Genomic DNA, 60,251 nt, shown 5'->3' on the forward strand with positions numbered 1-60,251 from the left:
GTGAAGTCATAAAGAACAGATGCTGGACACAATGGATGCAAACAATCACGATAAACAGACAACAGATCTTTGACTGATGGATCTGGAGGGTGTGGAAATAAGTAGGGCACCCCAGGGACACACATATTCAACTTAGGGCTCAGACACCATGTGGTGTTTGGACTATTAGAACAAACTAAACACCGTCTGGTTCGTTCATTATGATGAATGACTGTATCGAATGATCTCCCGCAAAATCATACGGCTGGAACTTGCTAAAACAAACAGTGATCCAGATGTTATTGTGGGATATTCCTTGCAGGGTACTATAGAGTACTTGAGTAGGGTTAATTTTTACGCCGTACTCAGCAATATTCCTGCTATATGGCGGCGGTCTGTAAATAATCCAGTCTGGACCAGACAACCCAGTGATCAACAGCATGAGCATCGATCTACGCAATTGTTATAAGACGACATGTGTCATCCAAGTCAGCGAGCCAACCCACCCGATCCCGTTAGTCACCTCTTACGACAAGCATGGGTTACTGAAGATCAATTCTAACCCGGATTTTCACGGGTTGGGTATTTTAGATGAAAAAGGAGCTCACGTGTGTGTAAGCAGTGGCATGGGGAGTGAAAACAGAAGTCACCGTTTTACAGAAATCAGCGCTGCCGCTACGAGTGTCGAGTCGTAAGTTGAGTTGATGTATGATGAATACAATCACCTTAGCGCTACGATCGCTTTTTGAAACGGAGCCTTGTTGAGTGATTGGGCTTATTCTTTGGTCAACAACAGAGTGTTGGTGGTGCGTTCAAGGACAGAACCATCAGTCCTGGGTGAATTTGTTTGAAGCAATAAAGCCAGACGATCATTTGATAAATGTTTGATCCGGTTCTGCTTCCTTCTGAAACACTGCAGAGGTACAGGTAAGTTGCGTATCTGCGTAAATTAAGCAAATATTTATGTGAAAACTCAATTCCTGTTATGTCTGTTGCGTACAAGTACGCCTGAATTTTTTGAATACTCAACAAATTTGATTTTACATAAGTACACAATTTCACTCTTCGGGAGGTTACGGAGCTCGGGGATAGTTAAAAGGATTGAGGTAAATTGAGAGGTTCTATTTCATCACATGCACTTGGCAACTTGCAGTCTTTCTTATCATTTCTCATATTACACGTCAACCAACATTTAAACTTTATTATGTTTTTACAATTAATGGAAAACAGCAAAATATCGTATTGAGTTTGAGGTGGGTGGGTACAATTCATTTCGTTACTCAAAGGAAAATTAGGATACCCAATTGAGATGAACACAAGCGCGTACATAACTCAATGACCCAAAACGTTATCTGTAGCTCTGAACAAGTTGCGTACCAATGCCATTTTAGCCTTCATTTATCAATTCTAAAACAATATCTGCAAATCATTAAAGAGACACTTAGAGCATTGGATTTTCATTTGGGCATGGCACTAATACAAATTAAACTAACGCTAACGCTTAATTTTGATACTTACAAATACACTCATTTAAATTGAGATGGGAGCTTCAGAACCTGCACCTGAGTTGCTTCATTTAGAAATGCAGGTAAGAAAATGTACCGTTGGTCTTCAGATTTTATTTCAGATGAAACCATGTTTCAGATTATAGCGCATCCTGTGCACACTATTCTATATCGACCAAACACTATTTTATTTCTTGTGAACAACATAAAATCATTTTTTCTCCCATTTATGTTCCTTCAGCACACACATAGTGCACACACTTTATCATTTCATGTGCACGATAAAAAACATGTTTCTCCTATCCATTCAGCGCTTCCGTAAACAATAACCACACCATCCACATTCACTTCCTGTTCGTTCCTCGTATGAATACATTCAGCTCAATGTTTGGTATTAGTTGTTTTCTTAAATGTGTACTGTGAATGACACCCTTTATTGAATCATGTTTTTGCTTGTTCATATTCCTCGTGAAGGTCCGAGTTAGAATGAACCTTCAGTAACCCATGCTTGTGGTAAGAAGCGACTAACGGGATCAGGTGGTCAGGCTCGCTGGCATAGTTGACACATGCCAACCATGCCTGTTCTCAATTGCGCAGACCGATGCTCATGCTTTTGATCACTGGATTGTCTGGTCCAGACTCGATTTTAACAGACCGCCACCATATACATGTAGCTGGAATATTGCTGAGTGCAGCGTAAAACTAAACTCACTCACTCATAATATCACTTGGAATGTGTCATGATTGTTGATACTGGTTTGACGATCATCAGATTATAGGGGACGAGGCTGGTCTTGTACACCAATACGTCATTTCCACGAAATTCTTCACTGTCTCAAACGCATCGACAAAATTGAATGATAACTTGTCATAAAAGTCGTTGCTGAACAAACAAAAACGATCGTAAATGAAGCGGATAAACTCACCCCTCTGCTTGTCGTTCCATCGGCTTGCGTGAATTTTCCCAGTGCTTGCTCGTGAAATCTTATTCCTCGTGAGATCGTCATGTGTGTGTTGCACCCACGGGAAGGGCTGAAATAATAAATCCAAGTTGATTAATGCCTATCGCGTGACGTTTTAAACACCACACAAAATGGCGTAGATGAAGAAGGCATCTGACAAAAACAAGCAAATACCACAGCGCAAGGTGTAAACATGGGATTACTTGGGATTACTTTAATTACAAGACAGAAGCCTCATGGAGTTACCTCCCTTGGCTCAATAACTATAGTAGATACACATTATAGAATTATCTCCCTTGGTCTAATGAACACGATAATAATTCCAATCGCTTACTCTAGTGCCTGTCCCAATATCTACATATGCATCATACTGCTATAGCTATTGTCTACTAAATACATGTGTTAACCAAAACTGTCACACTGGTGTAACAGTCACTGTAACAGTAATGTAACAATAATATAAAATCAAGAGCTATATGATAACTAGTTAGGAACACATTCATACAGAATTGACTAATATCAATGTACCAAGTTAAAATAGTTTCACTGACAATAATCTATCACTTCAACAATTCTTGGTACTAATTCATAATTTACGGTACTTGATTATTCTGTATAAGAACTTTTCTTCAGAAGACGTTAAGTAATAACAAGGTCGTACGATTTTTACCGTACACATAACGTAGCATTCACCCATGTCTGAAATTGTAAACAAAGTATATAACGTTGAGAATAATAGTTACGGTCATATGCATGTAACCTTTGAACCACTCTCCTAGTTAGAGTTCCATGCGACCAGCATAGTACCTCTGCCACAGGGCAGAGAGATGTGAGGATTCGTCACATCTTGCACAGTCCATTCAATATATTGTACATATTTCTAAGCTCTTTTGTTTAAATAAACATCTTCGACAGTTGATTTAGTTTAACAGAGAAAATATCCTCAAACATGTAACACTATTTCGATTTGCGTAGCAATTCTTTGTTTACATAGGATGTGCAGTTCCACGTGCTGTCATCGAAGCCCAACGGACAGCAAACGATGAAGCCACTTTTATATTATAAATATGTATTGTCTTAAGTATTACTGTCGCGGTTGTAGAAGAATATCTATGTAACAATGTAAAACATTATGAAGAGCTTGCGTTAGGCCAGTCTCTTCTTGTTTATGAACAAGCGCGTTTGTTTACAAAACAAACAAGTCAAAACATTGATTACACAAAAGTCTCGTTTCCTGTTAACTGAGTTCCATCCTATTGCGCAACTTAGTACAATAACCAGTCCAGAATTTTGAGACCAATTCATTTAACTGGATACATAAATATTAATCAGTATTATTTGATAAAAATCTAAGCACGTGTATATTGCAACAGTACCCTCCTTATAATCCTTGCACATCCCATTCTTTAACATTGCACTCAGGTTACCTTAGTGACTTAAGATCATCACCGTATTGTTTTCACTGTTTTGTGAAAAGAGGCCCAGGTCATAGGCGATGATTGGAGTTAAGAGTAGCCATGTTTGTTTACCATTAGAATACAGCACCACAAACTTCAAAAACATGTCATAATACCCTTTTACGTAATTTTATGTGATTTGTTCCAAAGCACGTTCTCGAAACAATGCCCTGTGACACTGGCATAGAAACAAGTTGTCTTGCTCAGCGATTGCGTATAAGCTCCGCTCACATCTTACATCTGTACCCGCGGTGTCCTCCCATTACGCAGACAGCCAGTTCGCAGACACATTAAAACAACAACATTTACGGTTCAGTGAACAGATTATCTACTACCTGTTACCTACACATTATAATGGAATAGTCCAAATAAAAATACAGGAACAAACTGAACCAATATTATTTATTTTGAAAGATGGACGAAAAGACAGTAATTGGAATTTTTATTGCTGCAATATAAAAACAGTTTATTTTCATAAACATTTCGGTTTAACCTTCTAGTCAAACGGAAGTCGGCATCATCATATTGAAAACATTAGCTTAGCTATCAGAATTTGCGACACTGTTGTATCATATAAATCAAATGAAGACAAATGTGAACCTAAATATTATTTATATGAAATAAAGAAGTTATATGTTTTGCACACAATATTAAGATATATGGCGAGTGCACTTAATTACGATTTATTTAGAATAAATATTTAAAATATGACGCATCATGTCAATGTGGCCATGGATGTGAGAATGTTTTATATTACTTCCTCGATTGAACTCTTTTTCACACTTACTGTGTATGCAGCGCCGTTGAGCATCTGTGATGGAAACTAGGCGCTATACAAGCCAATTTTTATTATTATGTCCATTGTATACTACTCAAGGACATAAACTGTTACAATCTTTAGAAAGTATTGTTAAAATTAGAACACTGATTCGTATTAATCGTATCTTACATGGCAATGCAGGTGTCTCATTTACTGCAAATCAGAATGTTTTCAAATATGTACATATCTATATCTCTCCAACAAACGTTTTCTCGGTTAACTTCTGTTGTACATATGCTATTATTGGGAGGGGTCTTTTCTATCAATAAACAACAAAGTTCTATTTACCTTAGGCTACAATCAAACTTTCAGTAACGAACCTGTTTCAGGCTCACCCTGCTCTACTCACTAGACAGTGGACAGTTCTATTATACCCGTAGGTGTTGCCCTAATTAACCTTCTAGTTCAGTGTCTGTCAACTGGGTGTCTGTCAAATGGGAGATAACCGTACCCGCAGTAACCAGCTATGTCATTGCATAAGCCCAACGATGTTGAGTGTTTCCAGTCGTTGTTTACCGGGGGATGTGCAATTTTTCGCAAGCATCACTTTAAAATATTTTTTTTTTTTCACTAATATGTACGCTCATATTTATTGGTATTAGGAGGTGCTGAGGTGTGATATTTTGTGTATTTTTGTATTTTTCAAGGGGTTAGGTTTAGGGTTAGGGTAAGGGACCTTATCCAGTATAGTAGGTAGATGTCCGGTGTAAAGCATGAATACCATTCATTGTGTTTCTTTTTTTTGACACAAAAACGGGAGACCAAAAATGTCGAAAGTACACTATGAAATGATTTAATGTAGAAATTTTGGGCTTTTGGAAATTGGCCTGGAACTTGCAGTCAAGCCACTTCCACTTGCTACATTTGTTCAGTAATGATTCGAAGACTAACTCACCCTCGCGCCATCACAAAATCACCCGACGATTTTTATAAAAGCATGTCATTCATGCATGCACCATGAAATCGACGTCAGACGCCTGCCGTCAACATCAGTTTTCAATTCGAGCCATATCGGCTCCTTCCACACCACACGGTATCTTGTACATTATGGAATAGGACGAGTGTGCCAAATGGCATTAAAATCACAAGACACCAAGTCTACCAATAACCTTCGTAATCGCCCGTGACTTATACGATTCTTTCCCCATTTTCCGGTGTCCCCTGCCGTGATATTGCTGGAATATTGCTAAAAGCAGCTTAAAACAAAACTCACTCACTCACTCGACTCTTTCCATCATAGGAATGACTCGAAAAATTTAAACATTGTGTAACAGTGGACGTAGCTCAGTCAGGCCAACAATCCAAAGGTCGCGTGTTCACGTCTGACGGATACTCACAAACTGGTTGCTTGTCTTTGTGACATGTGACCTACGGCAGAGAACGTCTTGGTGAGAAGTTGTGGTGATAAATTCTAAAGGTGCTCCCAAAATACGATTTTATCAATTATAGACAATTTTCATTACAAAACAACGACGCCATATAATGAAGTATGAAATGACGCATTAAATAAGAATAAAAAATGAAATCCTATATGGTTCTATGTTTTTAAAAAATTTATTTTGAAATCTCAAATCAGCGGATTACTGCACGGTCAATTCATCAATGAATTGATGAAATAATATGAATGAATGTAGTGGTGTCAAAGTAGTTCCAGCATCCATTGGAAATGTACAAATATACGATAAACCAATCAAACGTCAAGAATCACTATATTGCACATTGCATATCATTTTGTTTATTCAACAAAGAACATCAACAAGAGTCATCAGAAGATGACAAGTCCCACGGCCCCAACAAATTTGAAAGAACCAACCATCATGTTTGATATGTCTACCAATTTTGTTGAAAAATATAGAACAGTTTTTGAGTTATGCTCAAGAAACAAAATGATTACGGACAGACAGAGAGACAGATGAGGTGTCGACTATATCCCCCCACATTACATGCCGGGGGGATAAAAAGTGGGGTGGGGTGTTGTGCAGTTCGTTTCCAACCTGTTTCATCAGACTTTCAATGGTAATTTAATATACTTTCTGGACAAAAGGTGTGGGGTGGGGGGGCTTGCACCCCTGCGCACACACACACACATGGATCTGGGGAAATGGGATTCATAATTGTAAACATGTGGGGAATCAAACCAAGCCTTTCAGGAGTGTTTTACCCACTAGGCCACCCAACCGCACCCACACAGGAGGGCACTGAGATTACAGGCTGTCTCTAGATGTTTTTCTTCCAGACGTTGTTCAGAAAAAAAAGCTCCCAAGATAAACTCAGGAATGGAAGTTGCATATCTTTTTGTTTATTCAACAAGAACATCAACAAAAGTCATCAGAAGATGACAAATCTCCCCGGCCCCCACAAATTTCAAAGAACAAATCATCTTAAGCCCACCCCTCCCTTTTGAGACTAAGTCCAAAACGTTTCCATGGAAACCAAGAAAATAAAGATCACAAAAGTCTGTAAATAGTAAAAGGCACCACTTTAGCATCTGTTTCATATACCTGCCATATTTTGTTTAAAGATATTGAACGGTTTTGAGTTATGCTCTGGAAACAAAATGATTACGGACGGACGGAAGGACAGACGAGGCGTCTACTATATCTCCCGCATTACATGCAGGGGGGATAAAAAGTATGAATAAATAAATTAACATTAACATCTCAATTCTTCAACTGATGTCATAATGGGAAGACCCGAAACAAGGGATGTGGTGTTAAATACACGGAAATGATGACTAGGAAGTGCTTTATTACGCATGACAAGATTGACACTCGATTTTACAGACACTTGATTATCGAGTTAGTTGAATACGTAACGGAGAAGGAAAACAAAGTGAAACTCATGATACACAACTTGATAGTTCACAAAATATTATTACGGTTTGCCAAATGTCTGAATGCTGATATTTCTCAAAGGATAGTGAATTCTTTGACAAATCAAATTTAGTGAGGTGAGGTGAGGTGAAATGGGTTTAACGTCACACTTAAGAATATTTCGCTCATATGACGACGTGCATGCATACGTGTGTATACATGTGTAGGTGTGGCCGCTTGTACAAGATTTAAGCTGGTTTTAAAGTGCTAGCTCTCTGAGATACCATGCCGAAGTTAAGCATGAACACCCCACTCAGACATTTTATACTGACTCCGGCCGAGTAGTCTTTGTTGTACCCATTAATGCCAGGCAGGAACCAACAAGTACAATATTTTAACATCTTTTGGTATGACACGGCCAATCAAATTTAGTGGGAGAAGTGGGATACTATGAGGAATGATAGCCACACTTATACCCTCTGACGTCATTGTGAAACATGACATCAAAATAATGTCTGTATGACTTCAACAATGTTATTCGAATTAAACAACTACTTGTTTCGCGCCTTGACTCAAGACTTTACATATGCTTCAAGTAAAAAAAATCATTTCTTGGCTTCGTCAACAAGTGTAGAAGTGAGCACAGCCCACATACCCCCGCTTCCCACTTTGGGACATGGAAATGACTGATATTGATATATATAATGTGACAAGGATCAGCAGCTCACAAGACTTTCTCCTTGACTCTACTAAACTTTATATACATGTTAGATAATAGTTTTGCCATGTATTGATTACAGTAGTAATTTTTACTTTTTTTATTTTTTTCCCGAGGAAACCTGACATACAATTGAACTTGTTGCACACAATGAAGTGGACGTAGATGAAGATTGTTATTTTTTAGCACATGGCATATCTGTGGGTCATGATTAACTTGCGTATTAAGTTTGGTGAACCAAGCATGTATAGTTTCGATGATATGCTGTGGCCAGGTAACCATCAAACACATTTTGCACTGAGTCATGAATCCATGAAAACAACAACAAAACAAATTCTGAAAAAATTTTACAATAGCAAAAGGCACATCAATGGGTAATGATTAAGATGTGTGTGAAGTTTGGTGAACCAAGCATGTAAACTTTAAGAGATATGCTCCGGACAAAACCATCAAACACATTTGGCACTAAGTCATGTTTCCATGGAAATAGCAAAAAAAAACAAAATTCTGAAAAAATATTAAAATAGCAAAAGGCACATCAATGGGTAATGATTAACATGTGTGTGAAGTTTGGTGAACCTAGCATGTCAACTTTAAGAGATATGCTCCAGACAAAACCATCAAACACATTTGGCAGTAAGTCGTGTTTCCATGGAAATAGCCCAAAAAACTAAATTCTGAAAAAAATAGCAAAATAGCAAAAGGCACATCAATGGGTAATGATTAAGATGTGTGTGAAGTTTGGTGAACCTAGCATGTAAACTTTAAGAGATATGCTCCGGACAAAACCATCAAACACATTTGGCACTAAGTCGTGTTTCCATGGAAATAGCAAAAAAAACCTAAATTCTGAACAAAATATTAAAATAGCAAAAGGCACATCAATGGGTAATGATTAACATGTGTGTGAAGTTTGGTGAACCTAGCATGTCAACTTTAAGAGATATGCTCCGGACAAAACCATCAAACACATTTGGCACCACATCGTGTTTCCATGGAAACAGCAAAAAAAAAACAAATTCTGAAAATACTTTAAAATAGCAAGAGGCACATCAATGGGTAATGATTAACATGTGTGTGAAGTTTGGTGAACCAAGCATGTAAACTTTAAGAGATATGCTCCGGACAAAACCATCAAACACATTTGGCACTAAGTCGTGTTTCCATGGAAACAGCAAAAAAACAACATTCTGAAGAAATATTAAAATAGCAAAAGGCACATCAATGGGTAATGATTAACATGTGTGTGAAGTTTGGTGAACCTAGCTTGTAAACTTTAAGAGATATGCTCCGGACAAAACCATCAAACACATTTGGCACTAAGTCGTGTTTCCATGGAAACAGCAAAAAAACAACATTCTGAAGAAATATTAAAATAGCAAAAGGCACATCAATGGGTAATGATTAACATGTGTGTGAAGTTTGGTGAACCTAGCTTGTAAACTTTAAGAGATATGCTCCGGACAAAACCATCAAACACATTTGGCACTACATCGTGTTTCCATGGAAACAGCAATAAAACAACATTACAGTAGTAATTTTTACTTTTTTTATTTTTTTCCCGAGGAAACCTGACATACAATTGAACTTGTTGCACACAATGAAGTGGACGTAGATGAAGATTGTTATTTTTTAGCACATGGCATATCTGTGGGTCATGATTAACTTGCGTATTAAGTTTGGTGAACCAAGCATGTATAGTTTCGATGATATGCTGTGGCCAGGTAACCATCAAACACAAATTAAAATAGCAAAAGGCACTTCGTAGCAGGGGTATAATAATAAACATACATTGCATAAACATATCAAGTGAATGAGGGAGTCACATCGGTAATATTTCAACATATCAAGGCCACTTTATTTAAGTACTATTTATACATGAAAACATACCAATATTCGTAGGAACAAGATGTTTGAGATGTTTGGTGCTAGGTTAGAAGTGATAAGCATGGTGTGAGGTTACAGGTGATAATGACGACTGATTTGCACATAAAACCTAGCACTTCTTTATCAACATGAACGTTATAAATTAGACCTCAGAAGTATAGTTAGTGTGCAGTAAACAACAAACATTAGTATAGGTCCAACAATCAGGGTGTGAAGAGCATCTGACATGACTCATCAGAGTAAATCTATTGCTCAGTTCTGATAGTGTTACTTGCCAATCAGATTATGTCAGTAATACCAGGGTTTCCTTTTCGAAACTGTCCTTGTCTTGTGTTCACAAGTGACATAAAAATGACCATTTTCTTCTTCACCACTACTTGTCTTGTAGGCTTGACTGACGAATTGTTTTTGTCGCTTTCACTTTTCCAATTTGTCCACAGTCAAATATACCCTCACTGAGTGCTTGTATGATGTCCATGTTCAGCCTTATGGCCAACTCCAGGTCCCGTCTACAACGTCTTGATGCAGTCTTAGGCAATTCTGAAACAAGAGTTATTAGAAGATGACATATCCCCCTAGCCCCCACATATTTGAAAGAACAAATCATCTGACAGTTACTTAAAGTCCAGCTTGATTTTCTTTAGTCCAGCTTGATTTTTTAGTCCAAATTGTATGATGCCAAAAATCTGTAAATAGCAAAAGGCACCACTTCAAGATCCGCCTCATATATCTGACATGTTTTGTTGAAAGATATTGAACGGTTTTCGAATGGTGCTCCAGAAACGAAGCCCACCCCTCCCTTTTGCGACTAAGTCAGAATCGTTTCCATGGAAACAAGGGGGGGAAAAGAAATGCCAAGAATCTACAAATAGCAATAGCCACCACTTTGGGATCTGCCTCACATATCTGCCAAGTTTTTCTTAAATATATTTAACGGTTTTCAAGTTGTGCTCTGGAAACGAAACCCACGCCTCTCTTTTGAGAGTAAGTCCAGTTCATTTCCATGGAAACCAAGAAAAGTAAAAATGACAAAAATCTGTAAATAGCAAAAGGCACCACTTCAAGATCTGTCTCATATATCTGCCAAGATTTGTTAAACTGTATTTAACGGTTTTTAAGTTATGCTCCGGAATCAAAGCCCTCCCCTCCCTTTTGAGACTAATACCAAAACGTGTCCATGGAAACCAAGAAAATAAAATGACAAAACTCTGTAAATAGCAAAAGGCACCAGTTTAGGTTCTGTTTGATATATCTGCCAAGTTTTGTTGAAAGATATTGAACGGTTTTTTTTAGTTATGCTCCGGAAACGAAGCCAACACCTCCATTTAGAGACTAATTCCAAAATGTTTCCATGGAAACCAAGAAAAATAAATATGCCAAAACCCCGTAAATAGCAAAAGGCACCACTTTAGGTTCTGTTTTATATATCTACAAAGTTTTGTTGAAATGTATTGAACGGTTTTCGAGTTGTGGTCCGAACCAAACCCCTTTCCTTTTGAGACTAAGTCCAAATCGTTTTCCATGGAAACCAAGAAAAATAAACATGACATAAATCTGCAAATAGCAAAAGGCACCACTTAAGCTTATGTTTGATATATGTACCAAGTCTTGAAGAAAGATATTGAACCGTTTTCAAGTTGTGTTCCAGAAATGAATCTCATCCCTCCCTTTTTTTAGTTATGCTCCAGAAACAAAAGAATTACGGACAGACAGACGGACGGACGAGGCATTGACTATATCCCCCCGCATACAGACAAACTGACAGGAACATATACCCTGGAGATTATCGAGCATGCACCAGACCTATCTATGTGCCAAGTTTGGTCAGAGAGTGAGTTAAATTTTACACAGCTTTTAGCAATATTCCAGCAGTATCACAGAGGAGGACACCAGAAATGGGCTTAACACATTATGCCACACATCGAACCTGGGTTTTCAGCGTGACGTGCGAACACCTTAACCACTATTCTACCCCACTGCCCCTCACTCTTTTGAGAAAACCTGGAATCATCTCTGATTGTCAGATAGGCGGTGTTAGCCTAGTGGTTTAAGTGTACTCTCATCACTCGGAAGACCCGGGTTCAATTCCGCATATAGGTACAATGTGTGAAGCCTTTTTCTGGTGTCCCCTGCAATGATATTGCTGGAATATTGCTAAAGACGGGGTAAAACCATACTCATTCACTCACTCAAACAATTGTCAGTGCTCTATCTGTGTTCCATCCACACACTTTTCATTGCTATTTAGCCTTTTATGACCAACCGTAACTGTTTTGACATAAATGTGCAGTACTTACCTTTGCCTGTGGAGCAAATATAGTATGCGGTCCACACAGCTCCAGAAAACAAGTCAGCTGGTGTTGGGAACTCCCTGGTCAGATATAAAGCTCCTGCAAGAAGTTTCCAGGCTTGCTGGTATAAAGTCTGGAATAAAGGAGAAAGTGAGTAAGTTTTATGCCACTTTAACAATATTCCAGCAATATCACAACATGGGGTACCAGAAATGGGCTTCACACATTTTACACAGGGGAATCGAAACCAGGTCTTCGGCATGACGAGCAACGCTTTAACCACTAGGCTACCACAACGCCGCTAGTAGGGCTGGGAAGGGTAGGAAAATATGGAATCGAATACCTGCATGTACTTACCCGAATCGTAATCGTGTACCCGGAAATGTACAGGATACAGCGCTTCTGTCAACTTTCTGCATATTCAATCACGATTTGACATACATTATTATAGAGAGGTTGAAAGGATGGCAATAAGACATTGAAACTGATCCTAGGCTAATTCACGTCTGTTTAACCAATATAAACATTAATACCGTTACTTACATTCCTGGTTAAAACACAGAACTTTTTGTTCCCACTGCTACTGTGACTTGAGTACTCACTGCTCATGCGCATATAAATTACAGTCGTTAATAATAACCTCCATTAACCGGACAATACCAATGATGTAAATGTGTGTTAAGTCAATAATGAAAAAGACAAGTTATATATTCAGTTAACAGACAACTACCTTTAGATGTGATATTCTAACTGAACCTATAACGTTTTACATGTAGACTTTTATGTAAACTTAGGGACCCGTTCATAATTTATGGCTAGGGGGGAGATGATCATTTTTATGGAGGAGCATGTACAATGTGACTGACCCCCCCTAAAAAGCAATGAACACGTTTATCTCACTAGTGATGAACTCGAGAGTGGATCATATCTCACTGATTCGATCCGAATCTTCAGCAGACTGGAAGTTGGGGAGGGCAGAAGGGTCATCTTTGGCTGAACTTTAACAAGAGGCAGGGCAGAAGACGTCGGCTGTGTCATGGATGCTGCAGCAGCAGAGCTGGGAACAGTGGCAGATGATTTAGGCATATTCTTATTCATTGCATCGGATGTCTTCGGATCAAGTGCTGCCCTCTGGTGTGTAATGGTCGGGCCGGCAGTAGAGAAGGCCCGTTCTGAGGGAACGTTAGTCCTGGGAATACTCAAATATCGTTGAGCAAGAACAGCTAGCCTCAGGAAGACGGCTGTAGGTTCCTGCCACCAGTGCAAGGAGAATGAACTGCCTCTGAGGAGAGAGGCTGACAACTTGTTGAAGGATGCTTGAAAGTCACTTTATTCCAGCTTGGCGGTCTTGGCTGAGACATCATCATGGCATTCTGACTTTCAGAGAACTTCGCCTCTTTTCTGAGATGGCAAGATCTCCTCCTCCTGTTTGACCTGAACTTCACTGACTCCGGGAACACTGTAATCATCCTAGAGTTCTCCACCTTCAGCTTGAGCATCACCATTGATGAGGGATACAATGTGATCCTGCAGTTGTCTTCCAAGAAGCAAAGGTTCTTAAAGCAGGGGTCTAGGGCTGTAGCAACCATTGGTGGGGACACCAACAGTATAGATGTTGGCAGCAAAGTTGAAACGTTTCAGGAACAGCTTGGATGAAACCTGGGTTTACTATTTTCAAACAAGATTCAAACCCATGGAAGCATTTTGATCCTCAGATGGGAAGGAATTCTGGGATTCCTTATTCTGGGATGCAAAGGATGTCATCATAGCGGATTATTTTCCACAAGACTTGACAACAACGGAGCTGTGTATGCTGTATATCTGTGCAAATCTCATGTATGAAACCTGGGTTTACTACTTCCAATCAACAATGAAACCATGAAAGCATTGTGAAGGCAAGATCTGTATTCTGGGATGCCAAAGATGTTGTCATACAGGACTATTTCTAAAAAAGCCTGACATTAATCAGAGCTTAGTATGTTGTATATCTGAATGTGTGGCTGAGTGAGTGAGTTTAACGCCACATTCAGCAATATTCCAGCTATATGGCAGTGGTCTGTAAATAATCCAGTCTGGAGCAGATAATCCAGTGATCAACAGCTTAAACATTGATCTATGCAATATGGATATGATGACATGTGTCAATCAAGTCAGAGAGCCTGACCACACGATTCTGTTAGTCGCCTTTTACGACAAGCATGGGTTACTGAAGATCAATTCTAACCCGGATCTTCACGAGTCGTTGATGAAATTAAGACTATGAGACATGGGAAGATGAGTAAGGGAGTGCTCTTCAATGTGACCAATGTGACCCATGCACAGATCAGTTATTGTCCTTACACTTTGGTATAGCTGACAGTTTTGGTCAGATTTTTTAGTCGAGGCTCCTGCGTTTGCAATCGTGAAAACTAAACACTATTGCCATAATAATGTTAGTCATAATAATGCACTACAGCGAGCATGTGTGGCCCACATATTGGCTGTGCAGAGTTATGCCCATTGGTCTCTCCAGGATCTGCTCAACAAAGATTTTTATTATGAACCTTGGTTTCTTATTCTATATACCTTAGCTTCCCTCAACATTAAGCTCTCATGCTATGACAGTTCTGTACCACTGTTCACAGTAGCGTAAGACAACCACTTAACTATTTTAAAAATAAATATACAATTATACATGGTACTGTTTCATCAAAACTCTTGTGAACATTCCAGCTGAGCCAAACATTTGCAAAACTTTGAAATGGTATTTGAAAGGAGTATGCATGCTGAAGGCAAGTTTTGCTACATTTTTTATTTAAATTCCCCATAAAAGACTTGATAAATCACATTTGCATAACTTTGAAATGGCATTTGAAAGGATACACACACACTGCATGCAAGCATTATCAGCCCAGTCTCAAAGCTGAGTGAGTGAGTGAGTTTAGTTTTACGCCGCTTTTAACAATATTCCAGCAATATCACGGCGGGGAACACCAGAAATGAGCTTCACACATTGTGCCCATCTGGGGAATCAAACCCGGGTCTTCAGCATGACGAGCGAAAGCCTTTACCACTAGGTTACCCCACCGCCCCTAAGGCAGGATGAAGAATGACAAGCTATAGCTTCACTAATCCAATGACATATGATTATGCCAAAAGAATACCATGGAACATTTTACAAGTTGAAGCATTAAATCCTTTTATCTGTTCCGCCAAACTTAAATTTTTGCTGACTTTGTTGACTTTGTTGTATTTTCAGCAACATGCCAACACACTGGTAGTAAAGGTCAGAAGAATCCACCTTTGACCATGAACATCTCAGCCTACTGGAACTGCAAAAGGCTTAATATTGCAAGCTGTTTTCACACTTATTAAGAAATTAAAGATACCTTCAATTGTTTTTTAAATATCTGTATTCTATCTCAAGGTATCAATAATGTTTTTAAAATATCTGTAAATAATTAAAGATATCTTTAATTAATTTTCTGATAGCCAAATTAGATTTACAGATATGTTATTGACATGTCAAGAAAATATTTTGTGATATCTCTAAATTTGCTTTAGATATCACTAAAACAATTACAATCATAGTCTACATAAGTGTATTAGAATTGAATTAATTCAAACACATCCACAAATACATCTTTAACTCATTTACGTAACTGACATCTAAAATCAAATTAAAGATATCAGTAATAATTCTGACGATATCAAAATTACTGATTTCTACAATACAAGTTACAGGAAAGAATGGCAAAAAATATCTCTATGCAAGATATCTTTAATTTTTCAGACATTATCTCTTTTGAAAATATCTTTAATTCATTTCAAGATACTGTATCTCCAATTCAGTTGAAGATATCTTCAATTCAATTAAAGATATCTTTACAACAATTAAAGATATCAGTAATTTCTTAATCTATTATCTCTATTTGATGTGTATTTTCAATTCAATTGTCGTGCACTTTTTCATCACAAAACATGTTTGTCAAGTTGTTTTATAGCCAAAACAGTACAGATAACAGAAGTAACTTATTTATTTTTTGCAATATATATCGATTCAAATTTTCCACATTAACCGAGAGTTCTATGTCCACAATAAACACACCATGGCTTATGTCCCTTGGAAATGACGTCATTGGTGCCAGACCGATAAACGAATGACGTTGCTAGATCCGTTTCACTTGGTGCAGGTATAGGCGTGGTTCTAGTGTTTCGATGCGCAGGCTACTGTTTTAATCCAGCTATTGCCTAGCCGTCAGCTGGCGATGTGGTCAGTCACCACACCGTGATGACGTTGCAGTTTGAAGCAAGAAAAAATTGTGTCCAGGGATACGGATGCCCCTGCTGACATTCATAAGACATATGAGGCCATCCACATATTTTGTTATGTTTCTCACCTCTCACCTGGCGCCTATATGGAACAATTATTCTACAAACTTTTAATAGAGCCTCTTTGAAGGTCACATTGGATCAGAATACAAACGAAGTTAGTTCTTCAAAACTGGCACTTTCTTTATTTTTGGAGAGATTTATCACTTTTTGTAGGTTTTTTGGCCACCAGTCAAAGGCTGTCGTCCACTGGTAGCTCACTGGTTGCAGGTCCACGAATACTAATTGACACGATAGAAGATAACAGGAAAACGCCATGAAAAATCGGTATATTGTCACGGCATTTCCTACACGACAGAACATGAGACAGTGTAAGTCTCGGGTGTCATAGCATCTATGAAATAATGTAAACTCACTTTATATATCAGCCCTTATGTTATTTCCAACGGCAATTCTTCAACTATTGCCACATTCAAATTTAACAAATAGTTCTCATACTACCACCGACCTCAATGTAAAAAGAATCGGAGATACACCTCCAACCAACGGACCTGTATTCCCTGGAAGACCTTTATCGCAGATTTGTGATTTTTACACATCCCTGACATTTGAAGAAATTCTGTGTAGAATGTAACCTTTAATTATAAATATGAATAGTACGTTTTCAACAGCAGGTCTTCACATATTTCATTTTGTTTATAAATTCTGACACTGTTTCTGACGCATACTTAATGTACCATACACCTATTATCCAAGTAGTCGGTTGCAGCATAAGTACCAGTCATCATAGTTTGAAATAAAAGATTTAGCCCTTATGAAATGTGCCGATCAGTCAGTGCTGTGAGTCATTATATATGTTAATTCATTGATCCATTTCTTACAAAAGTTTAACACCATTCAACCTCTAAACATAAGTACTCATTTACAGAGATTTGTCTCAACAAACAACGGATCATTCTGACCACCCAAGAGGATGTGTATGATAGAATTATATGTGTATAGAAAGACATATGTATCTTCATGTTTCAGTAACATTATGTTGATAAAATATTTCACGTGACAGATCATATACTATCTCGATATAGCTTTATATTCTGATTTTCATTTTTATAACTTTAGTGTTATGTCTGTTTGTTAGGAATTAACATTAAAAAGGTGTTTAAAATCAAATATGTTTTCGATGACATAAATTCCATGTAGATATGTGTATGCATTATTTATTTATTTAACAAATTTAACAGATAATACTTTTGTACAATGACTGAATAAAGTCATGCATGTGTAATGTAATATTAAGGTACACACGCACCATCATACAAAAATATCAGATAAAATTCACAATGGAATTCACACATTGCATAACAATGTTTTCACATTTCGTGCACAATATCAGCTCCCGGCCGTACTGAATGACATGAATGTAGCCTAATCGGAGTAATACAATATAGATCTGAGTACATATGCAAAAATACACAGCAGGCTTAAAAGTGTGATATTCAGACATCTAGTGACAGATTTTAATTACCGATTGCAAAACATCAACAAAATATGACCTGAAAACGATCAGCTGATTCCACCGCCTAGCTTCGAATGGCCATTTTGCGATTCATTACTGCAATATAAGCAGTCATGGCTATCCCCGGTGTATCATGGAATCACATAACAAATATTTCAGGATATCACACTTGATATATCATCGGTCAAGGGAAAAGATATACTGTCCATATGCACCAGCGTGAACGTTAACGGTGATGGTGAAGGCTGTACTGGTTAACTGTCTCTAAAGGACCATTCATAATTTATGGCTACAGGGGGTGTGATGATGATTTTTATGGAGAAGCATGTACAAGGTGAATTATCCCCCCATGCTTCTTTCGCATTTTCACAAACTTTTCTCACATGATTTAATGTTTCAGTATTATCATCTTTTGATTTGGGACTAGACAGGAGACCAGTCTAAATCAAGTGGCAACAATTACATCATAATCAAAGTGTGGTAACTCTGGCCTTTTTCGCTCGGCAAACAAGGGCCACACGATTGCATAACATTTCAGAACTTATTTTGAGGGTTATACTTTCATTGTAAGAAAAATGAGTGTATAATTTCAAACATTGATATTAAATAATTAAAATATTTCATTTTGTTTCACATAAGAATAAATGTGATTTTATCATGTACACTTCCCCTTAAAAAAAAAACATGCCCTAAAGATCCGGTAATGATCTTCATTAGCCGGTGCTTGTTGTAAGAGGCGACTAACGTGATTGGGTAGTCAGGCTCGCTGACTTGGTTGACACGTCATCGTATGCCAAATACGTAAATAGGTGCTCATGCTGTTGATCACTGGTTTGTCTGGCCCAGACTCGATTATTTACAGACCACCACTATATAGCTGGAATATTGCTAGGTGCGGCATTAAACAACAAACCAAACAACCAACCAACCAAGGTATCACTGTAGCATTTAAAGCTTCATTTCTGTTACCAAACACTGAAGTCGCTATGGCAACCACAACTCACCTGGAGCCAAGAACTTATCGTCACACAGCGTGGAGAAGGCTTCAAGGCAAGTCCTTGGTACCATCGTTCGTCTCTGTAACCAAACACCAGAGCGACGAGCGCACAGAACTCCGTTTCTGTGATGCAGAGATTGTGTTTCCAGTTGAGGAGGAGGAAGTAGCGGAGGATGTAGCAAAGGAAGGCCTCATTCCTTTCAAACTTGTCAAACCAGGATTTCACTGCTGTATGAACAGAATAATAGAGGTGTGACAATACAAACATTTCACAATACGATATGCATCGCGATATTTTGGAACAATATGATTCGATGCATATCACGCTATCTTTAGTTATTTTCCTTTAAAGAGTATATTTTGATTGCAAGTAACAGTGTAAATTTTGACATAACTGTCCACTTCTAGTGAAAATTTTAAATTTTAAGTTCAACGATACATATCACAGTACAAAAATAAGTATCAATATATTTATCGTCAGATAAAGTATCACGATTATCAATACTATGATATATTGTGACAGCTCTACAGAATTGAAAATTTTAATATAAATTGTATATTTATATACTTATCCTATCTCACGGTATGTACCTCTCTTCTTCTTCTATGACCATGTGTGGAAACATGCTGTAGGCTAAGTTGAATCAAAAGTTATCTGGCCTCTGACCCCCCGACCTCTGACCCCACTCCGATAGCAGTACCTGTCAATCATCTCAATAAGCGTGCAGATCGCTCAGATGATCACGTCACGGTCTGTGCCTGTCATTCTCGTCTTGGAGCTTCCAGTAATCTGGGAAGTGGGGCAGGTCGGGTTGGTATCCATCGCGTGAGATAGGATAAGTATATAAATATACAATTTATATTAAAATTTTCAAATTTTTAAACTTATCCTATCTCACGGTATGCACAATACCACGGTTGGTAGGAGGGCCGCAGATTACCCTGTCAATACTTACAACCGTGAAGACGCATAACTAAGGAGGCCAGGAGAAAGCACCAACTCCCGATATGCAAGCTCCAAACTTGAGATGGGTTTCTTCAGGTAACCCCTTGGCTTACACAGCACAACAACTCTAGGGAGTGGGCGCTCCCGAATTAATGTGGTTTTCAGCCGCAACTTTTGACAAGCAAAAGGACGCAGTTTGGCAAGTAGGCCCCGCCGCCCCGTGATTTATCAGGTGACCCCAGTGAATTAAAGTCGAGGACCTTAATCTGGCCAGTCCCTGCTTCGGAACTACCCCCCACAGACACACGCTGGAAGGCGGTGAAAGAGGGAATATCCCATTTGCTCAACTATTTAAACATTCAGAACCAATCCCCCTAACTAACCAAAGGTGAGAATGGAACTTAGGAGCGGAACGCATGAAAACCATGTAGGTAATCGGAAATCAACACTCCACTGACGTAATTGCTCAAAGAGTAGAGGTCAGTAAGCAGAATGTCGACCATCGCTGCATGTAGCACAAGACTTGCCTCACAGTCCATCCAGTCATAGTGATGACAGTGCAAACACGCCCTAGTTCCCTAGGTGAGAATGAGCTAATCCCAAATGAAAAGAGTACCAAGACATGGATTACATCGATATCTTTTATTATGTAGAGAGCAAAACCGACCAAAGAAGGATTGCTTTATCTACGAACGCGGGCCGATGACAATTGCTGCGCCAGGACCAGGGGGCCGAATTGATGTAGACCTTCCACATCTGTAACCGAGAGATCCCGCAGATAGTGTGATGCGAACACAGTATCTGACTTCCAAAAACATCCCTCCATGATGGACTGGAGGGAACAATTCCTGTGAAGTGCCATGGTGGAAGCAAGAGCCCGAGTCTCATGAGGCTTCGCCGTTGATGGTGGAGGTAGGTCAGCAAAGGCATAAGCACGCAGGATCGTAGCTCTCATCCAAAATGCCAAGGTAGTTCGCGAGACTTCCGAGGCGGAGGCAGTAGACAATGGAATGAACAATCTCTTATGCAGTCTGCGGCGATCCTGCAAGGCTGCTAGGTAAATCCGTAATGCTAGAACCGGGCATAAGGAAAGATCTTCTATGTCATGAGGGCCCAAGATAGTAGACAGCGGGATCATGAACATGCGATCCGGCTGTCCAGGTAACTGATTCTTGGCAAGAAAATCCCACCGCAAACCAAGGAAAACTTTAGCATGTCTAGACCTCTTAAACCGTATCCGAGAAACATCGAGAGCATGCAACTCAGAAATACGGGCAGCTGTGGCCAAGGCCAAGAGAAAAAAGATCTTAAAGGTGACATGTTCAAAACCTTTCTCCTCCAGAGGTTCATAATCAGCTGACGTAAGATGAGCCAGTCCAACAAAAGATCCCAAGCTGGAGGCCGGAACTTCCGAGATTGGTCAGCAAGTTTGTAAGACCTAAGGAGAGACTGGAGTTTAGGGACAGTGGACACCTTCACACCAGAGGCCGACACAATAACCATGTTAAGGGCAGCCAGGTAAGTAGATAGCGTAGAACCTTTGAGACTTCTGGAGGTTCGGAGATGCTGAAGGTACTCTGCCACCATCTGCGGGAACGCCGTAGTGGGAGATGTGATGCCATTCTTCCTGCAATACGCTTCAAAATTCTTCCACTTGTCATCGGAGAGTGACCTAGTAGAAGTGCAAAGTGCTGTAGTGATGGCAGTAGCAACACGCTTTGAATAGCCCTTGGTCGTTAACGACCGATGTAAATACGCCAAGCGTGAAGATAGAGCGTGAGCGGGGACCAATGTAGCTGATCGGAGTGCGGATCGACCTGATCGGGAAGTGGTACGGGATGTGGTTCGGCTAGGTTTTGAAGAGTTACGAACCAACTTCAATAGGGCGCGACCAAAAGCAGTGTCATCCGCTGAGTTGCGCGCAGTTTCACTAGTATGCGAGGAAGAAGGATCACTGGCGGAAACGCGTAAGCGTTCAGGTTGTCCCACGGGATGGCTAGAGCATCGTGGTCCCAAGCCAGAGGGTCCAGAATCGGTGACACAAACAGAGGCAGCTGATGGTTGAACCAAGTGGCGAATAGATCCACTGTCGGAGTCGTCAACAGAAGGCAGAAGGTCCGGAACACCTGAGGATGTAATTTCCATTCCGTTGGAGAAGGATGACTCGGCCGGGACAGAGAATCTGCGATGACGTTCTTCACCCCGGAATGTGGTTGACTCGTACAGAGATGTTGAGAGAGTCCACCAGGTCGAAGAACTGTTGAGTCCACTGCAGGAGTTGAGCAGACCCCTTTGACCCCATCCTGTTGATATGCCATACCACTGCTGCATTGTCCGATCGGACCATGAGGGAAGTTGCTTGTAGGACATCTTGCCAGTGACTGATTGAAAGAATCACTGCCCTGAACTCCAAAACGTTGATGTGACAGGCGCGATCTGCGAAAGACCACTGCCCTGCCACTTGTAGATTGAGAAGATGAGCTCCCCACCCATGTTGAGATGCGTCCACATACAGGTGGTGAGACGGAAAAAAAGGCCCTAAGCAAACTCCGACGCAAACATTCAACTCTTCCATCCACCACAGATGGGGATGCAGCTCCAGAGGTAGAGTGATCAAGGCAACCGGATCGCCCACTCTGATGTAAGGCGCTAGAAAGAGCTGCAAGGGTCGAAGTTGCAGTTGACCCCTGAGGGTCAATGCCTGAGCCGACGTCAAGAGGCCCAGGAGCTCCTGCCATTGACGAAGCGTCCTGGGTTGCGCTAGTGCAAGGGAAACCAATCCCTCGGGACAAACAGTTTGTTGACCTCTGTGTCAAACACTGCTCCAATGAATTGCAGACGACGTGTAGGGACTAGTTCCGATTTCTGCAGATTGCTTAACCAGCCTAATTGGGAAGAAGCTGTATCGCAAACTGCATGTGACGAAGCAGAAGGGCATGATTGGTCTGCGCCTGAATGCAGTCGTCGATGTAAGCATCGAAAACTATCCCCTTGTGGTGGAGGAAGCTGGTGTAAACAGCCACAGGGCCGAAGAAATTCCAAACGGGAGAACACGCCACTGATAGTGGGTGCCCTCGAAGACAGACCAAAGGAACTTGCGATGAGCCGGGAAGATCGGGATGTGAAGGTACGCATCCTGGATATCTAGACTGACCATGTAGTCTCCCGGTTTGATAATGGTCTTGAGTAGGGCCACCGACACTATGCGAAAATGGTGCGGAGGCTGCAGAAACATCTCGCTGAAGACCTTTATGTTGAAGGTTAGCATCAACTTGTCCGAATCCTCCTTGGGAACCAGAAAGATTGGAGAACAGAACCCCGGGTCGATCGGGGTCGGACCCAGGGATTTGATCGCAAGCTTCTGGAGTAAGGTGTCTATTGTGGATCGAAGAACAGCCGTTTGCTGAGAGGGATACATTCTGTGATCCGGAAGTAAAGTGAGAGGAGGATCCCTGATGATCGGCAGCTGGAACCCCTTGGCCAACGTGGAGAGGATGTAAGGGTCGCCCAAGATGGTCTAGTTGGGAGCATAAGACCCAAGTCTGACGCCTACTGGGGAGGTCTGGATGGGCACGACTGGAGGTGGAAGAACCCAGTCATGCTCTAATGTCAGAAAGTCACTGTTTGTCATGTCGTTGAGAGGAGGACTGGTCGGAAGGGGAAACTGGTCATGAAGCAGTGAATGCCCGACGCTGACGGCTGGAACGGCCTCTGCCTGAACCCTTTCCATGAAAGGAAGCAACAAAAACTGAACGAAGGTCCGGATTAGAAGGAACACAACGGGCAAGCCGTCGCTGGCGCAACGAGTCCTCCACCTGCAAACGTTGGAATTTCAACAATTCCACTGACACTTGTAAATGAGCATCTTGACCAACTCTGGTGGCGACATCCCTAATCGCCCGTTGAAAAGAGACCTGCCAGACCACGGCTGACGAAAAAGGTCTGTGCGGAACCTATCCTCCCATGAGGATAAGTGCAGAGGCCCCCTGCGACGCATAGCTGTACGTACGAAATGAAGTGAGCCAACTGATCCAAAATGGTCTGAAATTGTTCTTGCAATAGTACCATCGCTGCCCGAATATACGCCTGTTGATGGGACGAAGCATGTGCAACCAACATAGCCACCGCCTCAGTAGTCATCAACACCATGTTGAGTGGAGCCATAATCTTCCTGATGACACCATCCAGATGCAAGAGCTCACGATCCTCGACCAGGAACGGCAAGTAGGCTTAAGTTTGGTTCCCAACAACGTAATATCATCATCCACCGGAGGGGAGACGATCAGGGTAGAGAAGCCATGAACATGAGCAGATGCTAAATTGAAGCGGGGAGCCGCGAACCCATCCTTAACCTTCCTCAGGTTACAAAAAGCCTCATCCAGAGACGCTGCCAATTGAGTGACGCAAGGGCGAGGCGGGAAAGTGACAGAACCTAAATCACCTGGCTTCATGTCAAAACTGGATAACAAATCCGAAGGCGAACTACTACGCTGTAGTCGGAGGCTATTGGCAATCCAGACTAGTACTTGAGGAGTGTCCACAGCATCAACGCTAACATCCGAAGGCGACGTACCATCTGAAGAGGGAGATGGCGTAGCCGAACGATGAACATCCACCAAAGGTTGAGCTGGAGTGGCCGTAGGACCAGATGACTGAATAGCAGAGGAAGACGCTGGCGCCTGATGCTGTAAAGCCGAGGCTACTGCTTGCACAATGGCGTCAAAGTTAACAGGTGGAGAAATCGAATCCTCAGACACCGGATTCCAGGAGACTGGTAAAAGAGGTCTCGCCACAGGCTCCGTTGCAGGAGGCAAAGACAAAACAGGAGCAGACAAGGAAGGATGACGAGGCACCCCACCAAGAAGAGACGAGCAACCAGCTGACTTAGAGAAGTTCCCATGACCCAGTTCCCAAACCCTACCCCCGTTGTGACAGTCCCACAGGAGGAAAAAGTAGTACTCCCGCAAAGTGGCGCTCCCACCGCTGAAGACGCATAGGAAACATACGGCGCACTGGGAATAAGCGGAGCACCGGGAACCAAAGTATCAGAAGAAACAAGAGCTGAGCAGGTAAGAAGCGACGCATTGAAAGCCAGAGCTGAGCTGAGTGTACCAAGCGCCGAACCAGACACCGAACCAGACACAGATGATAAAGGAGAAGGCCCTTCATTCTAAAACAACAAGCATTCATACGATAAGAATTGTTTGTGTTATTTTTTCAGCCGATATCCGTAAGTACCACGAGAATAGGAAACGCCTTCCTAAGTCTATCGGAGTGGGGGCAGAGGTCGGGTGGTCAGAGGCCAGATAACCTTTGATTCAACTTAGCCTACAGCACGTTTCCACACATGGTTGTAGAAGAAGAAGAGAGGTGCATACCGTGAGATAGGATAAGTTTAAAGATAAGCAGAAGCTTACACAATTTATTCCAAAAATCCATTTACCAACAAAAAAAGGCATGTTGATGGTGTTGCTGAAGATGATAATGTGCATGTTCTTCAATTGTCATTTAGGTGCTGGTATGACAGTGTTGGGGTGGAATGGTGGTGTACATGTTGGTATGACAGTGTTGGGGTGGGATGGTGGTGTACATGTTGGTATGACAGTGTTGGGGTGGGATGGTGGTGTACATGTTGGTATGACAGTGTTGGGGTGGGATGGTGGTGTACATGTTGGGGTGGTATGTACATGTGTTGTGGGTGGGATGGTGGTGTACATGTTGGTATCACAGTGTTGGGGTGGGATGGTGGTGTACATGTTGGTATCACAGTGTTGGGGTGGGATGGTGGTGTACATGTTGGTATCACAGTGTTGGGGTGGGATGGTGGTGTACATGTTGGTATCACAGTGTTGGGGTGGGATGGTGGTGTACATGTTGGTATCACAGTGTTGGGGTGGGATGGTGGTGTACATGTTGGTAACACAGTGTTGGGGTGGGATGGTGGTGTACATGTTGGTATCACAGTGTTGGGGTGGGATGGTGGTGTACATACTGGTAACACAGTGTTGGGGTGGGATGGTATACACAGTGTTGTGGGTGGGATGGTGGTGGTGTACACTGGTAACACAGTGTTGGGGTGGGATGGTGGTGTACATACTGGTACCACACAGCATGTTGGGGATGTGGATGGTGGTGTACATACTGGTAACACAGTGTTGGGGGTGGGATGGTGGTGTACATACTGGTAACACAGTGTTGGGGTGGGATGGTGGTGTACACTAACAGTGTTGGGGTGGGATGGTGTTGTACATACTCGCCCATGGTTGACCATGGTCAACCATGGATTACCATGGTTTACCATGCTAAACCGTGGTCACTAACATTTCTCCCCATGGTAGACCATGGTCACCATGGTATACCACAGCAGACCATGGTCACCAGAAACCAGGGTAGACCATGGTCATCTTAAACAAAACTATGGTAGACCATGGTGTTGTTCTCATACAAAGTAATGGTTGACCATGGTCATCACAGACAAATCTATGGTAGACCATGGTCATGACAGACCAATTTTACATTTCAAACTGTGATAAATAAAAAAATTAAAATTGAAATCCTGACTGTTTCATGACATTGTGTTTCATTTATGAATAACAAAATAGCGGGAGCATTCAATGAACTTTATCAAAGTGTTGACTATGATGGTAGTGTTTTTAGTATGAAGTTTGTGTTTATGGCATTCATTAATTGAAGTCTCCAAATATTGAATTCAGAAGATATTGACGATACCTACCGCCACCCTCCATGTGAGTCATAATCCTTTCAAAATGAAGGAGGTTTTCATGTATCGCATCTGGCTGTATACTACAGATGTGTGGAATTTTCTCATCACTGATTGTTTTTACCTGTGAAATAATGGTTTCATAATAAAGGTAAACACAACCATTCCTTCTCCTGGGGATGACTGGGAGTCAGTATAGTCATATATTATGTGTGGCCCATGAAAGGTGCCACTATTGGCTGTGCAGAGTTATGCCCTTAGGTCTCACCAGGATCTGCTCAACTAAGATCTTTATTAATTTATGAACCTTGGTTTGTAAGCACTATATACCTTGACTTCCCTCAACATTAGGTTGTCATGCCATGACAGTTCTGTACCACTGTTCACAGTAGCGTAAGAAAACCCCTTAACTGTAGGGATGGGAAAGGCTACGATTAAAACAAGAGTAAAACAATGAGCTGGGGGTCTTAGGGGCCGGTATGTCCCCATTCCAGATCCAATGACCCCAGCACAATCAAATCCAAGGAATTCCACAGATCTGCGGAACATTCTCATCCCTGTAACTGGGATCTTTCAGTAAAGTCTGGTAAAAATGTGCCTCTATTTGGTGATCACACATTTTGTTGAAACAATTGTGTGAAAAACAGCATTCATAAACAAGACAAAGCATCCCTTCATAACTTCAGACCGCCTCTGTGGTGTAGTGGTTAGAGCGTCCGCCCGGAGAGCGGAAGGTCGCAGGTTCGATCCCCGGCCGCATCATACCAAAAGACGTTAAAATATGGTACTTGTTGGTCCCTGCCTGGCGCTCGGCATTAATGGGTACAACAAGGACTGGTCGGCTCGGAGTCAGTATAATGTGTCTGAGTGGGGTATTCATGCTTCACTGCGGCATGATGGTATCCCAGTGGGCTAGCACTATAAAACCAGCTTCAGTCTGGGCTAGTACAAGCAGCCGCATATACACATACACACGCATGCACGTCGTCATATGAGCGAAATATTCTCAAGCACGACGTTAAACCCAATTTCACCTCACCTCACCTCATAATTTCAATTGCTGTACAATGAAGTAGGCCAATGATATCACATTAGGTTGTTTTGTTGGAATGTTTCAGTAAAGCCTGGAGAACATGTCAAACAGGTGCCACCATTTGCTGATCACATATTTCGTTAAAACAATTGTGTTTAAAACAGGATTCAGAAACAAAACATACCTTCATTTCATAATGTTTGTTCGGATCCCTGATTGAAAATCTAGGTTTATCTGCAGCAAAAACCAGACATACCTGACACAACTAAACTACAGTTACAAGAAATACTTTGTCCACCTCACTTCAATATCCTTCACTTTCAAAGTAGATACTTGTAATTATGATTCAGGGATCTTTGCAGCATTGATAAGCAGTGTATTAATAATCATCTGTTAATAGTAATCATATTTTCTTTTAAATAAACCTAAACTCTATATAAACTCTTTCATGTTTTTGTCCCCTTTCATAGTCTCAAGTGTCATATTAATAATCACAATCTAGTCATAATCATACTGAATGTCAGTTTCAATTTTCAATAACCATTATCACTATTTCGATTCGATATTTGAATACCTATATAAATTATTTCCACACAGCAAAGAACATAATTTTGACTGCAACTTGAGAAGTTTCAAGCGCTGAAATTAGGTGATGCCAGCTAATTATACAATGAGAATTGTTGTTAGCAGAACGCGAAGTTGACGATGGATTTCAAGCTAAAAATGCCAACTCTGAGAGTTAAATGAATTTGATGTTTTCACTTGTATGAAGAATAGAATGAAAAATGATCGAATTAAAGGACCGATATCGAAAATAAAAATGAGGTCTGGGCGAATCATAGCAGCCCTAGTGTTAAAATGAACTCTTTTGGGTCCTGATTTAAAGTGGGGGGTGGGGATGGTAAAAGATAAAAAAGCTGCCTATGTTCCAATAAATCACTGAAATCATGGAAATCATGGAAACACTTCCATCAATCTGTCGCTTGAGACTTCATTATTTTTAATATACTTACACTGACACATTCAAATTTTTGTCCTTGGGAGTCAAGTCCAAATTCCATCACTGTGTCCACGGTTTCTGGAAGCACCATCCTGTATATTCTCTGCCTGAGTTCTATGAGGGCCGTGCTGGCTGTGTTGCCACACAATGACGGCTGCTCTATGGAGACATTACGCCAGTAAACCCGGTTGTATATAGCCAGCAGTGCACTAGGTAAGGTTCCTTGTACAACACCATCATTGAGCAAGGCAAGAATTTCCCCCCCCACCCTCACAGGTTCAGTGCATTGCAATGTGTAGAACAGTCTGGAATCTTCTACAGCTTTGCGGAAAGCTGGATATCTATCCTGTAATGCCAAGATAGGGGAACAACAAATGAATAAATGTAACACATGTTATATTTGGGATCACACTTTCTCAGTAAAGTACAGATTCTAGCAGCATTCAAAATAGCTACTGGCCCACTAGTCAAATGCTAGCTGATTGTGAATGGGGCCAGTAGTATATTGTTAAAGCTATTTCGACTTAGGCTAGCTGAAAATCTCAGATAATTTGTTTAGTTAAGGCACATGAATATGATGAAGTCAATTATTAAGGTGTTAAAAGTACACTTGCAAAAGTTTTGTGATATTTATTATCTCTTGTCACACGTAGATCGCTATATAAAAAATGTTAATAGCATGGTGCAAAAGGGGTTAGGAACCATTACAATACAAATGTAACGTTTAACTTGATTGGCTAAGGCTCTACTGGTTGGTATCCAATCAGCTTCGCCATTGTTATGCTAAACAGTATATATTGTTTCCAAGGGGCAACAATAACTTACCATTTTCAATTACCAAACATCACACAAATTCTGACCAATGTGCATTTTGATAATTTGCAGGGCCAGTGAAGTATGATCTGGGCTAGTAACATTTGTACTTAACTAGCCCTCTGGCCAGTCACTTTTCAATATTAATTCATACATTGGATTCTAGTACTTTTGTTGGGTTGAGTCCATTCCGAGATTCCAACCCACACCCTCAGAATCAGGCACCTAATTGCCAGCATACAAAGGAATATTGCTGAGTGCCAAAATAGATAGATATATGCTCATGTATTTTTGTACATTTAAACACATATCTGTTGTGGATGGAGTAAATTTTTTACTTGACCAGCAAACAGTACTGGTACTTACCTAAAAAAACCAGTACCATTACATTTCTGCAAACAGTACACATCTCCAAGCAGTACCATTACATATCTGCTAACAGTACACATCTGCAAACAGTACCTGTACACATCTGCCAACAGTACCTGTACATATCTGCTAACAATACCAGTACATATCTGCAAATAGTACACATCTGCAAGCAGTACCCGTACATATCTGCTAACAGTACCCGTACATGTCTGCAAATAGTATACATCTGCAAGCAGTACCCGTACATTCTGCAAGCAGTACCCGTACATATCTGCAAACAGTACACATCTGCAAGCAGTACCCGTACATATCTGCTAACAGTACCAGTACATATCTGCAAATAGTACACATCTGCAAGCAGTACCCGTACATATCTGCAAGCAGTACCCGTACATATCTGCAAACAGTACACATCTGCAAGCAGTACCAGTACATATCTGCAAATAGTACACATCTGCAAGCAGTGCCAGTACATATCTGCAAACAGTACACATCTGCAAACAGTACCAGTACATATCTGCAAATAGTACACATCTGCAAACAGTACCAGTACATATCTGCAAATAGTACACATCTGCAATCAGTACCAGTACATATCTGCAAATAGTACACATCTGCAAACAGTACCAGTACATATCTGCAAATAGTACACATCTGCAAACAGTACCAGTACATATCTGCAAATAGTACACATCTGCAAGCAGTACCAGTACATATCTGCAAACAGTACACATCTGCAAACAGTACCCGTACATATCTGCAAACAGTACACATCTGCAAGCAGTACCCGTACATATCTGCAAGCAGTACCCGTACATATCTGCAAACAGTACACATCTGCAAACAGTACCCGTACATATCTGCAAACAGTACCCGTACATATCTGCTAACAGTACCCGTACATGTCTGCAAATAGTATACATCTGCAAGCAGTACCCGTACATATCTGCAAGCAGTACCCGTACATATCTGCAAACAGTACACATCTGCAAGCAGTACCCGTACATATCTGCTAACAGTACCAGTACATATCTGCAAATAGTACACATCTGCAAGCAGTACCCGTACATATCTGCAAGCAGTACCCGTACATATCTGCAAACAGTACACATCTGCAAGCAGTACCAGTACATATCTGCAAATAGTACACATCTGCAAGCAGTGCCAGTACATATCTGCAAACAGTACACATCTGCAAACAGTACCAGTACATATCTGCAAATAGTACACATCTGCAAACAGTACCAGTACATATCTGCAAATAGTACACATCTGCAAGCAGTACCAGTACATATCTGCAAATAGTACACATCTGCAAACAGTACCAGTACATATCTGCAAATAGTACACATCTGCAAACAGTACCAGTACATATCTGCAAATAGTACACATCTGCAAGCAGTACCAGTACATATCTGCAAACAGTACACATCTGCAAACAGTACCCGTACATATCTGCAAACAGTACACATCTGCAAGCAGTACCCGTACATATCTGCAAGCAGTACCCGTACATATCTGCAAACAGTACACATCTGCAAACAGTACCCGTACATATCTGCAAACAGTACCCGTACATATCTGCAAACAGTACCGGTACATATCAATCCTCTTCCTGGATGACACCCTAATGTGTGCATGTTTAATCTATGTGGTGAAACCTGGGAGCTGATTGAGGGTGCTTGTTGACCAAGGATCACTGTGGGGAACATCAGGGATTCAAACCCTGGTTAGCATATCCTTGCATGGCTAAGGGAGGCAATTCTGTTACTCTTTGCTCCAAACTATTCAAATAACCATGCAAAACCGTTACCTTAAGAGTCAACCTACAGATGACATCCTACACTTGTCAGCTTCCTGACATGACTACATGACTAAACTGTTTGGTGATATGGAGTATGGTCCGTGGTTCTGTTACCATCACAGGATTCAGAAAAAAAACTCCTGGTATGCAAATACACAGGCCTTGTTTAACAAAGTCAAATGCATGAACCTTATACTCATATACAAGAGACCCATGAAGATCCAGGTTAGAATTGGTCTTCAGTAACCTTTGTTTGTCGTTGGAGGCGACTAACAGGTTCAGGTGGTCTGGCTTGCGGACTTGGTTGACACACATCATCATATCCCAACTGTGTAGATCGATGCTCATGCTGTTGATCACTGGATTGTCTGGTCCAGACCCAATTATTTCAGACCGCTGCCATACAGCTGGAATACTCCTGAGTACGGCGTAAAACTAAACTCACTCACTCACTAACTTATATACAAGAAAAGTTACCAACATTGCCTTATTGAAAATAACTGCTTAAGCATTTACTCAGGCAATATTTCTACTTTGTTTAAACCTCTGTCGATCCTAGGATGAGTTTAGTTTTACACTGCACTCAGCAATATTCCAGCTATATGGCAGTCAAGCCAAGAAACAAAACAAATCTTTTTCTCACAATTGGCATGGATTCTTGTAAACAATAATAATCATACAAACCACTTTTCGAGCCAACGCTGGATGGTTTTCGACACGCCCATATTGCTTCACCCAAGCAGCTGCCTTGGACATTGACCATCTACCCTTAATGGAAAGCAGGTAGCGAAACTCCATCATGAAGCGCCTAGTGTTGTCATTCCCGGCTATGATACTGAGTTCTATCAGCTGTGAATGATGCTGAAACTGAACAAGGTGAGATAAGATGAAATGGGGTTTAACAACAAGGCAAGACTATTGAACTTGCATGGAATGTGTCTCTTGGGAGGGTGGGGGTCTGTTTGTACTAGTCCTCTTTTTTAAGCTAGTATCTAACTAATGAGATATCATGCCACATTTATTTCATGCAGGAGAAAAGTAATGTACATGTCATCTGTAAGAGTACAGGTCATGAGAAGAGGTATGGTTCTGACAAACATAGCAACAAACCTACGGCATGATGCTCATGCTCAGAGGCCCTGATAAGCTGCGTATCCGGGTAAGATACGCATAGAAAATTTCCAATTACGCATTGAAAAATAATTTTTGCGTACCTTTTACGCATTTAAAATGTTAGATACTCAAAACGTTTCAAACAAATGCGTACGGAATATATTTATAAACATCACTTGCATAATGAAAAAGACATTGATTGCTATCAAGTTGTACTGTTAGTATAGGACTAGTGTTGTACTGTCAGTATTGGATAAGTGATTTTTTTTATGAAATCATTTCCATTATATTTAAGTTGGGTTTGATTAGATATGATATAAGGCAGGACATACCTGCTTAGTAAACTTACTCAATGACATAATACTTAGGAGAGTCAAATGACTGAAATATCCACATTTTGCAAAGCAGTGGATAACGAAAAATGAAATACCCACTCAACATTCATAATACCCACTCCAAAACATTGCAGTGGGTACAGTACCCACATGAGCTAAATGTTATCTGGAGCTCTGCTCATGCTGTTGATCACTGGATTGTCTGGTCCAGACTTGATTATTTACAGACCAGCGTTATATAACTGCAATATTGCACAGTGCAGCGTTAAACAACAAGCAAACAAACAAAACCTGTGAAGATCCGTGTCTTCAGCAACCCATTGTCTTGGATTGTCTGGTTCAGACTCAGTTATTGACACACCCCTGCATGAATATTCAGCATTAAACAAAGTTAAACAAACAAATTCTCAGTTAAACTTCCCACTGACCAGAATAAATACGATTGTGGCCTTGTCATTATGGTGGTCTGATGTTATCATGTGAATGCTGTTAATTATTTCTGTGACTGTGAACAGCACAAACAGCACCACTCATGGGTGCCCCCTATCTTTTAATGTGATTATAGTAACAGATTACATTCAAATTTGTAAAATTTGTGCTCTCTTTTCACCCCACCCTCCCAAGCTTGTTAGGAAAATGTTCACACACCATACACACAAAGTCATGCCCCCATGCTTGTAATCAGAACATACACAAAACATACACTCAAATGCATGTCCCTAAGCTTGCATAGAGAACACATACATAGTACACACTAAAATGCATGTCCCTAAGCTTGCATAGAGAACACATACATAGTACACACTAAAATGCATGTCCCTAAGCTTGCATAGAGAACACATACAAAGCACACACTCAAATGCATGTCCCTAAGCTTGCATAGAGAACACATACAAAGCACACACTCAAATGCATACAGAGAACACATACAAAGCACACACTCAAATGCATGTCCCTAAGCTTGCATAGAGAACACATACAAAGCACACACTCAAATGCATGTCCCTAAGCTTGCATAGAGAACACATGTCCATAAGCTTGCATAGAGACACAACACACACTCAAATGCATGTCCCTAAGCTTGCATAGAGAAACACATACAAAGCACACACTCAAATGCATGTCCCTAAGCTTGCATAGAGAACACATACACAAAGCACACACTCAAATGCATGTCCCTAAGCTTGCATAGAGAACACATACAAAGCACACACTCAAATGCATGTCCCTAAGCTTGTATAGAGAACACATACAAAGCACACACTCAAATGCATGTCCCTAAGCTTGTATAGAGAACACATACAAAGCACACACTCAAATGCATGTCCCTAAGCTTGCATAGAGAACACATACAAAGCACACACTCAAATGCATGTCCCTAAGCTTGCATAGAGAACACATACAAAGCACACACTCAAATGCATGTCCCTAAGCTTGTATAGAGAACACATACAAAGCACACACTTAAATGCATGTCCCTAAGCTTGTATAGAGAACACATACAAAGCACACACTCAAATGCATGTCCCTAAGCTTGTATAGAGAACACATACAAAGCACACACTCAAATGCATGTCCCTAAACACTCAAATGCATGTCCCAAGCTTGCATAGAGAACACATACAAAGCACACACATGTCCCTAAAATGCATGTCCCTAAACTTCCCTATAGAGAACACATACAAAGCACACACTCAAATGCATGTCCCCTAAGAGAACACATACAAAGCACACACTCAAATGTCCCTAATAGAGAACACATACAAAGCACACACTCAAATGCATGTCCCAAAGCACACACTCAAATGCATGTCCCTAAGCTTGCATAGAGGAACACATACAAAGCACACTCAAATGCATGTCCCTAAGCTTGTATAGAGAACACATACAAAGCACACACTCAAATGCATGTCCCTAAGCTTGCATAGAGAACACATACAAAGCACACACTTAAATGCATGTCCCTAAAAGCTTGCATAGAGAACACATACAAAGCACACACTCAAATGCATGTCCCTAAGCTTGTATAGAGAACACATACAAAGCACACACTCAAATGCATGTCCCTAAGCTTGCATAGAGAACACATACAAAGCACACACTCAAATGCATGTCCCTAAGCTTGCATAGAACACAGGAACACACACTCAAATGCATGTCCCTAAGCTTGCATAGGGAACACATACAAAGCACACACTCAAATGCATGTCCCTAAGCTTGTATAGAGAACACATACACACAAGCACACACTAAGCATGTAGAGGAACACATGCATGTCACCACTCAAATGCATGTTGCATAAGAACACATACAAAGCACACACTCAAATGCATGTCCCTCCCTAAGCTTGCATAGAGAACACATACAAAGCACACACTCAAATGCATGTCCCTAAGCTTGCATAGAGAACACATACAACAAATGCAGCACACACACACTCAAATGCATGTCCCTAAGCTTGTATAGAGAACACATACAAAGCACACACTCAAATGCATGTCCCTAAGCTTGTATAGAGGAACACATACAGAGCACACACTCAAATGCATGTCCCTAAGCTTGTATAGAGAACACATACAAAGCACACACTTAAATGCATGTCCCTAAGCTTGCATAGAGAACACATACAAAGCACACACTCAAATGCATGTCCCTAAGCTTGTATAGAGAACACATACAAAGCACACACTCAAATGCATGTCCCTAAGCTTGCATAGAGAACATACATACAAAGCACACACTCAAATGCATGTCCCTAAGCTTGTATAGAGGAACACATACAAAGCACACACTCAAATGCATGTCCCTAAGCTTATAGAGAACACATACAAAGCACACACTCAAATGCATGTCCCTAAGCTTGCATAGAGAACACATACAAAGCACACACTCAAATGCATGTCCCTAAGCTTGTATAGAGAACACATACAAAGCACACACTCAAATGCATGTCCCTAAGCTTGCATAGAGAACACATACAAAGCACACACTCAAATGCATGTCCCTAAGCTTGCATAGAGAACACATACAAAGCACACTCAAATGCATGTCCCTAAGCTTGTATAGAGAACACATACAAAGCACACACTCAAAATGCATGTCCCTAAGCTTGCACAGAGGGAACACAAAGCAAAGCACTCACACTTAAATGCATGTCCCTAAGCTTGCATAGAGAACACATACAAAGCACACACTCAAATAGAGAACACATACAAAGCACACATGTCAAGCCCTAAGCTTGCATAGAGAACACATACAAAGCACACACTCAAATGCTTGTCCCTAAGCTTGTATAGATGAACACATACAAAGCACACACTCAAATGCATGTCCCTAAGCTTGTATAGAGAACACATACAAAGCACACACTCAAATGCATGTCCCTAAGCTTGTATAGAGAACACATACAAAGCACACACAAACACACACTCAACACTCAAATGCATGTCCCTAAGCTTGTATAGAGAACACATACAAAGCACACACTCAAATGCATGTCCCTAAGCTTGCATAGAGAACACATACAAAGCACACACTCAAATGCATGTCCCTAAGCTTGCATAGAGAACACATACAAAGCACACACTCAAATGCATGTCCCTAAGCTTGCATAGAGAACACATACAAAGCACACACTCAAATGCATGTCCCTAGAGAAGCTTGCATAGATAGAGAACACATACAAAGCACACACTCAAATGCATGTCCCTAAGCTTGCATAGAGAACACATACAAAGCACACACTCAAATGCATGTCCCTAAGCTTGCATAGAGAACACATACAAAGCACACACTCAAATGCATGTCCCTAAGCTTGCATAGAGAACACATACAAAGCACACACACTCAAATGCATGTCCCTAAGCTTGCATAGAGAACACATACAAAGCACACACTCAAATGCATGTCCCTAAGCTTGCATAGAGAACACATACAAAGCACACACTCAAATGCATGTCCCTAAGCTTGCATAGAGAACACATACAAAGCACACACTCAAATGCTTGTCCCTAAGCTTGTATAGAGAACACATACAAAGCACACACTCAAATGCATGTCCCTAAGCTTGTATAGAGAACACATACAAAGCACACACTCAAATGCATGTCCCTCAGTTTGCACAGAGAACACATACAAAGCTCACACTCAAATGCATGTCCCTAAGCTTGCATAGAGAACACATACAAAGCACACACTCAAATGCATGTCCCTAAGCTTGCATAGAGAACACATACAAAGCACACACTCAAATGCATGTCCCTAAGCTTGCATAGAGAACACATACAAAGCACACACTCAAATGCATGTCCCTAAGCTTGCATAGAGAACACATACAAAGCACAAACTCAAATGCTTGTCCCTAAGCTTGTATAGAGAACACATACAAAGCACACAATCAAATGCATGTCCCTAAGCTTGTATAGAGAACACATACAAAGCACACACTCAAATGCATGTCCCTAAGCTTGTATAGAGAACACATACAAAGCACACACTCAAATGCTTGTCCCTAAGCTTGTATAGAGAACACATACAAAGCACACACTTAAATGCATGTCCCTAAGCTTGCATAGAGAACACCTACAAAGCTCACACTCAAATGCATGTCCCTAAGCTTGTATAGAGAACACATACAAAGCTCACACTCAAATGCATGTTCCTAATGACAACATACACAAACTATTTTGAGCACCTTTAGAATACATTACCATAATCCATGCAGCCACAGTATACTTTTGCTTTCTTGTGTGGAATGTAAACGCATCAACATACCCCAAGACTTCTTCCAATCCTCTCAGATGTAAAGACCAAACATATAAGTTCTTTGGGCTTTGAGGGTACAGTTCCTCCTGGCTCTGGTTTGAGACTGTTTGTCAAATCAAACCCTTCATTGAATATGCTTACACATCCCTTGAAGATGAAAAAGTCTGTGTCATTGGTCAAAACAGCATAAGCGTTTTCCATTGTCTCAAAAGTTTTAGCAATATACGTATCAGCTTCCTCTCGAACATCACAGACTTTGCAGCCACTGGATTCCAAGGAACTACGGAACTGAGGACTCATCAAACGTGAACATAACATTTGTGTTAATTCATCTATATTGATGTCCCCTGCACAGACTCTCAAAGTATTTCTTTGAACCTCAATACAATCATTACATCTTTCTTTCCAAACGGGCATCTTTCGAGAATTAACCTCCTGTGAACTTCCTTGGCAGCCATCCACAAAGAATAAAAGTTCAATGCCAAGACTTTTCAAATCTGATACCAATTTGGACACATATGCATCAATAGCACCATATTCCCCCCCTAAAATTGGAAGGTATGGATTGTCCGTGACATCTTGAAGGGCCACAAAGACTTGACGAACCAGGAACACTTCAAAGGCACAGAGGTCTACTAGAATGTTTATGCCATGGCGTTGCTTGGCAACACGAACAAGGTCCACCGCCTTGGCACATGACGGCAGATTTTCCCGACAATATGTCCACAGGCCTCGAACTCCCATCTTTGAGACAGAAATTTACTGTGTACCTGGAACACGTAGAAACAAAATATTATAAAAGGGTGCAACGATACACCGGTACACCGGTGCATCGCGATCTAGGGCATACGATACGATACGCGATACATTTTTGTCCGTGAATCGATACGCTACGATACAAAACTGTAAACAGTGTTTTGTGTGCTGTCAATTACAGTAAATGATCTTGTTCACATAATATAGCGTCCATGTTGTTAACACTGAATTGAATAAACGCATCTTACCTGAGAGTGTCTATATTTGTCTCTGTTGTGCAAGTTAGATCGACGTTTGGCACAAAACTGCTGTATTCGCTCAAATGTTTTTACTATACGTTCCGAAAATATCCAGCCTTTTTTTCAGTGACAAAACGTTTATGATCATAAATATTTTCCATCAAACGATAAAGCATACCTATCATCTGAATATACTACTTTTCATAGCAATCAATAAAGCTTGTGTTATTAATAATTTGACAAAAATTGTTAATGATAAAATGTTCTGCATGAAACCATGACTCGAAACACTTCACACAAACACGCCTTTCCAGGAAAACGAAAATACAAAGCCATGCTGTTTGTTCATTGGTGGCCAGTAAAATGAATGACCAATCAGATTGCATTACTGCGAATGTCAAGCTCAAGTTCACGGTCAGATGCCATGTGCTTTTTGCGCTGTCAAAACAATGGCTGAAGACGGACTGTTAAGCAGCGAAATCAAATGTGAAGTCGAAAAACCCCCGGCTTCATTCAAATCTTCTGTTTGGCAAGCATTTGGTTTTCCAATTGAATACATTGGCGGTAAGAAACTTGTTGAAAAAGATGAGACCGTCTGTCGTCTGTGTTACCTGCGAATCAGGTACACGGGGAGCACAACTAACATGTCCACACATCTTCGGCGACATCACCCGGATATTCATTGCAATGATTATGGACAATCAAAATGTTCAAAACCTTTGAACATTTCTGACGATAAGAAACGCACATCGTTAGCAGGTCAACTTAGACTTAGTGAGGCTTTCAAGACCAAACTGTCGTCTCGTTCGACACGGGCGCAAGCAATAACAAATGGAATTGGTACATTCATTGCGATGGACATGCGACCTTATTCACTTGTAGAGAACATCTGTTTCAAGTACCTCATCCACACACTTGAACCGAGATATGAAATCCCATCGAGAACCCACTTCACGAATTATGTGATACCTGAAATGTACAAGAAAGTAAAATCAAGTGTGATGGAAATATTGCTCGTGCGTCATCAATGGCTATCACTACTGATGGTTGGACCTCACGTTCCACCGAGAGCTATATAATACCATCACGGCTCACTATGTTAACGAAGACTGGCAACTTAAAATTCCGGTACTTCAAACACGAACATTACAAGAGAGCCACACTGGGGCAAACCTGGCTAATGTCCTGGAATCAGCTGTTGACGAATGGAACTTAGGCAAATTTTCTCAGATTGCCATTAGCACAGACAATGCTAGCAATATTGTTAGTGCTGTAAAGCAGTCGAAATTTGCACCTCATATAAGGTGCTTTGCGCACACAATTAACATAGCAAGCCAAAAAGCCATGCAGGTGCCGCAGATGTCCAGAATTTTGGGGAGAGTGAGAAGAATAGTTTCATTCTTTCACAGAAGCTCACATGCTGCATCTGTTCTCAGGTCAAAACAGTTACTTCTTGAACTGCCCGATCACAAACTGATCGAAGATGTTTCTACGAGATGGAATTCGAGCTGCGACATGCTTCAGCGATATCCCGAGCAGCAAGCTGCAATCTTTGCCACTCACACAGTGAAGGATATCAGGAAAAATGCAGACACCCTTGTTACTCTGTCAGAGGAAGATGTTAGCGCAGTAGAAGATGCGGTAGATGTTCTTCGACCATTGAAGACAATAACAACAATCCTCTGTTCAGAGAAAGTGCCCACAGTTTCCTTGATTCTACTATTAAAGGAGCTTATTCTGAAATCCATGTCTGTCACTGAAAGTGATTCTGGCCTTGTCAAGTCTGTGAAGTCGGCAATTGTCAAAGATCTGAAGACCAGATATACTGACCCTGACATCAACAAATTTCTACAGGAAGCAACTGCCCTTGACCCCAGGTTTCGATCACTACCCTACCACAATGAAGCCAACCGGCTTCTTGTATTCAGTGCCCTGACCATGAATGCGATCAAGATGGCAGAAGCAAACAAGGTAAATAAACAGTTCAACAACTGAATAATTAAAATACTGTTAATGTAATTAATTAATGCTTTAAACATTTAAAACAAAAATTCCACAGAAAAAGGTGTTTCAAACAACAAAACTTCATCTTAATTTGTTTCTGAATATTTTATTATTTTTATTACATAAAATGATTGAAATTCTGAATGGTAAAAACGTTTCAACAGTGTATCATGATCAATTAATCATGCTACATTTCAAATATCACTTTAGACATTTTAGCTGTCAGTTAAACTGTTATAATTCTTCTTTCAGGATGAAGTGGCTCCAGTGAGAGTGAAGGAGGAACCGAGTCATCCCACAGATGAAGCGATAGCACAGCCCCCCCAACCTGTATTGCCTCAAACCCACAGTCAGCCCCCTGAGTGTCATGACACTGAGACTGGTGGGACACAGACTTGCACTTCAGACTCTGTTTCTGACTCTGAGACACCAGGCCCATCACAACCTAAGAAAACCAAAAGTGCAATTGAGGAGACATTTGGGGAGGTGTTCATTACACATGTGCAAGAGGCAAAGCCACATTCTGCTTCCATTGAGGAAGAGGTGCAGAAATACAAGCTTGAGGAATGTATTCCATTAACTGAAAACCCCCATACTTTGGTGGAAGATGAACGCAGTCAGATTCCCAGCCCTTGCCCGTCTTGTGAAGCAGTGTGTGCTACTTCAGTCCCCAGCGAGAGAGTATTTTCCACAGCTGGGGATATTGTCACTGCTCAAGGTGCTTCACTTTCAGCTGAAAATGTTGATATTCTGATTTTCCTAAAAAAAAATATGAAACTGTAATTGTAACAGAATTATGATGCATGAAGCACACTGAAAAAGAGTATGTAACCATTTGTCTGTTTGACAATGTTGTGTTAGTCAGATTGTAAGACTCCTTGAAAGTGTCAAAGTTTATTTCAGAATATCCAGATAGCTGACTGCTGTTAAAGTAACAGATTTGTTTAGTGTTTACTTAATTTTAAAACAAAAGTAATTGTTTTCAGTTACAAGAGACTTGGTACAGTTTACTAACTCTGATTGAAGATTTCTTCTTCAATTCAAATAAAAGTTGTATGCTTATATTTTGTTATTCTTTTTATTTTGTGTATCGCGATTCGTATCGAATCGTGGCAGCAGTATCGAGATACGTATGGTATCGTGGCCCACCTGCATGGTTGCACCCCTATGGTACCAGAATGTATAGCTCACCTTTCATAATTTGTATATTCAGAATATAGAAATCATTCGTAAGATTTCACTGGATTGGCAAACACAATTGAGACTGGGAGGTATTAAGGAATAAACCAGACATTTAACTTAGAGCCCAGTCTAGTCAAGCAGTCCAAACTGGTTGGATACTAGAACACGGCATACCTTTGTATGTATTATACCTGTGCAACTGCAAAGCTAAACTTCGTCCACTACCCAAGAAAATGAAAGAATTGGCATGCGCACAGCTAGTTGAAAAGTAATGTGAAACCACCGAATAATAGCCCACTGTTATACCCCATCATGGACGGATCCAGGAATTTGGTGTGTGTGTGTTCATGACATTGATGTTACTTGGAATTTTTTAATTACTTCTCACACGGAATACCAAAAACAGCAGGATTACCAACGATTGGATATCTTCACTGTGAATTAATTACATACTAAAACAAAAGGTAAGTGTGACTCACTGATTTATACGTATGAGACCATCATTCTTTGAAGAAATCACACTTTGTCACAACTTGAACTAAGACAGCTGTCTCGACCATGTCCAGGTTTGACAATGTTTACTTATGCCACAGAGAGAGAAAGAGTATGCCAGAGACACAGAGAGAGAGAGAGAAAGAGGCTGCGACTGCTATCTTTGTGGGCACTGGCAAGCTCGGTTGTAACGGTGGCTTATCTGATTGGCTTCTGTGAGAATGAGGAACCAGCAAAGGGAGGTAATAAAATCATCGACTCGAACCGTAGATGCATCGAGGGTATAGTGGAGATTTATCGGAACATATACCCTGGAGATTATCGAGGATGCAATAGCAATGGCAAGAAAACTATGACTACTAACAAAGTTACCTTAGCTTCAAAGAAGTCCTTGGCTCCTCGGACTCCTGTCTCATGAACATCTATCTCAGAGACGTTGGTAGAGCTGTGACGATATATCGTAGTATCGATAATCGTGATACTTTTTCTGGCAATAAATATATCGATACTTTTTTCCGTATCGTGACATGTATCGTTGACCTTGAAATTGTGAATTTTCACTAGAAATTGACAGTTATGTCAAAATTTACACTGTTACTTGTTATCAAATAAAACTTTCTTAAAGAAAATAACTAAAGATAGCATATTGTGGTATGCATCGTATCGTTCCATGATATCGCAATACGTATCATATCGTGAACGATATGATTGGGACTGTTTCCTATTATTTTAAACCAGGTGAAATAAGACCCAAAAAAATTACGACTGGGATTAAGTGAGCAGTCATTTGACCTTGTTTTAACACAGTGACACAGACAAATGAGATGATAAATAAAAGCCAGATAAATCTGGGGAATTCATATAATTAATTACACATCAGGGCTTGATTTGAGGAACTTGATTAAAAATGCACCATGTGCCAGTTGACATGAAAGGCTTGTTGCACACGACAAAAAGGGGTTTCATCTTGGTCCCATCAAAGTTGACTAAACTAGCTGAGAGAGCAGGGAGACTATATAAAGGGGAGTGGTCACTCCTCGGAAAGCTCCTAAGCTATGCCTCGGCTCGCCACGTGACCAGTGTAGCCAATATGGCCGCAGCGTAGTTTTTAAGATTGAGCCCGGTTTATTTTCAACAGCTGATTACATACGCTGAGTTGTGACAACTGAAAACCTACATGTAGAAGATAAGTTACCTATTCTGTCACTTCATTTTAAGTCAAATAATTGTTATTAGTGTCAGTATAAGTACAGTAGATTTGTAGTAAAGTTTCAAGTGGGCATGTTGTAGCTCACTGGCTTCAATTGTCAGTACACAGCAAAGAAAGACTAAATTATATCGCTAAAAACTTCTTTCACATATTCGTTTAATTTTTAGAAGGGAAATATACCTTTAGTTGAAAGGTGTTTGCAAGTAATAGTGATGTTTTTATAACTAAAAGTTTTTTGTTAGGGTGTATTTGAGGTGTATGAAAAATATGACATATCGCCGATCTGCCAACAGGGCGTTGTTTGAGTGTTTCTAGTTATTGTTCAAAAACATCTTTCACATACACCTTCAATTTTTATGAGGGGAATATACCATCAGGTGAAAGGTGTTTGCAAGTAATAGTAATAGTTTTATAAATTAAAAAAAATTGTTAGTGCGCATTTGAGGTGTGTGAAAAATATGACATATCGCCGATCTGCCATTGAAATACTACAGGGCGTTGTTTGAGTGTTTCTAGTTATTGTTCTAAAACATCTGTCACATACATCTTTAATTTTTATGAGGGGAATATACCATCAGGTGAGAGGTTTTTGCAAGTAATAGTGATAGTTTTAAATTGTTTTTTGTTTTTGTTAGGGTGTATTTGAGGTGTGTGAAAAATATGACATATCGCCGATCTGTTCTGATACGCCATTGGTGCTTGCGATGCTTGAATGTTATAGTTCTAAAACTTCTTTCTTTCCTGTTGATCTTAGTATTTGGCAAAACTGGAAAGGTGTTTACAACGCTTTGTGATAGTTCTAAACGTTCTGTTCTTGAGGGGTCTGTGACAGTGTCAGTTAACATTCTGTCAATGCCCATGTCATTCCACACATGCAATAAAATATCTGAATTAGTTACTAATGTAAAAAAATGTCTCAAAGTAATTTTTTTTTTAAAAAAGGACAGCTGATGTTTACACATGTGTTCTACCGATAGTTTTGCGTTCTTTAACATGTTTGGGGAGGGATGGCCGTGGTGTATCATTTATTCTTTCATTCATTCACATGTTCTTTTTCTTTTGTTCTTTTTCTTAATTTCTTTCATTCATTCACATAACATTCTTGCTCTTAATTCATTCATTCATTCATTGTAAAATTCCGACTGATACAATACACGGGTTGAAGTACTGCTAAACGCAGCCGAAGTTGCGCTGGGACCGAACCAAGTCACTGTGTGCGTTGGAGCATGACGAGGCACACGTTAATTAGTACAAATGGTAAAGAAAGCAAGCGAGTGACCTATCCCTGTTGTAGAGTATCCCTGGAGAGAGAGAGAGAGAGGATATCAGCATCAGTATTTTAAGGAACACAGCATTTTGGGGTGTATTCTTATATTTCCCTTCACAGACACATTGTACTGACACCTCACCCAGCCAGTCCTTTCATTACCATAATGCCATGCACCAGGCAGGGTAGCAGCAAGTTCCACATTTTAATGCCTTTTTATCCACAACACCACAATGGTAGATGAACAAAATGGAAAACGTTAAAAGAAAGTTACAACTAAAAGTTAGCAGGTGGTCGTTTTGAACCTGAGAGTAAATATAGAAATATAATAGGTTTGTTTCTTACAATGGGTTATGCAAATGAGACTTTTAGCTCAAAATGAAAAGAATGAAAGCAGGCTTAGCTGACAATTCCACTCAAGACACATCGTCACGCTATTTCCGTATTTGGAAAACACCATTTTGACCTCCGACCTTTCGCGTGCTACGTCATTATTTGGTATCACGTGACGAGGAAATCCCCAAGCAGAACGGAAGCCATTCAAGTACCTCCGTGTGTCAAAGCCCGTGGCGACAGGTCTCCGATCACTAACTGAAAAATGTCCGAAACCGAAGAGCTTGCCAAGAAATTGCAGAGAAGAAACGATATCAATGATGGGATAGAAGAAGGCTCACTGCCCTCAGCACGTGTCTTTAATCCTTACACCGAATTCAAAGAATTCACTCGGAAGCAAATCAAAGATTTCGAAAGGACATTTAAAAAGTAAGTTTTTTTCGAACTCATTGTTATTCCGCATGAACCATCCACAGACAATAACAATCCGGGTTTTATAAAGACATCTCGTATAGACGCATATTTGTCACAGATGATTCACTTCCCTGTAACAGAATACGTGAAGAGGCCTCTCAATGCTGACCTACATACAAGAGATGAACAAATAATCTTGACAAGCACATGTTTTCAGCTTGACAGGGGGCGTGGCAAATGAACAGTGTGTTTTGAGGTGAGGTGAAATTGGGTTTAACGTCGTGCTTGAGAATATTTCGCTCATATGACGACGTGCATGCGTGTGTATGTGTATGTGCGGCTGCTTGTACTAGCCCAGACTGAAGCTGGTTTTATAGTGCTAGCCCACTGAGATACCATGCCGCAGTGATGCATGAATACCCCACTCAGACACATTATACTGACTCCGAGCCGACCAGTCCTTGTTGTACCCATTAATGCCGAAAGATGCGTTGTATGTCATGTTTGTTTTCATGGATATTTCATTCGTTGCTATCAGATCAAATACTTTAATGTTTATGAGCTGAAGATCATATTCATAGATTTTTCCAGGATGTTGACTGGCTAAATGATTGTTTACTAAAATGTCTTAAAGATGTTTGTTTTTCTTTTAATTTGGCGATTGTATAGAGATCTGGAAAAATGCCATAACAAACCTGACAAGAGGTGAAAGTGTCCAGAAACATGTGAAAGGTTTCTTTTGCAAATTGTCTCAAGCTTAATCCCTGATAGAATTTTAAGGACAATGCAGAAATGTAAATATAAATGTACAATTTTATCCAGATTTAACAAAACACTGTCAAGACAGGTAAAGCAAACTGGAATTCAGTCCAAAGTATTTTTAAAGTTAACATGTCATTGTTTTGCAGATTTAAACTACGAAGTATGTAGACACACAAAGTCAAACATTCCAGGAAAACCTGTATCAACACATTCCTCATGCCATCTCAAGTTCCCCGAGAGATTTTCTCAACTAAGAATGTGCAGCACATGAAATGCAGTTGTATGGTATTAACATAAACATGATAAACATGCAAAGCATCGGTAATAAGATATTAGATAATAGCTGATGTAGTTAAGATGATTAAGATCGGAGATTCTACCAGTAGAGATTGCGATCGGAGTATGGAATAAACTATGCAAGCAAGTATAATAAGTGGGGGTATTTTGTTTTGTTTTTTGAGAGGAGTCCAAATTTGGCAGCTTGGTCTCATGATGTAAATACAGTGTTACAAACCATTTTTATTTTTTATTTTGATATTGTTTACAGTGAGGTGTTAAATGTTTGTTATAAAAGTCTCAGTTAAAAAAAAGTAGGAAGTTCATTCAGATGTATTTCAAAACATGCCTTACTTGGACCTGTTGTTATTAAACAATAATAGTTGATCTCTTGATGAAAGAAGTTGACTCCCAAAAACATGTGCATGACTCCCTCTCATGACACCAGGGAGTCATGATGACTCCTAAATTTTCATGCCTAGGGTAAACACTGATTATGCAGTTGATCTTGCTTGTACTCAGTTTTGTAATATATGTATATATTGTAATATGATCTCTCAAGTCACATTTGTATTTTTAGTCCTTAATATATCTGTAGAAGTGGAAACAGTCTAGTGTTATATCTGATTATAATGCATAGTACTGTTCAGAAAAACAGATCACTCGGAGTTTCTACCAGTTGAAGATGATTGCAGCCTCTACTAGTAGGATCGGAGTTTCTACCAGTTGAATTGGAAAATGTACTGGTAGAATCTCCGATTCAACCAGTAGAGACTACGATTACAATCTCTACCCTGACATATCTATATGGCTTGGGGGGGGTTGATGATTTTCATGGAGAAGCATGTACAATGTAAATGAGCCCTCACCCTCAAAATCAATGATTATAATTTGTTAGTCCTCTATATCCTTTTTCCATAACAGATTGATACATGTGTCATGATATTTTGAATATATTAATCCAGTGCTTGTAGCCTGCAGGGTAAGTTCATGAGGGATATTTAGAGATGGATTTATGTGTGTAAAACATGCACAAGTGCAACCTTTATTTGAAAAATGCAACCCAATATTTATGTCTACATCCACAAAGAACTTGTCTTAAAAATTCAAATTTGTGTCGGACTAGTTCTGTTTTGTCACACAACTTCAATCTTTGAACAAACTCTGTATTTCTATATTTTCCAAACCATATAACTAATCCCATCCTCGATAATCTCCAGGGTATACATTACGATAAATCTGTTAGTATCTAGGATGCATCTATGGCTCGGCCCGATAATTTTATTACCTTCCTTTGCTGGCTCCACATTCTCACAGTTGCCAATCAGCTCAGTCGCCGTTACAACCATGCTTGCCAGTGTCAACAAAGATAGTGGTCGCAGCTGCAAAGGTTTGTTCACAGTGCGACTCAGATTTTGGGGAAAATCATACAGACAAATTGACAGGTCTGAACTTTAAGAAATATATGCAAGAACTCTTTCTACCTCTTTCAGAGTACCTCTGCAACTATTATGTTGCCAAGTTTTATCGGTTGAATAAAATAAGCGAAAGTGAGTTGTGATTGGTACGCTCAACTTCCCAGCATAGACACCTGATTGGATAAAAATCCAGCCAAGGGAGGTAATAAAATCATGGGTCCGAGCCGTAGATGCATCCAGGGTATAGTGGAGATTTATCGGAACGTATATCTGGAGATTATCGAGGATGAACTGTGTTGGTTTTACACACATGGCAGTCTTTGAAGATCAGTAATTTTACTTATTTAAACTAGTTTATTTAACTTCTATAAATTTATGGGACCCAGATGCAACCTTGTTTTGTCTTGTGCAACAAGCTTTTCATGTCAACATGTACATGGTGCATTTTAAATCAAGCTCTTTAAATCAAATCCTGATGAGTAATTTATCATATGAATCTCCCAGTTGCAACAAAAGTTTTGAAAAACACATGTTCAATATATGAACCTTCTTTTGTCACTTCTATTAATCTGTCTTTGCCAACCTATTTTTCTAGATGTCATACCTCACATGGATTTATTCAGACCTGTCCAGTAGCTTATATTTGGCCCTCTATCTTCAGAAAGTGCCAATACAAATTCATAACTATAGTTTGGCATGAAATGCATGTGGACCCGTTTTTTTGTAAATATCTCTTCATCCAATAACCCAATCGATCTCAAACTGTGCAAGTGGATGTTTTGTCAGACAACCTAATCACATTGTAATCACCGATTTTATGCATTTGTATTAAAGAATCTGTCTATGTAACTGTCAACAAAATAAACAGCAGAACGCAGAAGGCTTGCAGAGGGAGGGAGCCAATGACCTGTAACAGCGGCAGTGTTGGGTCATAAAGGTCAACGTTCGTCAATGTAGGTCAGCTATGCTGATGACCCTGATGTCAAAAGAATCTAACTTTGGATGCCTACCTTTTTGTACAAGGTTTTGTTTATTGGTTGTTGGTTTATTTTTCACAATTTTTAGCATGATGTTCTTTTTCATGCCAAGAGCAAAAGTTGTACGTTTCATGTAATCCGACACCTTATAAATCGGTTTGCTACGTTTGCTCTCTTTTAAAAAAAAATTCAACACATTGCTAATTAAACGTTTAGCATCATCTGAATAAGCTTTCATGATGACAGCTAGAAGTAGTCAATGTGAATGATCCAAACGGTCTATCACTGTGCAGTGCACAGGTAACTATCATGAACTGCACGTGCATTTACCTTTATGACCCAACACTACCGCTGTTACAGGTCATTGGCTCCCTCCCTCTGCAAGCCTTCTGCGTTCTGCTGTTTATTTTGTTGACAGTTACATAGACAGTTTCTTTAATACAAATGCATAAAATCGGTGATTTACAATGTGATTAGGTTGTCTGACAAAACATCCACTTGCGCAGTTTGAGATCGATTGGGTCATTGGATGAAGAGATATTTACAAAAAACCGGGTCCACATGCATTTCATGCGAAACTATAGGAGTGTGCCATGCTGAAATTGTTTTAACTAATGTCAAGTCAATGTTCAGATGATGTACTGTGTATGAATATGATTTTAAAAGTCTTCAATTTATCAACTTGAAAAAGACCATTTTCGGCAATTTATCAGACATAATGTAAAAGCACACACGAAAAAATACATCCAAACCAAACTACCCCATACTTCTGCTGCCTCCTATCACTTCTGGTAAATTTCAAAACACAAAGGAAGCCAAGTGGTTCAGTGTTCACTTATCAATCTGGAGACCTGTTTTGATTCCCCTCATGATATTTCTGGAATATTGCTCAAAGCAGCGTAAAACTTAACTCACTCATCTGAGGCTCCAAGCTGCCTTCTTGAGGGAATGTCTCAATTTATCCATCATCAACCTCTTTTACAGGTACGATGTGAACGATGACAAGTTTATTGACTTGATGGAATTGAAGCTGATGATGGAGAAGCTTGGAGCACCCCAGACCCATGTCTCCCTTAAGAACATGATTAATGAGGTGGATGAGGACAAGGACTCCAAGATCAGCTTCAGAGAAGTACCTACATCATATTTTAACGCTTTCCATTTTGTTCATCTACCTTTATGGTGTTGTGGATAAAAAGCCATTAAAATGTGCAACTTGTTGTTATCCTGCCTGGTGCTTGGCATGATGGGAATGAAAGTACTGACTGGCTGAGGTGTCAGTACAATGTGTCTGTGGAGGGAAATACAAGAATACACTCCAAAATGTTGTGTTCCTCAAAATACTGATGCTGATATCCACAATGTCATTTCCCCCCTCTCCTGTTTCCAACCACCATCACACTCACTCACTCACATAAAAATAAAATCACCAGTCAAGGTAATATTCCTTCTAAATACTCAAAGTATTTTACTTTTGGCAATTTATGAAGTGTATATGGGGCAAAAAAACAATCTAAAAAAATTAATTTTTTCTTGTAAGTTTATATTATTGGCCAATAAAAAAGATTTGGGTTTTCTTTTCGAGCAGGGAAAATGAATTAATTTTTATTTTTTCCCTCCTGCCTTTAGGTTTTCTGTGGACAAAAATCCATGAAACAAGAAATAGAATTGGTCTGGCCTAAAAAAATTATATATGGTAGCTTTCCTACAGTTTATATTATTGAGAGAAATGCATTATTTATTTTTAGAGAAGTGTGATTTAGTGCCTTTATAAAATATGACAGAAGGAAACATTGCAAAAGCTTTGCTTTCTTTTTCCTATGTGTTAGGTATTTGTGTAGAAATAACAACCTTGAACATGAAACTGAAAGGTGTGTCATGCTTATTTGTCATGCAGAGTCTGGTGTTTGTCTGTGGAGGCAGAGGTGGCAAGGCATGATTAATTGTTACCTCAGGCAATTTTTTACAGATTTATCTGGCTTTTATTTCATCATCACATGTCGGTTTCACTGTGTTTAAGCAAGGTCATATAACTCCTCACTTAATTCCAGTTGTAATTTTTTTTTTTTATTTCACCTGGTGTAAAATAGTAGGAAACATCCCCAATCATGTCGTAACTACTCAATGTAGTAGTAATGTAGCTTCTTTAAAACACAACCCCAATATATCCCATAATTCCAATATCCCTGCAGTTCCTGCTGATATTCCGCAAGGCTGCTGCTGGTGAGCTAGATGAGGGTAGCGGTCTGTACGAACTGTATGCCAACGTCTCTGAGATAGATGTTGATGAGACAGGAGTCCTAGGAGCCAAGGACTTCTTCGAAGCTAAGGTAACTTTGTTAGTAGTAGAAATTTTCTTGCTATTGCTATTGTTGCCAACATGACAGTTCTTATGTACTTGCTAGGTCAGCAGTTCTTATATTGCTACTTAGTTAGCAGTTCTTATGTACTGAAAATCATGAAATTAATGCCAGCATTTTATTAAGGTGAAAAATGTGTCTGTACTCTTCTTGCATTCTTATGATGAAGCATTTCAGTCTGACCATGTCTACTTATAAAAGACAGAAAACGTAAATCTGTTGACACTACACATTACATCAATACAGGTCACTTCCTCATGACAGGTATCTCAAACCACATGTGTCACGCCAAAGACCCGGGTTCGAATCCCCACATGGGTACAATGTGTGAAGCCCATTTCTGGTGTCCCCTGCCATAATGTTGCTGGAATATTGCTATAAGCGACGTAAAACCAGACTGAGTCAGTCAAGCCACATGTAATTATCACTGGTTACAGTCACTGGTCATTGTTTAAAGTCACTCAAGCAGATCAGCCAGGCCGGACATTCTCCAGCCACTTGTTAGTTGTACCTGGGTAGATGACTTGTGTCTTTCAAGTCGGATTACGTTTATACATGTTGTACAAGACAAGTAGTAGCAAGCAGTCATGTGATCAAACATGGCAGCGTAATCAAAACATAGTCAGCTCATTTCCATTCATTGCTTAACAAGCTCAATTCATTTTATCATCAACACAGATTCCTGAGCTCGCATTAATTTTGTGGCGCATTTCAGACTAGACCCTCGCGACTCAAATTAAATTCGTGACGCATTAATTTCATGATTTACAGTACATGCTAAGTCAGCAGTTCTTATGTCCTTGCTGATTCAGCAGTTGTTTTGTTCTTGCTGAGTCAGCAATTCTGATGTTCTTTGCTAAATCAGCAGGTCTTATGTTCTTGCTAAGTCAGCAATTCTGATGTTCTTGGCAGTTGTTGAAATGTTATGTTCTTGCTGAGTCAGCAATTCTAATGTTCTTGCTAAGTCAGCAGGTATTATGTTCTTGCTAAGTCAACAGTTCTTTGTCCTTGCTGATTCAGCAGTTATGTTCTTGCTAAGTCAGCAATTCTGATGTTCTTTGCTAAGTTAGCAGTTCTAATGTCCTTGCTGATTCAGCAGCTCTTATGTTCTTGCTAAATCAGCAAGGCTGACATTCTTTAATAAGTCAGCAGTACTGATATGTTTGTTAAATCAACAGCTTGGATAATCAGTCATGAAGTATGTAGGATTGTTGTATAGTTATATTAGTTCATTTTGTTTAATTTCATTTTGGCTGAAATACACAGGGAATTATGTGTGTTAAGCTAGGAGGTTTTAATAACAGGCACAATGTCTAGGTCAGTTTCAGTTGAAATATCCCCAATCAGACAAATGGTAGATATAATGTCCTGTAAAATAGTATAAAATTTTATGTTTGGTAGTAAGGTAGACTTGTGTTCAAAGCATTCATTTGCTCACATGGGTATGACATGTGATGTCTATTTCTTATGCTCTCCACCATGATATTGCTGGAATGTTACTAAAACCATATTCACTCAATTTCAAAAGCTTATTGTCAGAAACTGAGAAAGAATTCTTTAAATTGAATGCTTCATGCTCGGTAGTGTGTGTAGTACATATACTATTCACACTTTGCTAAGGATCAAATAATAGATTCAACGGAAAATTATGATGTGGGGTCATATTTGGTTTAAATACCCAAGCTTATTGTAAGCATGGATCCTAGATTTCAGTATGTCATTTCATCTTGTGGAACCCATACCTGCTATTGACAGGTGTTATGTACTTGTCAATGACTCGTTCCATGATTTGAAAAATGGTTGATTGGTGCCATGAAAACCATTTTTATGGTTACTCATGTATCAAGTGCATAAGGTTAGATTAAAGTGACTGTTTGCCTAATAGAGGTTGCCATATGATTATCTATCCAGTTTTAAATGGACACAATTTCAAATTATACACCTACGTTTAAGTAAAGTTGTGAATTTTGGTGATCCTTAGCAAAGTGTGTGTAGTATAGATAAATAGATATACAGAGCTACAGATAACCTGTTGATCATTGAGTTATGTACTCGCTTGTGTTCATCTCAATTGGGTATCCTAATTTTCCTTTGAGTAACCTAATAAATTGTACCCACTTCACTCAAACTCAATTGGGTATTTTGCCATTTTCCATAAATTGTAAAAAATACAGTCAAGTTTAAATGCTGGTTTACATGTTTGTTATATATATTTGATCTGTAATATGAGAAACAATAAGAAAGACTGCAAGTTGCCAAGTTCATGTGTTGAAATGGAACCTCTCAATATACCTCAGTTATTTCATCTATCCACTGGTACACAAGCTAAGATTTGACATTTTTGTGTGTACGCATCCAAGATCAAATTTATTGAGTACTAATATTTAAAAAAATTCAAGCATACTTGTACGCAATAGACATAATAGGAATTGAGTTTTCGCATAAATATTTGCGTATTTTATGCAGATATGCAGCTTATCTGTACCTCTGGATATAATATCAGCAACGAAATGTTGCACTTTTCCTGTTGACATTCTGAGTCAAATATGACAAAGTTCTCATTCTCTTTGCAGATCAAGACACAAACTATTCAGAGCAAATTTGAGGATGAGATCCGCCAAGAGCAGGAGGATAAGAAACGAGAAGCAGAAGAAGCCAAAGAAAGACGACAAGCTTTCAAGGCTAAACGGGAAGTGTTTGGTCAGCAGTAAGGGAGATCCCCCCCACACAAGCGGAGGAAAAAACTAAAGGGAGAGAACTCTCAATTTATGGCTTAGAAATATAGGATTAAGGAGTGAAGTTTCCCTCACAAATAAAATATGGTTGTTTTTCTAGGAAATAATTCAAGAATTAATTATTGGTTGATATAATGGTATTTGATATAAAGAAAGGAAAACATTGCTTTGAGGTGTAAATGACTTAGATTTTGACAGGTAATCAGAGGTACAGATAAGCTGCGTATCTGCGTAAATTACGCAAATATTTATGCGAAAACTCAATTCCTATTAAGTCTATTGCGTACAAGTACGCTTGAAATTTTGTAAATACTCAATAGATGTGATGTTACATGCGTACACACAAAAGTGTCAAATCTTAGCTTGCGTACCGGTGGATAGATACAATAACTGAGGTATTGAGAGGTTCTATTTCAGGACATGAACTTGGCAACTTGCAGTCTCTCTTATCGTGTCTCATATTACAGATCAAATATAAATAACAAACACTAACATTTAAAACTTTATTATCTTTTAACAATTAATGGAAAGTGACAAAATACCCAATTGAGTTTGAGTGAGGTGGGTACAATTTATTTGGTTACTCAAAGGAAAATTAGGATACCCAATTGACATGACCACAAGCGAGTACATAACTCAATGACCCAAAACGTTATCTGTAGCTCTGGGTAATGTAGATTTTTAACAGACTTTTAGTTCTTTTTATGTTTTGATGACATGATTAAGACATGATATGTATCTAGAAATAATTCTGATATTGTTGTATAACTGCAAAAGAGGACAGTACAATTGAATGTTCAACCATGTTTATTGGAATGTTTTACCCATGCTGTTGTGTAATATTTGGAGATAGCGATAGTATGTATGACAGCAATTTTCATGAAATCATGTATGTGTCATAATAACATATTTTATGCTCAATATCCTGCTTGTATGATTACAAGATGGAACCAGAAATAAGAATGTAACATATCCTGTAAGACATTATAAGCTTATATGAGACAATTTATCAATTGCAAATATATGTTGAATAGTACATGTTATACAAGATGTTATTTGATGGAAACATGTAAAAATTGTATTTCTCATTCACACCTTGTTCATTAAAGATACATGACATGTGAACAAAGGTTTAAGACTGTGATTTCTATTAAATCAGTTTAATTTTATATTTATATTAATTTGATCTGAAATATATTTTGCTTGAAAGTATTGATACGAGAAATATTGTGTAATGTTTATTGATTTGTCAAACATTAGTCATTCCATTACCACAACACCCTCAGTTATGAATTAACTATGTATTATTATGCACTATATTACACTAATCGTTGGTGATTATTCTAAGGTGCTTTGTTTTCATGGATCTGATTACAGTATTAATGTTATTTTGCGTAATACTTTACAGGGTCTGTTAATTATGTTTATATTAAATAATACTTGGACCATACTTCTTGATTTTGTGGTTTACAGATTTCTTCTGGCATTATGGTGATTTGTAATCTTTTGGTATGACATTGTGTGGGTGTGCTAAGCTTCATGTTCAAACTGAAGAGGACCTAAAAAACTAAATAGAAGATTGTGGTCTCGGTGGTAGCTGAGATGGCTAGTAATGTCCCACTAAAGGGGTTGGTTAAAGCATTTGCTCGTTATGCCGATGACCTGGGTTCGATTCCCCACATGAGTGCAATGTGTGAAGCCCATTTCTGGTGTCCCCCACCATGCTATTGCTGGAATATTGCTAAAAGCGGCATAAAACTGAACTCTCTCACTCACTCACTCCCACTAATGATTATTGCACTTACTGTGTACTATGCAAGAGATGTGTACGTGTGTGTGCAGGTGCTTGCACTTGCCCAGATCTCTAGTCCCTCATACAGTTGGTACTGTTGGTTAGGAGTGCAGGTTGGTATAGGCTCAAACAGCTTAAGGTAAACTGTGGTAGACTTGCAGATCATGATAGGTTCTAGTGCCCTATGCAAGTGGTTAACTCAAATCAAAATCGGCAAGGGTTTAAGGTGGTGTTCAGGGTTAAATAGCGAAGTGTGTGTCACTGTTTGTGTGTTTATCTGTCTATGCTGAACTTTTGTTGGCTTTATAGTGCTAGCCACTGAGATACCATGCTGCATTCAACATGGATACCTCTAAGCTAACCATTCATTCTCGTATTCCCTAATACTAAGTGTGAAGAGATCTACCATCCATGGCCAAGGTATCAAACGAGTGGACACTGTCCACTACACCAGTGGTTGCAATGACCAGAGTCAAACAATGCTTGAACTAATGTTTGGACATTTTTTTTGTTGTTGTTTTAGTATAAGTATATAAATATACAATTTATTATAAAATTTACAAGCAGGTGATTTTTGCATGTTATTTTCCATTCACAATTCATGGCGGGTTAAGTGGTGTCCATTTTCTGATGGGTTCGTCTGTGAGCTCCAGTTGGTTGATCTGTTAACCAGAAAGATTTAAAGATGGCCATAATATGATTACTTTGGCATATTAATGTCCATGATGCTTATTGTTGTATTATTGTGTCAATTCCAACCAATCTGGAGGAACTAAAAATATGTCATAATCTTAATGCAGATTGGAATTTATTCTTTTCATTTCAGCAAAATATTTAGTGCTGTAGGTGATATAACTCTATCAGTCTTGCATACTATTTCAAATTTGTCCAAGGGATGGAGTTTTGGGAACAACATTTGTTTGTTAAACGCAGATGACAAATTTCAGAACAAAGTATATGCCATGGGTTCCAGCAATTTCATGGCGTGAAATTATGTTTTTCAAAATGTCCTACTCTACTATTGCACTAAGATGTTTATTACTCCCATATTTTAACATAGCCTTGTGGCAGTTGTAGCACTACAATCTCTTTGTGGACCCAGGTCTGACATGTGCTTGAAAAGGTATGATAAGATTGGGACAGTAGGAATGACATGTTTCAATTGAAATGAGAAAAGATTGGTATCATTAATCTTTTCTAGTAATTTGATTTGTCTGCATTATGATCATTGATTTTGGAGAATATTGATTATTTTGAAGATATAATATTTTCACCTGAAGTCAAGATATTGATTTTTGTGGGATCACTCCTTCTTTTGAATGTGGCTGGTTAAGCAAATATAGTCAAAATGTAAGGAGAGCAGTTTCATTGGTTGATCATAATATCATCATATATTTGGTCATATAATATAAAAAAGAGTGCTACATATATTGAGAAAACAAGGAAAATGGTTATTATGTGCTCCACTGGTAATATATGCACAGTAATGAATGGCTGTAGCTGTAGCTGCACATGTGGTGCAGGTGTATATGTGTCCTTTAACTGTACATGGTACAGATGTTGTTAATACTTCCCTGTGGTATATTTCTGTATGGAATATGTCCTTTGGGAAAAGATGCTCATGTGGTATATGTGTCCTTTGGGAAAAGATGCCCATGTGGTATATGTGTCCTTTTGGTAAAGATGCCCATGTGGTATATGTGTCCTTTTGGTAAAGATGCCCATGTGGTATATATGTGTCCTTTTGGCATAGATGCCCTTGTGGTATATGTATCATTTAGGTATAGATGCCCATAGGATATATATATCCATGTGGTATAGATGCCCATCTCGGTATATATACTACCCATCAAAAGTTTAGACTCACTTAAAGCACTCACTATATGTTTATGTATATATATACGGTTACATTGAAGATGAATTTTTCCACAAACTTGGGGGAACCAACTACACTCCTTATGCAGAAGAATTGCGCAAGGATCATGCAGCCATTTCCTGAAAAGCATGTGCAAATATTGTGCATGTGAACAGCTGCTCTTTGGTGTAAAGTTTTGTTAAGAATTCACCAATTTTCGCTGAGTTTCATGATTGATTGAACTCATGAAAATAATTTGTTCAACGTTACGAATTTGTTTTACAATACATCAGTTCATGTGTATACAGTACCTTTACACAGTATGGAATATTTGTCAAAATCTAGTTCAGAACAGTTGGTTGAAGTAATTGACTACCTTTACACTCTTGAGTCTAAAGTTTTGATGGTTAGTATATGTCATTTTGGTATAGATGCCCATGTGCTATATACCCCGAGGGCATCCATACCAAGAGACATATAGTCAAAAATGGCATTATTCAGTGTATTTTGTCTAGCAAATTGCACATGGCTTGTCATAAGGGAATCCCTGCTTTAGGGCCCAAGTTTTGTGTTGCTCTTCACCTTCCAAGGACACAGTTCAGTATTCCCTCATCGCCGTGGTATGGCTTGCTCATCTGTTACTAGAGTATTGGCAGAGATGACTTGGTGTGCTTGTAATTGTACTTCAGAATTCAATGCAGTGAATAACTTCTGTTTGTGAGAGATATTAGTTGCCATGAACATAGTGTTTGATTTATCTGCTGCCAGAATTGCAGATGCTTATTTCTTCGGATTTATGTGATGTTTCTTTTTAGAGTTTTTCTTGTTATACATATACGTCTTTGTTTTTCTTGCTTTTCCCTCCTTATTTTTATGTGCAATTGAAGTCGACTCATGTTATTTCAGAGCATCTTGTTGCAAACTAATACAGTAATAATTGTCAGTATCATGAAACATTAATTGATGATTGTACTTATAGAATAAGTAGGCTTCTACCTTTCTTGCCACTTATCATGCAAGGGTGTAAATTAGATTTTAGTGACCGAAACACATAATCACTACTTCTACCGCAAAGACAATGACTACTACTACTACTACTACTACTATTAAAACTACTACAACCACTACCATAATTGAGTGGATCAGTGCTCAGGATGTCAATCACTGGATTGTCTGGTTCAGACCTGACTATTTATAGACCATGCCATATAGCTGGAAAATTGCTGAGAGCAACAACAAACAAACATATTGTCCGTGAAAATCTGGGGACGTGCGAGGTAAAATGGGGATGTATTATTTCAACTACCACTGTTACTGTTCCTACTTCTACTACTTCTTCTACTACAACGATTATTAACTCAGTCAACATATTAGCGTAAATACTTCATCAGCTCCTTAGGAGTGTACGTACGATATGGTTTGCCTCTGAGATACCAAGAGTTGAGTGTAGATCTATGCCGTATCCTTGTTGATTTAGAAGTGCTATATTTACAGCCTTATTTTGTGGAGGAAATACAGCTAATTCAGTGCTTGTGTGCTTTGTCTTGCCAATTATGGATGATTTGTCTGATTTCAACTGATTTTTACAATCATGATGAGTTTGTACAAAGTATTCTAGACATGCTAATGTATTTTTATCATCCTACAGTGTAAACCAAGTTTCATATTTTTTCTATCCCATGTTCCAGGTCTTCCCACCATTTAGATTAGCCAAGGTTGAGAACATGTAATCAAATTCTACGTTTTACATGAAAAACCGATATTATTTTTGTTTTCTTTTTGTATACACTTCACTGATATTTAAAAAATATTTTCCTTTTGAAGATGACTCTGAGATTTGGAGTATTTTCACATGAAGAGTATTTAGTTGAAAAAGATTCTTCAAGACATCGCAATGTTATCTATTGGCAGCAAAAAAGGACAATATCATTGTTGACTTGTTATTTTTACTGTTTACATCATGTTGCTCATGTAGCTAGGTTTGAAAGTCTGCCTTAACATTTGTTGACTGTTGCCATGGTT

The 60,251-nt window shown here is 39.5% G+C and overlaps 3 protein-coding genes across 3 annotated transcripts; 2 read left to right on the forward strand and 1 right to left on the reverse strand.

Moving 5' to 3' along the window:
- Positions 1–9,910: 9,910 nt before the first annotated feature.
- On the reverse strand, positions 9,911–39,437 carry LOC124268225. Its single transcript, XM_046703257.1, has 8 exons — positions 39,145–39,437; positions 38,167–38,933; positions 32,630–32,812; positions 28,970–29,302; positions 26,936–27,047; positions 19,264–19,484; positions 12,439–12,565; positions 9,911–10,681 (listed from the first exon to the last, which is right to left on the reverse strand). The coding sequence occupies exons 2-8, from the start codon at positions 38,899–38,901 to the stop codon at positions 10,515–10,517; spliced, it is 1,878 nt and encodes a 625-aa protein (XP_046559213.1). The 5' UTR covers positions 38,902–38,933; positions 39,145–39,437; the 3' UTR covers positions 9,911–10,514.
- Positions 39,438–40,726: 1,289 nt separating this feature from the next.
- On the forward strand, positions 40,727–41,939 carry LOC124268247 (E3 SUMO-protein ligase ZBED1-like). The gene is made up of 2 exons (XM_046703288.1): positions 40,727–41,123; positions 41,409–41,939. Exons 1-2 carry the CDS (start codon positions 40,899–40,901, stop codon positions 41,937–41,939), a joined length of 756 nt encoding a protein of 251 aa, XP_046559244.1. The 5' UTR covers positions 40,727–40,898.
- A 3,885-nt stretch (positions 41,940–45,824) lies between these two features.
- On the forward strand, positions 45,825–54,733 carry LOC124268227 (EF-hand domain-containing protein D2-like). Its single transcript, XM_046703260.1, has 4 exons — positions 45,825–46,069; positions 50,472–50,619; positions 51,680–51,817; positions 54,421–54,733. Exons 1-4 carry the CDS (start codon positions 45,906–45,908, stop codon positions 54,556–54,558), a joined length of 588 nt encoding a protein of 195 aa, XP_046559216.1. The 5' UTR covers positions 45,825–45,905; the 3' UTR covers positions 54,559–54,733.
- Positions 54,734–60,251: the final 5,518 nt, after the last annotated feature.

Source organism: Haliotis rubra, unplaced genomic scaffold, assembly GCF_003918875.1.
Source record: "Haliotis rubra isolate DU_JTF1 unplaced genomic scaffold, ASM391887v1 Scf137, whole genome shotgun sequence".
NCBI lineage: Eukaryota > Metazoa > Mollusca > Gastropoda > Lepetellida > Haliotidae > Haliotis > Haliotis rubra.

Coding starts and splice junctions, on each gene's coding strand:
- LOC124268225 (XM_046703257.1), bottom strand. CDS start 38,901: ATGGGAGTTCGAGGCCTGTGGACATATTGTCGGGAAAATCTGCCGTCA. Junction 29,303..32,629: donor CAGCGTTGGCTCGAAAAGTG/GTTTGTATGATT, acceptor TTGGCATTACAG/GATAGATATCCAGCTTTCCG. Junction 12,566..19,263: donor CGATAAGTTCTTGGCTCCAG/GTGAGTTGTGGT, acceptor CCTTTATTCCAG/ACTTTATACCAGCAAGCCTG.
- LOC124268247 (XM_046703288.1), top strand. CDS start 40,899: ATGTCTGTCACTGAAAGTGATTCTGGCCTTGTCAAGTCTGTGAAGTCG. Junction 41,124..41,408: donor AGATGGCAGAAGCAAACAAG/GTAAATAAACAG, acceptor TTCTTCTTTCAG/GATGAAGTGGCTCCAGTGAG.
- LOC124268227 (XM_046703260.1), top strand. CDS start 45,906: ATGTCCGAAACCGAAGAGCTTGCCAAGAAATTGCAGAGAAGAAACGAT. Junction 50,620..51,679: donor CCAAGATCAGCTTCAGAGAA/GTACCTACATCA, acceptor ATATCCCTGCAG/TTCCTGCTGATATTCCGCAA. Junction 51,818..54,420: donor AGGACTTCTTCGAAGCTAAG/GTAACTTTGTTA, acceptor TTCTCTTTGCAG/ATCAAGACACAAACTATTCA.